The sequence below is a fragment of the Nilaparvata lugens genome, chromosome 13, assembly GCF_014356525.2.
Source record: "Nilaparvata lugens isolate BPH chromosome 13, ASM1435652v1, whole genome shotgun sequence".
Classification (NCBI taxonomy): Eukaryota; Metazoa; Arthropoda; class Insecta; order Hemiptera; family Delphacidae; genus Nilaparvata; species Nilaparvata lugens.
Window position 1 is genome coordinate 26,706,113 of NC_052516.1, and position 72,089 is coordinate 26,778,201.

The 72,089-nt window shown below is 34.7% G+C and overlaps 1 protein-coding gene across 2 annotated transcripts; it reads left to right on the forward strand.

Annotated features, from left to right (window-relative positions):
- The first annotated feature begins 1,235 nt into the window (after window positions 1-1,235).
- Window positions 1,236-14,549, forward strand: LOC111050342. 2 transcript variants are annotated; one of them, XM_039440191.1, is made up of 10 exons: window positions 1,236-1,342; window positions 2,826-3,029; window positions 4,568-4,721; window positions 5,969-6,179; window positions 7,546-7,597; window positions 8,171-8,290; window positions 11,093-11,270; window positions 12,058-12,238; window positions 13,530-13,650; window positions 14,330-14,549. In XM_039440191.1, the coding sequence occupies exons 1-10, from the start codon at window positions 1,293-1,295 to the stop codon at window positions 14,337-14,339; spliced, it is 1,281 nt and encodes a 426-aa protein (XP_039296125.1). In that variant the 5' UTR covers window positions 1,236-1,292; the 3' UTR covers window positions 14,340-14,549. The 2 variants fall into 2 exon arrangements, with proteins under 2 accessions (XP_039296125.1, XP_039296126.1); XM_039440192.1 differs by lacking the exon at window positions 8,171-8,290.
- Window positions 14,550-72,089: the final 57,540 nt, after the last annotated feature.

Genomic DNA, 72,089 nt, shown 5'->3' on the forward strand with positions numbered 1-72,089 from the left:
CTCCTTCTCCTTCACCTACACCATCACCTTTTCCTTCTTCTTCTCCTTCTCCCTCTCCTTCTCCTTCTCCTTCTCCTCCTCTTCCTCCTTTCCCTTCTTCTCCTTCTCCTCCTCCTTCACCTTCTCCCCCTCCTTCACCTTCTCCTTCTCCTTCTTCTCCTCCTTCTCCTCCTCCTCCACCTTCTTCTCCTTCTCCTTCTTCCCCTTCTTCTCCTTCTCTTCTCCTTCTCCTTCTTATCTTATTTGGAAAAATCAGTTGGGAGCATTCATTTCGTCTAAGAAATGATTTGACGTGTAAGGGCTACCTAAGCCTTAGAAATCGGGAGCACTTACAGTAGTAATAAGGGTGGGACCTGATGAAAGGCTATAATAACGTTTGAGGGGCTCACCCTACAAAATGCCCCAAGCTTGAATTTTGAAAACCCGGAACGCCCACCCAACACTAATTAGGGCCCATTTCTCAACTAACCAATCCCCCTGGGCCCTACCAACTCATATTTCAGACACCTCATATATATTCATTTCATATGGCCTCTTGTTTTTTCACTTATTTATGTACAGACGTATTGTTCCATATTAAATTGGTTGTTGTACATCTCAATAGATTTTTTTCTCCTTAATCCTGCCCACACGAATATTTTCCATTGACTAATAAGAAGGATGATATAATGATAAATTTATGTTGATGTAATAATTCTGATGAACTACAGTAAGTTAGAGATGGGTTCAAAATGATGCTCTTCCAAACTTCAAACAAATGAAATTCTATTTATTTATTTGCAATGCAAATGACACTAATGTAATAACATTGCTACATAAAATAATAAGGTAGTCCTTGTGCTATTTTCGTTCCACATTTATTGGTGACAAAGTCCAAGATAAGGTTACAATTTCACGTGTACAATTTTTACAAAATTTTAGGCCAAAATAGACATGTAAACTAGAAATTATGAATTTAGATGGCTTGAATCAATAAATTGATTAGGGATATTTCACTCAATTACCACATGTAACGAATAATATTGAGTTATTTAAGAAAATTTGGAACCATTGAAGAAACACAATCTTGTAAATACTCTATTCAGAAATAATAGCATTAGAGCACTAAACAAGCAATATATCTGTGTTTGATAATCATCATACTGAATACGTCAATAGAAAATCATTGTTGTCATAAGCTTAGTTCCATGAACACCTTTCAGGCATTTTATTAGCTATAATTCTAGTTTGATAACGTTCATTAAAGTTTTTTTTTTTTAAGTTTGTTAAAGTTTGTTCCCTACTGTGGAAAGATGGGTCTAAACATTATGCTGATAGTCTTCGCTTTTTATGAGAACTATATGTGAGTATTCAAACATAACTTTGTTTTCTTGCCTTGCTGATATCATATTAGTTTTAAAGAAATTATGGCTTTTCTAAGTGAAGAATGCTTACAGTTTCTTGATCGGTAGGTTTTTAGTTTTTTATATCACACTGAAAATGAAAATTGAATGAATTTGATACGACTAGATGGAAGCCAGTATAATATGAAATTTGATTTTAACTGACACTGTGCAAACAGCACTAAATTTAAATAGCATTAAAAAGGAATCACTTCACTTATATGGGCTACTTTGTTCAAATTAATAAAAACAATGTGAAAACTTGTAGTACCCTTTATTGAAAACTTTGAAATATTTTAACGACTATTTTCAACCAATGTACCTAGAATACATTGGTACCCATTTTACTAAAATTGGTACCTCTACTCTAGGTACCTTGGTTTCGACCATCATTTGGAAAATGACCTATGGTCGGAACTAGTCGTTATAGTATTTTAAAATTTTTCATAAAGGAAACTACAAGTTTTTATATTGCTTTTATTAATCTTGGAAAATCATTTTGAAAATGACCTGAGTTATGGTCGAAACTAGTCGTTAAAAGAATTTAAAGTTTTTAATAACGGGTACTACAAATTTTTATTATTACTTTCCTTGTCCTATTACCATAGGTAAGGAAAGTATTGCTTTCCGAAAAAAATTAAGGTACCCCAATTTCTAAATTTCTATACGTTTCAAGGTCCCCTGAGTCCAAAAAACTAGTTCTTGGGTATTGGTCTGTATGTATGTGTGTGTGTGTGTGTGTGTGTATATATATGAGTGTATGTGCGTCTGTGTACACGATATCTCATCTCCCAATTAACGGAATGACTTGAAATTTGGAACTTAAGGTCCTTCCACTATAAGGATCCGACACGAACAATTTCGATCAAATACAATTCAAGATGGCGGCTAAAATGGCGAAAATGTTGTCAAAAACAGGGTTTTTCGTGATTTTCTCGGAAACGGCTCCAACGATTTTGATCAAATTCATACCTAAAATAGTCATCGATAAGCTCTATCAACTGCCACAAGTCTCATATCTGTAAAAATTTCAGGAGCTCTGCCCCATCAATGCAGATAGATTCCCAATTATCAGGCTTCAGATACAATTGAAACAAAGAAAATCGAGTGGAGTAGATTAAGCATGAAAATCTCTACAATTAATGTTCAGTAACATTTTCACCTAAAATTGAAAATAAGCTTTAAATTTGAGAAAATGTGATTATTCAATTGCAAATTATTGTTGATTCTATTAAATCATTCACTATGAATAGATAGCAGACCTCATGTGTGTCTCCAGCGTTATTGCCCTGTCACCAGCTGGCTCAAATATTTGAATAGTAGACTTGAGATGCGCGGGAACACTAGCGTCAGTGATCAATTTTCATAACGGCAAGGAAAGTTGTGTGAGTGCGCCACATCAGATTTTTCGGAAAACAATTTCAATTTTTGTATTTTTCACAGGATACAGTGCAGAGCTTGCAGTGTATTGCCTGGTGGAATTCCACCCTGTTTCCCAGATACAAAACTATCAGAAAAATACAAAGAGATAACCTACGAATTACCTGACGATAAGGAATTCACATACGATCTTGTATCTACCAATGGGTTGGTGAGGCTCGGCAAGCCGTGGGAGGTGAATACTGGTAATAGTTCTGACACTGTCACGTGAGTTTCAAATTAATTTTATGATAATTTGACATTTTGGAAATTACTAAAAATTCAATTGATTGAAATCCTTTCTAAGTCCTGCTTTACAAAATTGAGCTAAATTAGAACAAAAGAGAAACCTTTTTGAGATTAACAAGGCTTTATCAAACATTAAGGCTGTGCAAGGGCTAAAAATAGACTTTCTACTGGTGATATTTTTCAAAAATTTTCGATTTGTATACTATCAAGCTATGAAAACGGGAAAGTTTTCTAGGGAAAACATTTTTTTGCGATCTTTACTTTTTGAGATATGAGCGCCTTAAGTTTAAAGTTTAAACTTTTGGGACAGAAAATTCCAAGTTCGGTAAGAGATAAATCCATGAGATTTAGAGGATAGACTCTATATGGTATTGTTGATCTAGTAAAACAAAACGTTCCTGAAAATATCAATTTTTAAGAAAGTTATTCAATAACTCTCAATATAATAGACGTTATTTTTGGTCATTTTTAGTAAATTGAATAACTTTCTTAAAAATTGATATTTTCAGAATTTTTTTGTTTTATTAGATCAACAATGACATGAAGAATCTGTCCTCTAAATCTTATGGATTTATCTCTTACCGAATTTGAAATGTTCTGTCTCAATAATTTAAACTTTAGGCGCTCATATCTCAAAAAGTAATTATCGGAAAAAAATGTTTTCCTGGGAAAACTTTTTCATTTTTATAGCTTGATAAAATCAAAAAACTTTGAAAAATGTCACCAGTAGAAAGTTTATTTTTAGCCTTTGCACATCCTTAATGACACAGTAAATAGAACTTGCTCTGCTGTTCACATTTCACAATTTTTAAATTGTGTAAATTTCTGTCTGCTGGGCAGAAAAATTGCGGTGTTTCTATGTGAAAGCTTCAGCTCAATAATTATGAGATTTCATTGGGCTTATTTTAGTTCCGCATATTACTGCAAGAATCTGCTAAACGTCGATCGTCTTATATGATTCTAGTAGGCTAGCAGATAACCCGTGCTCTACAAGGGTCTAATTATACACTTGACAAACTGAAAACTTGTCCTACTGAAATCTTGAAATATTCAAAAAAGGTCTATAACCATCCTCGGTATATTATGAATATATATATGCAAAATTTCAAGTTAATCAGTCCAGTAGTTCAGACATGAACTAAAATTCCTATCCCGAACGTGTGTATAATCTGATTCTTTCCTCTGTTATACAGAGTGATTATAAAAGGACTTTACTTCTTTGCACATAAATATTTATTGAAATCACTTACATAATTGAGAAAGGAGTCATTCTGTTACAAAACACTCCAAGTTAAAGGTGTTGGTGTTATTTTGATTCGATGTGACAGCCGTTGGTAATACATCTCACCGATAAATCGATTACTTGTCACACTCGTACCAGCATATCAGGCGTAACTTGTGCAACCACAGCGATCCAAATGTAAACCGATTTCGGAGGTCATTACGATTTATTGTATTATAGAAGAATTTTGATTTATCTCAGTATTTTTATCAATATTAATTCATGTTTCTTAAAGATGTGAACGTGATACCTCAGATGGATCGTATTTGGAAGAATTCCAGACCAAACTGAAATGGCATGGTATTTATGATGATGATTACAAAGAAGTGGATGTCAACTACTATTTTGTGATAACCAAGAGAAAAGTGTGGAATTGCAGTGGCGAAGAGGTGAGAGAATCGGTGCGATGTGATAGGAAATATCATAGAATATTCTAATGATAACTATTGGAAAACCCTTAAGGTTTCTTTATCTTTCAAGTTGTGCTAATATTTTACAGCTGGCTATAAGTCAGTTTATGAATTTCGGGGATGAGATATTTTGATTTTCCACAGACGCACTCGCTCACTCACGTTTTTACTATCCACAGACGACGAAAGTCTCAGCTGTTTTTCCAAGGATGAATTATCCTTTTAATGTACTTTAGCGAGTTTTCCCAGGGATGAGACCTGGTGCAATCGAGTTTTTATATCATAAACCTACTAACTTATGCTACAAATCTCGTGAAAATCGTTGGAGCCGTTTGACATAAATAACCAGATATGAATGGATATAAATAACCAAATATAAAAATATAAACAGATATACAGAAATTGCTCGCTCAATATAATAGGATATAGTCTGAATAGAATAAGTTTGAATTTCCATGTGATCGAATTTCAGCGTTGTCTGATTTATGAGACTGTGTCATGACTCCTATGCAAACCAATGTGATTGACAATGTGATAACACTGATGAGGTTAGTTAGCCAATGCGACGTTGTCACATTGAATACTTCCAGGAACATGTGCTTGCATGATAAAGTCGCAATAAAATACAATCCGGTAACGCCAGATTTTTATGAATTATTGTGTTTTATGTATCATTGAGAAAAAAGAAAATAAATAAACGCCAATATTTGGTAGACTGATATAGTTAGTTTATTAAGAACCGTATACAGATACGTAGATACTTCGTTCAAACGGAGAAATTCCAGCTGTTCGTTTAAACCCCGTATGAAACACATTATGATAAATGCATCCACATCCACAAGTAAACGTGATTTAGCGTTGAACTTAATGTTAGCATATGACCCTAAGTAAATTGGAGAAAAGAGCTCTGGCTGCTATTTAAAAACCAGTGACAATAATCAATGAGAACCAAAGATTACTTTACCCTTTTTTAGTCTCAGTTCTGGTTACACGGTGATTAATCCCACGAAAACCAATCAGAGAAGCTCTCTTAACAGAAAGGCCTTCTTTGATCGGTTCTCATAAAATCTATCACGGTTAGAATTTAACCGGATTTTTTACAACAAGGTCTCTGTCTGAACTTATTTTGTGAACTTATCAAAGTATCTTTTTTCAAGTCTGAGTCTGTACCTTAACTTATTTTGTTCAGAATAAATATCGATTAATATGAATGTTTTTCATGACAGAGCACACAGACGCCGTCTCTCCATTTCCTGAGGATTGTAACGGAGTTAGTGGCAACTGCAAGCCTGAAGAAGCTCTCTTTCCGAGATGGTATTCAAGTCACTTTTGTTCCTCATCAAAAAATGCCCAAACAAGAACCGGAAGGACAATTTATTCCAATAGTCAGAGAAGTGAAATACCTGCATCCACAAGACTACAAAGTACTCAAATATGGTGAGTTGATCTTCGAGACCTTTTTTGACTGAATGATAGTTATTTACAAAATAAAAATCCTATGTATTAAGTTCCAATATAAACAACTTATTACAAGAAATTATGTTTGTGAAATACACTTTGAATGGAAATAAATTTGATTTTAATACAAACTACAAGAACAAAAATCATGTTTTTGTACTCAGGGGACCTTGAAACGTATAAAAAACTTCAAATTAGGGTAGGCTACCTTAATTTTTTTGGAAAGCTATACTTTCCTCACCTAAGGTAATAGGGCAAGGAAAGTGAAAATAAGAGCATTCTCATGAACACAGTAAGCCAAATAACTTTTTAGAAAATGGTCTGCATTGGCGCAAATGCCTGGGCACAAACCAGAGTTGCATACTCAGATGTTTACAGAGAGGAAGGAGACACTAATTTTGATGCATTCAAAAGCTTCTTGACTATTGAAATTCATTGATTATCATCCATCAACAGAATTTTTTCATTTGTACTGCTATTAGAAAATGTATTTCTTATTTTTAGAACTCGTGACTGGAGCACAAGCCTTTTTTTTCCAGTCACGCCAAACACTATTGTATTATAATGATTATTTTGTTGATACTCTAGTTTTATACTGTGACCAATTCATATATATAATTGGATTTACATGTTTTGTATATGGTAACTTGTCGAGCAGCCTATTCAAGGTTTACTTATTAATTCAAAAAAAGTTTTTTCTCCCTCAGGAAAATTCTTCAAACTTTCCCTCAGGGAGAAAAACAGTACTTTTCACTCTGGATATACAAATAACTAATTCCTAATCTATTTTATTCTACATCACAAGAGAAATCACAACATATTGAGGCTTACAGCTTTCTGCCAAAACAAGCCTTATTGAATATAGATTGTTGATCATACAGAACTAAGTTAACGAAATAAGTATTCGATTACTGAGTATGATGCCCGCATAAGCCATAGATTTATGCATAAGTGATAAGAGTGAGAGATTTGTTCCGGGGGAGGAACAGTTTTGGGCTGTGCCTGTTGTTCCTGCCCCAAATTATTTTACATAATAATTAAGTATCATTGAATCAATGGAAATAAAAAGATTTGGAAAGCGGTTGTCTCCTATTCTTGTATCATATCGGTCAGATAAGTTCAGAGGTATGCAATCAAATGCAAAGTCATTAAACTATAATTGTGAACACGTACTTGAACTTCATTTATATGGATAACTGGATTATTTCTTTATGCTTTTTGAATTTCCATATTGCTGTTTTTAAATAACGAAACGTGAATACATTATTCACGGAAGACAGGGTTTGAATTATAATGATATAATTAACAAACTCATCTACCTTTTCCTGTCATTTGTATTGTACAGAGGGATACCTAAAGCTGAATCAGCCTAAGAAAGAAGATGAAGAAAAATGCAGGTAAGAATATGACTATCAAAATGATGATGGCTATTATAATGTGGAATACATCTAATAATTATTTTTGATTTCAAACTCGCCTATAAGGGCTTTTGAACTTTCATTTGAACTGTTGGTTCAAACTCCACAATATGTTTAGAAGTAGAAGGTTTACCATACGTTCTACATTAAAGGATTTATCTATAAAGAAAAGAATTGGCTTATACACGTACGGGAAAGGAAATTCAAGAATGACGCATCATCACGTCTGAACTACTGGACTGATTAACTTGAAATTTTCCATATAGATATTCACTTAACCAACCGAGGATGGTTATGGGCCTATTTTAAGTCTACAAGATTTCAATAAGTCAAGATTCCAGTAGGTCAAGTTTTTAATTAGACACTTGCGGAGCACGGGTTACCTGCTAGTATAGGATAAAAAGTATACATAATTCTACAGATATTACTAACTATTATGCTCCTCTAACTTTTGAGTTTCAAAAATTTCTCAGTTATGTTCCTAGTTCAGTGCATTCCAACCCATCAACATAATTAATAACCCTTATTTGTATGTTACTTTGCCACACACAGCATTTTCAAAGAAATTAACAAAGAGAACGATGCAGTATTCAGAGAAATAAAATTGTCATCTGATGCCTATTTAGAGTTGATTGACAGAGCGCTGCCTACAAATTCAGATGAGTTAGCAACGTGAGTTAGATTTTTGTTTAAAATCTTCAATCAATTTTTTTTTTAAATGAATTGAATTGAAATCGGATCTAAATTAGAATCAATCGAACTGAATTGAACTGAATATTCTCTCAAGATACAAAACAATACATTTAATTTCAATTTAAACTTCCTTTGTGAGGAACATGAATTCGAGAAACTAGAAATATCTTACACAGTCAATTCATCACATCTCCATGAACCATTCACCACCATCTTTTTACACTTCCACTCTCCATCATTGACTAATTTCAAATTCAAAAATTTAAATTCAAATTCAAATTTTATTTATTCAAACACAATATTTACAATCAGAATCTGATATATTTTACTATACATTATTATACTTTATACTTTATTGGACTATACTTTATTATACATTATACCCTGTACAGAATTACTTCTTACTTGGGATGGACATGCGCAGCAGAGAAATCACACAACAGAAGGGATACAGAGGCGCGATGTTGCCGTTTTGAAGCTGCCAGCGATCTCCAACTTCTAGTGACTGTTCATGTGCTCATGCTACACATGCGAAGTTTCCTGTCTGAAAGCGGTCAGACGACTGACAAATTGGCAACTGTGCTCGACTTATTACTCTATTAATCACTGTAATTGGCTGATCTCCCTCCATTTCTCTGCGCAGCATATTCCTCCAAGTCTGGAGTAAATTTGTACGGACTATATTTGTTTTCATTTTTCATCACAAGTTCAGTACACAAGTCCACTTGTTTTCAGACATCTCTATGTCATTGAAAAATTGTTGCACTTTTTTCACTCTATGTCATTGTAAGCCAAAAAAAGCCACCTCTTAAAAGTGTTCCTCAAGGTCATCCACAGGAGAATATATAGTGTGTGTGAGAGCCAAATATCCCCAACTCAATTTGGCTTTATGAAGGCGGTCAGCACTAGAGAGGCACTATTTGCAGTGCAAGTCTTATTTCAGAGATGCCGCGACATGAATTATTGTGATGTATACGCATGCCTGATGACTATCAAAAGGCATTTGACCGAGTAAAACATGAAATGATGGTCAAAATACTGAATGAAGCAGGTATCGATGACAAAGATCTGAGAATAATCGGGAACCTCTATTGGGACCAGGTCGCTAACCTCGGAGTGGAAGGAGAACACACGGATTACATAAAAATAAGGCGAGGTGTCCGACAGGGTTGCATACTCTCACCTCTTATTTTCAACCTCTACTCGGAGCACATCTTCGGTGATGCCCTGGATGGCATGGACAAGGGAATTCTGCTAAATGGATGTAGACTGAATAACATCAGGTATGCTGATGATACCATTGTTTTTGCTGACAATCTTGAAGACTTGCAAGCCCTGGTGGACAAAATTACCCATCATAGCAGTCAATATGGGCTTGAAGTCAATGTAAATAAGACCAAACTTATGATAATCAGCGAACAAAATATCACAGGAAGCCAACTATTCATAAACCAAGCCGCTATTGAGAGAGTTGATCACTACAATTATCTAGGAACCATTATTGATGAGGACTGGAGCAATGCACATGAAATAAAAGCACGCATAGGAAAGGCAAGATCTACCTTCAATTGCATGAGTGCCTTCTTCAAAAGTCACAACATTACCCTTGACACTAAATTGAGACTCCTGCGATGCTGTCTTCTCCGTTCTCCTTTATGGTGCCGAATCCTGGACGCTTAATGAAACCACAACCAAAAAGATCAACGCTTTCGAGATGTGGCTATACAGGAGAATGATGAAAATCCCTTGGACTGCCAGGGTGACAAATTTAGAAGTTTTGAGGATGGTGAAAAAGGACCTGGAACTGATGAACATAATCAAGGCACGTAAGTTGGAATACCTGGGTCATATCATGAGAAACGAGGAGAGATACAGTTTGCTGCAGACAATTATGCAGGGGAAGATCTTTGGTCGAAGAGGACCAGGAAGACGCAGGGTATCGTGGCTTAAAAACCTCAGGACCTGGTCCAACAAAACATCTACACAACTGTTCCGGATTGCTGCAAACAAAGCACGGATCGCTATGATGATCGCCAACATTCGTAACGGATTGGCACCCTAAGAAGAGAAGAAGATGTCGTTGTAGAGTATTATTATAATATTACTATTAGACATAAATTCAAATCAAATTCTATTTTCTATCAATTTTGCTTTGATTAATTAATAAATTTATAACTTTCTGATAGTGCTCAATGATGATGATGATGATGATGATGATAATGATAATAATTGATTACAAATCATTCATTTTCATCCTCCCCATCAGCCTAAAACCTTGTGCGAATCAAGGTGGCAGCAGATACGACGATTTCAAGAATCGCTAAAAAAATTATGCCCCACTTGGAAACTCTCCAACTCCCGTCGCCGACAGTATGCGATTCGCAATAGAGTGCAGTAGGGTTTGGGCATCAACTCTATGAGAAAATTATCGACTGATCGCTGCATCATACAGTGATCAAATCTGAAACTTCCAGACAATATTGTTCCAAAATCTGATATCATTTGTTCAATAATAAGTACTCAAATTCAAAAGTGAATGAATGGAACTCAACCAACTTTTTGGACCAGTGTATGTTTCGAAATTCGGGGGAGGAAAAGTTTGGGGCTGTGCCTGATAGTGCTCTCCAATCATTTTAATGAATTGTGTTTCACGGAATTTCTGAATTGTTTTCAAAATTCATTTTTTCGAATTGGGTTTTCATCATTGAATGAATGAACAATTTTTCAGACAGAATCTATTTTACTTGCTGTTGACATTGAAAAAATAATTTTATTTTTAAGTTGCAAGTTGAATGCAAACGACCCAAACCTATATTCAGCGGCTTATCTAACTCCGTGGCTGGTGAAAAATGATGTAAAAGCTTCCCCAACGGAGCCGGTGGATGAATTGAATGAGATACGTTGCCGAAATAACTTCATCATTACAAAACATGAGCTGTGGAATTGCGAAACGAGAGGAGTGAGTAATAATATTAACATAGTTTCGTGAAGAACTAATTTCCTTAAATGAAAAAAAAACTGAATCAAACAATAATGTGGATATTTGACACAATATTGAATGGAAAGTAGATTTATTGGGAGTAAACTAACCGTACATTACATAAGTACTAGTTAATATTCACTTTTTCTATTCAATTTTCCCCCCTTTAAGAAGTCTTTGAAACCAAACAAAAATCGAATGTGTGATGGATGAGTGGCCTATCCTTCAAGGGGCGTTTCAAGCCATTCGAAAGTGATTTTTCTGATATAATGAAATAGTATAATTGATTTTTTAATTTTTTTTAACGAGTTAACGCTCACGATGTGTTCGGAACTACCAGGAAGTTATTTTTCAGATCACTGTTGGGGCGAGGCCACACGAGAGTCATCAAGACAGGAAGCTCTCTAATTACCTTATTGGATTAGCGTCCAGCAATCAGCTGATAATCAGCCAATCGGAGAGCTTCCTGCTCTGCCGACTCGTCTGAAAAACACCTCATGTGGCTTGGCCCTTAGCTAACCTCGAACAGACACCTCACCAACGGGAGAACCGATATCATGGTATCAGGTATTACAATATCACGGTTCTTCCGTTGGTACGTGACCCGATATTATAAGGAGTTTATATCAATCTGTAGGATAAGACGATTATCCTTGTCACTTGCCAGGAAATATATTCTCCTAGATTACCAATGTTTTTCATTGTTTTTCCACATTTTTCGATTTTATCTTCTCACTAATAATATATTTTTCATTCTTGTTTATAGAGCAAGAAGAAACTCGTAAGATCGATTCTGGAGTACATAGGTAGAGAACCTGTCAAGACTCTCCGGTACACCAATCACCTCAATTTATGGACATTTGTTTTGAATTTGGAGAAACAATTACAAAGTATAGCTGTAAGAGATGTGTCCTACTTTAATGAGAAGCTTGAGCGAGTATCCTACTGTAAGTTATTATGTAATATTAGGAAAAATAAAGCATTTATTCATATCATTATTTAACATGTAGATAGCATTTTAGCTGTAATGTTTCTATATAAAACGGTTTAGTTCGAACCAAGTAAATTCTTGATGACGGATATGAAAACTTACTCAATTTAGACTACACTACGCTTGAACAATCAAGATCCAGATTCAGATTCCTTTATTCAGATTCATTTGTTTGTTAAAACAAAATTGCTAAAGTGCTAGCGTTAAAAACAATCACCAGTAACAGTAGAATGATGAATCATGATGGTAAATCAGATTAACCTAAAGAGTCTGCAATAATGTTTAGCGAAGAAATATGATGAAATATGCGAAAGTTGAGATATTACTGTAATGTTTTCATATGAAACGGTGAAGTTTGGACCTTTGGATGTTCACTCTCAGAAAGGGTATCGATGATTTGAATTCAAATTCGAATTAGTTAATTCTTGAAATATGACATATTTACAAAATATAACAGTGTTATGGATTACATGTATATTCTCCCTACATGGATGATTTGTCCGTGTGCAGGGAGGAGTCGCAAATTTTCACACAGAAAGCAAACACTAGCAATAATGGAAGAAACCACAAACTATGAATGATAATGATATTAAGAAGAATAATAGCAAAGTTTACTATATTGATAAATATTGAAACTGAAGATAGAAAATAATTATTTGTTGAGGATACCCTCCTTTTCAGCACTTGGCCGTGAAAAGATTGGAGTTGGATTAGAGTTCTTTATTCATGTATGTTACTATATCTACTGGCTTATACACTAGTCTAATATCCATTGAATCACAGAGTATTGATATTTATTTAACGTATTCTACAAAGTATGGAAAATTACTCAATGATAATATACATCAAATTATCATATATGAGAACCAAATCTAATTATTTCTCCAGAGGTTTCTATCGGCTGCGTTTTAAAGCATAGTGTTCATATATTTTCTATTTATTTATCTTCATTTGTGCAAACTTGTATCATTGGAATCATTGGAAGATGAACTAGGGTAACCTTGGACAGAGATAAAATGTAAGAGATAATTATAATATAATGCTTTGGGCTATTTCTCTTGAGCTATTCCTTACCCAAATTTCGATAGACATCTGATATAACATAAATAAATAAACATGGATTTCACATTCACGGAATCCATTTTCCTCCTCAATTCAAATTATCATATTATATGAGAACCAAATCTAATTATTTCTCCAGAGGTTTGTATCGGCTGCGTTTTAAAGCATAGTGTTAATATTTCCAGATGGTCAAATCCAAGAGGATAAGGCTAAGTATAAGGATGTTAAGGATAAAGGTCCGCTATCGAAGATGTTACCGTCATCCAGTAAGGAGAAAAGCAACAAGCTGCCCCAGAGAAGCATTGTGTACGTATTGTAGCTTTTTTTGAGTTTCATAACTTTTCAGATACCGTAATAATGAGAATGATCGGAAAATTTCGAAATTTAGTACAACTCTGCTACGACATAATGTTGAAAGTTCTTCAAATTAAGCCAACGATGCCCCCGGAGTCGGCGGTTTTCTAGCGTTTTCTCAGCTTTCTAGAAATAAAAATTTTTTACTCTTTCTGCTCCCACTGTCTCTCAAATTGATTCTCCTGTGGTTGTTTTTCACACACTTAATCTGCCTATCACATGAGAAACCATAGTTGGCAAGGAATTTTCCACTGCTTTCTATTTCCAGCACAATATACCATTATACAATTCATCAATGGTTATCTATTGTGTTCTTTAATTCTGCTTTCTATGTGTTTTGTATGTTGGGAATAGATTGACTAATGATCAAAATAAAATGAAACGCGCATAATCAGCGTTTTCTTAGCTTAACTATAGACATAAAATTTTGTACACTTTCCACTGAGGTCAAGGAATGTTGCGTTGAAATGCCTTGAAAAACGCTTATAATAATGCCTAAATCAGTGGTTTTCTGCGTTTCCCAATCTTATAATAATTATTCAACACACCACAGACAAGTCATATTTTTTATATAATTATGTAATAATAAACTATTGTGTTTTGTTCATACTTATTTTTTGCTTTTCCACAGAAATATCTAATCTGGAACCATTAAACTTGGCATTGGAGTAAATTAACTTTGGAATACTCTAATACGGTGTTCTAGATTATAATCACTCACTTATCAAGACATTGTTATTTGTATATTGTAAAATTACTCATATTCATTCGAAAAATATTTTAATTCATTATGATGTAGCAAGTGAAACTGTTACCCAATTATGTAATGAATAAATGGTTCAGATAATCTAGTCAGAAGACGTTATTGATCCCCTTCTTCCAAGAAATCCCATTTTTTTTTTAAAGTTCTTTGTAATAGTACATGTTGAATTCAAAAATTCATTTGGAAGATTGTGATGGAAACATCTGGCATTATAGACTCTATTGACAATGTTTGTATTATGTACATTATAATGGACTGTGAATGTCTACATTCTCTCCACTACTCAGGCCAGAAAGTTGATTATAACACTCAAGAGATTATAGATGGACCTCAATGATGAAGAATGAAGATGACTGGAAATCAAATCAAGGATAAGAGTGGAGAGAAGAACGTTTGACGAGTAAGTCAGAAGGAGAAGAAAAAGAAGAAGAAGATGATGATGAAGAAGAAGAAGAAGAAGATGGAGAAGATGAAGAAGAAGAAGAAAAAGAGGAGGAGAGAATTATTATTATTATTTGTCTGATTCGCTTCATGGAACCATATTGGTCCAGTTCAGTTTGTAATGCTAGTCAGTGAACGAAGAGAGAATCATAACCGTTTCGACTTGAAATCATTTACAGAATCTTCAGCGGTAGAGCGTTCAAAATAATGTTCTCGCTTATTGTTGGCGTTTGGCCATGCTTGGCAGGTGGGCCACAGCCCACAAAAATGTCGCTTTTACATTTCTCACGAGTCAACCGGTTTCCCATGAGTCAATTGATGCTTTCCAGTCTCATTTCCCAAACTAGAAATTGCTAGTTTTATTTTAACTTCTCGTCAGATTGAAGCCACGAACAGTAAAATAGTTTACTTGAAAGACAAAGGCTCTACGACACTAGCGCCACTCAAACTGCTTGAGACTGAGTCTTTCGGTGATGTAGCATGATGTCTTTTCAAATGATAACGCTAAGATTAGGTTATTCCAGTTTCTCCTAAACTTACTCCAGTAAGGCCAGTTACTATCACGTCGAATTTTGCACGTACGATTTTTTGCCGTTCATATAGATTCTACCAGATTGAATCAAAGACCTTAAAGATGCATAGACTCACATGCAGCGCTAGTGTCGTACTTGGAATTGAAATCCGCCATTGAGGGGGCAACCCATAAGATTATTACATACCAATGCCACCAATGCCTTTGTGATCTATAGTATTACAAATATATAATATATAATATCTCGTGCTGAAATACCCCAATGGCGGCCTTCAATTTCAAGTATTCAAGTAAATTTCAAGTAAAGCATAGGCATTGTGGGTCTACATTTCTTTAAGGTCTTTGGATTGAATGGAACTTGGGAAACAAATGATGTGTTCATAAGTTTGCCAAGTTATGTTTAATCGAATAGGATTTATAAGGACAGCAAAAAATCGTACAAGACTAGACTGAGAGAAGCCAGTTACACTCACATCGATTTTTGATCATACGATTTTTCGCTATCCTTATACTAATTGGATCAGACATAACTTGGCAAACACTGATGTGTCTATCTGCACACATCATTCGTTTACCAAACTCCGTTTAATATTTAGGGCCGGTATCCGAGCTCGGGATTTAGCTAAGTTCTAGACTTTAAATAGCTGGAGTCAGAAAATTGGCTTTCCAAAACGAGTCGTAGTCGTAGTCATAGTCAATGTCACGTTTAAATTAAATTTCAGAAAACTAGAAAATTGAACACAAAATTAAATAAAGAGAAAATAGTGTAAAGTCTCAGATTGATTTGTTTGATTTATTCATGAATGTTTCATTTCGTCAAGGAAAAACGTTTCCAATAATTATAGAAATAAGAAAACAAAGATTTATTTTGCTGCAACTATTCACTGCGACTACGTCCCGTTTTGGAAAGCCAATTTTCTTACTCCAGCTGTTTAAAGTCTAGAACTTAGCCAAATCCCGAGCTCCGAAACCGGCCCTATGTTTCTGTAGATAAATAAATTCTAGAATATTGAACGGTACTTAGCAATGAATGATTGGTGAAAGAGTCAACAGGCTGAGCCCAACACTGTCGCTTTCAATTTTTTTATATAAATAGTCCCAAAATATAAATTATGTTTCATGATAATTATACAATATCATAAACTTAAGAATCACAAGGATCTTAATAAAAATAAGCTGATAATCCAAGAGAATCCTGAACCACAGTGGTAACAGAGGATCCAAGTGCGGTCCAGACAGAATATTAAATAACGCATGATATTTCTACCTGCTTATCAAAAGAGGATCTGTTTCCTACAGCCATAAAGAAACAATCGTTTTTCTATAAAGAGTTGTATATGCTATAGCGCTCTTGTGAATGTTATTGCAGGCTATATGATAGGACTACCCGTCTACCATCTATTATCCTGTCCTGGAGAATCCTAGATCAGCTTTTCAATAAATTATACCTTTGAGTTGAATGAGCATTTCTGGAACACAGATGTTATGGGCGGGTGCGGGCTCCGTAGGATCATTTTCATCACTTCTTTACCTCTATCATCAGTTGATTATAGTTATTAGATATATTAGAGGATTGTGGTTTAGATGTATTAGCAGGCTTATATCAGCTTCTGAGTGGATTTTGGTTGTGGAGGGTGAGTGAAATGGTTGAAGGACAGTAAAATGGTGATAAAAATAAGCTTATATGGCACCGAGCAAGTCTAGAGCTAGAAGAAAATGGGCGTATTATGTCCAAATATCGGGGCACAGAGCTTCGCTCGTTATTTATTTATTGATAAACAGAACACAATTCTTTAAAATAATTGGGGAAGGATTTTCATATTATAAACCTACTATGTTTCAAATTTCGTGAAAATCGTTTTAGCCATTTTCGAGATCTGTTTGACATCAATAACCATATGTATAAATACAGAAATTGCTCGCTTAATTGACCGAGCGAAGTGAGGTCTAAGATTCAAGTCGACGGTTTGGCATTTCTCTTAATGTTTAAATGTTTATATGTTTATATGTTGCGCATTCACCGCGAAACGCGGTAATAGATTCTCATGAAATTTGACAGGCATGTTCCTTTTTTAATTGCGCGTCGACGTATATACAAAGTTTTTTTGGAAATTTTGCATTTCAAGGATAATATAAAAGGAAAAAGGAGCCTCCTTCATACGCCAATATTAGAGCTAAAATCAGACTATAGAATTATTCATCATAAATCAGCTGACAAGTGATTACACAGATGTGTGGAGAAGCCAGTCTATTGCTGTATCTCCATAAGGTATAAAGTTTCAATTAGGTACTTGTGGATGAGTATACTGCGTGAGGTCTACTGTTCACAGAACTACTAGTATAATAGGAGGTCGTACCACATATTAGGATGGTACCTAGGTACCTAGGCCCGGTTGCACAAAAGTCTGTTGAATTTCAATCATGATTAAATTCCATAAGATTCATTAAGAGAAGTATTTTCTGAGGAGAAAGCTTCTCTGATTGGTTCTCGTGACATTTGATCAGGGTTAGAAGTTAACAGGCTTTTATGCAACGGGGGTAATTTCAAGTGAACTCTAGTTTTATGAATTCGAGTGGACGAGTTCTGACTACCAAAAACTAGATAATTATAAATATAAATGCATCATTTCTTCACTGATATAATTCGGACGATTATTTGCTAAATCAAAATACTGTAGTTATTTTGATTTCCAAAGGTGTGTAATATCTCGTAGTTCGATGCTGTGCAACGACAACTAATGCAATATTATCATATAATTTGTCAAGTTTTGAAAACTTTTCGGTTTGAAAAGCTACAATGATTTTTAAATATCTGAGAATAATGAGCAACTAGCTGAAAGTATAGTGTTTCTTTTATATGAATAATTCTATTTATCATCTATGAATTTGGTCAAATATTAGGCCAACTATTCATCCGTTTCATATCAAACATTCATTTGATCATCAACATTTCATATTTGTTTGCTTTTTAAATATGAATTGTGTTTAAAAATGAGTTTTCTTAATTTTAAACTTTATAAAATAAAAACTCAGGAAGTGAGAGTGCAAATTTTTAGTAAGAGAACATAGAGAACCCAATATATAACCTATAAACTTGAGTGTTGATGAGAAATGACATTATTTATTTATTTATACGTGGATACAATAACAAATCATATTGAGTAATACGGCGAGGCAGAACATCGAATAGGATCTCTTTGCCAATAAAAGCCATATGAATAAATAATTCTATTTTCTAAGGAGTACGACGGTAAACGAAGCAAGGTTCAAATAGTTGGTCAAATTTCTAAAAATTGAAAACAATAAACATGGGGTAGGGATTGGAATTTTGATATTTTATCCTCCTAACTAGTCCAGTTAATATTACATCAATAAGCCTGTATCAGCTATAATATATAGAAGTCATTGACAAGATAGAGGATCAGCAACGTTTCTCTTCTATCTTTCTCCACTGCCATTATAACGAGGACATCACTATAGTTATTCAATTTCACTAACAACAATATAAATAAATATAATGTTTATGGACATAGGACCTAGTAGTTCACTCCCGGTTTGACCTTCGAGTCATTACAGACACTCGCGAAATTTGATCTGTGATTGACTTCAAACAAAATGACTAAAAATTCTCTGTAATCTTTAAAATTGATCAAACCAACTATATTCATTTGATTTTCGAAGGTGCACGAAGCAATGTTTAAATAATTACTGAAATCTCTCAGAAAGATAAATAAGCTGTACGTAAAGTTCTCAGCTTTATTGCACAAATCTATTGCTCTATTGTAATGAATCTACATTCATTCGATTTTTGAAAGGTGTGAAATAGTTGGTCCATGCTCTGCAACGACAAAAAAGACAAATTTTCACATCTCGCCAGACAGATGGTGGAGCAGAGGCAATTCCAACTGGAAACCCTGACAGTTACCTATTATAAAGAAGCATTCATTGTCCCCCGCTGTTTCCCTTTATTCATCACCAATATTCTCATTTATGTTTTGTCCACCACTTCTGCTAGATGTTATTTTCTTTCATCCCATCTCTGTCTCTCTCTCTATCCTCTTCTTCTTTCATTTCATTCCAATCTCATTTCCTTGTCAACTCACTTCCTCTTTCTGATACTCTGACTCAGTTATTCTTATTTCTCATTTACAGTGTATTTTCTCATTACACCGTCTCTCTTGTTCATTTTTTCTCAGTTTTTGTTATTTCTCATTTACAGTGTATTTTCTTATTACACTGTTCATCATTTTCTACTTCACTTCCTCCCTCTTCTAATATTCATTTCTCCTTATCACACTGTCTCTCTTGTTTATGATTTTTGTTCTCTACTTCCCCTTTCTTCTACTATCGATTTCTTTTTTGTTCTCATTAATCTGTCCTTCTCTGTTATTTTTCTTCCACATTTTACTTTGTTCTTGGTTTCCTTGTAATTTTTCTCTACTTCATTCACATTTTTCTATCTTTGCTCTTCCTGATTTATATTTATATTTATATTAGAGCTAAAATCAGACTATAGAATTATTCATCATAAATCAGCTGACAAGTGATTACACAGATGTGTGGAGAAGCCAGTCTATTGCTGTATCTCCATAAGGTATAAAGTTTCAATTAGGTACTTGTGGATGAGTATACTGCGTGAGGTCTACTGTTCACAGAACTACTAGTATAATAGGAGGTCGTACCACATATTAGGATGGTACCTAGGTACCTAGGCCCGGTTGCACAAAAGTCTGTTGAATTTCAATCATGATTAAATTCCATAAGATTCATTAAGAGAAGTATTTTCTGAGGAGAAAGCTTCTCTGATTGGTTCTCGTGACATTTGATCAGGGTTAGAAGTTAACAGGCTTTTATGCAACGGGGGTAATTTCAAGTGAACTCTAGTTTTATGAATTCGAGTGGACGAGTTCTGACTACCAAAACTAGATAATTATAAATATAAATGCATCATTTCTTCACTGATATAATTCGGACGATTATTTGCTAAATCAAAATACTGTAGTTATTTTGATTTCCAAAGGTGTGTAATATCTCGTAGTTCGATGCTGTGCAACGACAACTAATGCAATATTATCATATAATTTGTCAAGTTTTGAAAACTTTTCGGTTTGAAAAGCTACAATGATTTTTAAATATCTGAGAATAATGAGCAACTAGCTGAAAGTATAGTGTTTCTTTTATATGAATAATTCTATTTATCATCTATGAATTTGGTCAAATATTAGGCCAACTATTCATCCGTTTCATATCAAACATTCATTTGATCATCAACATTTCATATTTGTTTGCTTTTTAAATATGAATTGTGTTTAAAAATGAGTTTTCTTAATTTTAAACTTTATAAAATAAAAACTCAGGAAGTGAGAGTGCAAATTTTTAGTAAGAGAACATAGAGAACCCAATATATAACCTATAAACTTGAGTGTTGATGAGAAATGACATTATTTATTTATTTATACGTGGATACAATAACAAATCATATTGAGTAATACGGCGAGGCAGAACATCGAATAGGATCTCTTTGCCAATAAAAGCCATATGAATAAATAATTCTATTTTCTAAGGAGTACGACGGTAAACGAAGCAAGGTTCAAATAGTTGGTCAAATTTCTAAAATTGAAAACAATAAACATGGGGTAGGGATTGGAATTTTGATATTTTATCCTCCTAACTAGTCCAGTTAATATTACATCAATAAGCCTGTATCAGCTATAATATATAGAAGTCATTGACAAGATAGAGGATCAGCAACGTTTCTCTTCTATCTTTCTCCACTGCCATTATAACGAGGACATCACTATAGTTATTCAATTTCACTAACAACAATATAAATAAATATAATGTTTATGGACATAGGACCTAGTAGTTCACTCCCGGTTTGACCTTCGAGTCATTACAGACACTCGCGAAATTTGATCTGTGATTGACTTCAAACAAAATGACTAAAAATTCTCTGTAATCTTTAAAATTGATCAAACCAACTATATTCATTTGATTTTCGAAGGTGCACGAAGCAATGTTTAAATAATTACTGAAATCTCTCAGAAAGATAAATAAGCTGTACGTAAAGTTCTCAGCTTTATTGCACAAATCTATTGCTCTATTGTAATGAATCTACATTCATTCGATTTTTGAAAGGTGTGAAATAGTTGGTCCATGCTCTGCAACGACAAAAAAGACAAATTTTCACATCTCGCCAGACAGATGGTGGAGCAGAGGCAATTCCAACTGGAAACCCTGACAGTTACCTATTATAAAGAAGCATTCATTGTCCCCCGCTGTTTCCCTTTATTCATCACCAATATTCTCATTTATGTTTTGTCCACCACTTCTGCTAGATGTTATTTTCTTTCATCCCATCTCTGTCTCTCTCTCTATCCTCTTCTTCTTTCATTTCATTCCAATCTCATTTCCTTGTCAACTCACTTCCTCTTTCTGATACTCTGACTCAGTTATTCTTATTTCTCATTTACAGTGTATTTTCTCATTACACCGTCTCTCTTGTTCATTTTTTCTCAGTTTTTGTTATTTCTCATTTACAGTGTATTTTCTTATTACACTGTTCATCATTTTCTACTTCACTTCCTCCCTCTTCTAATATTCATTTCTCCTTATCACACTGTCTCTCTTGTTTATGATTTTTGTTCTCTACTTCCCCTTTCTTCTACTATCGATTTCTTTTTTGTTCTCATTAATCTGTCCTTCTCTGTTATTTTTCTTCCACATTTTACTTTGTTCTTGGTTTCCTTGTAATTTTTCTCTACTTCATTCACATTTTTCTATCTTTTCTTCACTGATATAATTCGGACGATTATTTGCTAAATCAAAATACTGTAGTTATTTTGATTTCCAAAGGTGTGTAATATCTCGTAGTTCGATGCTGTGCAACGACAACTAATGCAATATTATCATATAATTTGTCAAGTTTTGAAAACTTTTCGGTTTGAAAAGCTACAATGATTTTTAAATATCTGAGAATAATGAGCAACTAGCTGAAAGTATAGTGTTTCTTTTATATGAATAATTCTATTTATCATCTATGAATTTGGTCAAATATTAGGCCAACTATTCATCCGTTTCATATCAAACATTCATTTGATCATCAACATTTCATATTTGTTTGCTTTTTAAATATGAATTGTGTTTAAAAATGAGTTTTCTTAATTTTAAACTTTATAAAATAAAAACTCAGGAAGTGAGAGTGCAAATTTTTAGTAAGAGAACATAGAGAACCCAATATATAACCTATAAACTTGAGTGTTGATGAGAAATGACATTATTTATTTATTTATACGTGGATACAATAACAAATCATATTGAGTAATACGGCGAGGCAGAACATCGAATAGGATCTCTTTGCCAATAAAAGCCATATGAATAAATAATTCTATTTTCTAAGGAGTACGACGGTAAACGAAGCAAGGTTCAAATAGTTGGTCAAATTTCTAAAAATTGAAAACAATAAACATGGGGTAGGGATTGGAATTTTGATATTTTATCCTCCTAACTAGTCCAGTTAATATTACATCAATAAGCCTGTATCAGCTATAATATATAGAAGTCATTGACAAGATAGAGGATCAGCAACGTTTCTCTTCTATCTTTCTCCACTGCCATTATAACGAGGACATCACTATAGTTATTCAATTTCACTAACAACAATATAAATAAATATAATGTTTATGGACATAGGACCTAGTAGTTCACTCCCGGTTTGACCTTCGAGTCATTACAGACACTCGCGAAATTTGATCTGTGATTGACTTCAAACAAAATGACTAAAAATTCTCTGTAATCTTTAAAATTGATCAAACCAACTATATTCATTTGATTTTCGAAGGTGCACGAAGCAATGTTTAAATAATTACTGAAATCTCTCAGAAAGATAAATAAGCTGTACGTAAAGTTCTCAGCTTTATTGCACAAATCTATTGCTCTATTGTAATGAATCTACATTCATTCGATTTTTGAAAGGTGTGAAATAGTTGGTCCATGCTCTGCAACGACAAAAAAGACAAATTTTCACATCTCGCCAGACAGATGGTGGAGCAGAGGCAATTCCAACTGGAAACCCTGACAGTTACCTATTATAAAGAAGCATTCATTGTCCCCCGCTGTTTCCCTTTATTCATCACCAATATTCTCATTTATGTTTTGTCCACCACTTCTGCTAGATGTTATTTTCTTTCATCCCATCTCTGTCTCTCTCTCTATCCTCTTCTTCTTTCATTTCATTCCAATCTCATTTCCTTGTCAACTCACTTCCTCTTTCTGATACTCTGACTCAGTTATTCTTATTTCTCATTTACAGTGTATTTTCTCATTACACCGTCTCTCTTGTTCATTTTTTCTCAGTTTTTGTTATTTCTCATTTACAGTGTATTTTCTTATTACACTGTTCATCATTTTCTACTTCACTTCCTCCCTCTTCTAATATTCATTTCTCCTTATCACACTGTCTCTCTTGTTTATGATTTTTGTTCTCTACTTCCCCTTTCTTCTACTATCGATTTCTTTTTTGTTCTCATTAATCTGTCCTTCTCTGTTATTTTTCTTCCACATTTTACTTTGTTCTTGGTTTCCTTGTAATTTTTCTCTACTTCATTCACATTTTTCTATCTTTGCTCTTCCTGATTTATATTTATATTTATATTACTCAATCACATGTTCAAATTTATACTTAGAATTACTTTATAATTCCTCAATTCTCCTCCTGGTCCAATTTCTTCTTTTACTTTTCTCTGTTTTATCTATTCTTATCGACATTTTTCTATTCTTCTTCCAAACAAGCTTTTCCAACCATTCTCCTATTTCAAAATGTTCTTCATATTCCTATATTTCTTCTCCTCTCCAATGTCTTCTTTCACTCAACTTCATTATGCATTTCTTACTCACCATTTTTTTCATGAATTTATTATCCGTTACTAACCTTCTTTACTTTCCCTTTTTATTCTCTGTGTTTCTCTTCCTCCCTCCCCTTGTTCTTTTTCTTTCTCTTGTTCTTTTTCTTCTACATTTTTTTGTTTCTTCCTCTTGTTCTTCCTTTTATTGTTCTTCTTAATCTTCTCTTATCCTTATTCTTCTTCTCCCCCGGCATATTCTTCTTCTCCATCATCATATTCTTCTTCTCCATCATCATCTTCTTCCTCTTCTTCTTCCAATTCTTCTTCTTTTTCTTCTTCTTGTTCTTCTTCAACTTTCTTCTCTCTCTTTTTCTCTTATGTCTCTTCTCTTACTCTTCGTCATCGTCTTCTTCTCCCTCTTTCTCTGCCTTATCTCTTCCTCCATCCATCTTTCACACGCTTACATCCTCCTCTTTCTCCTCTCATCATCACACCTTCCCCCATCGTCAATATCCATCCTTCCCCTCCTCCACCTCTTTCGCCTCCTCACACCTTGCGCCGAAAGAGAGAGAGAGAGAATTAGAGAAAGAGATGGTATGGTAAAAGAGATTGAGAGAGAGAGAGAGAGAGAGAGAGACATAGTCATCATTCGAGGAAAAGCAATTATTCATTCTCCACAACATCTTCCACTTCCATAGTCACAGTGATACGAAACCGATCAGCTGTAATTTCATTATAAATGCACCTGGATCCTCATTTTTTTCTCATTCTCTCTATCCTCCGCTTGCGTGTGTATAATCCATCAACATGGGTTTTGTGGTTAGACTTCTGGTGTCTTCTACATATTATAATATTCAACTTATTCTATTTGTAACTCAACATGAATATGTTTTATCAGTCAAATTTTATAAACCAAAACGTACTATGAGAGATACAATGTAGGCCTTTTGAGAGCTATCAAGAAGTTCTCAAATAATTTCAGGAAAATAAATTTCTATAGTAGGGTCTACGTTATGATGGCAGTGGATGAAGGTGAGAGAACAGTTTTCAGGTTATCCTGTTGATTTTCTCTGAGATGACTAAAGCCATATTATCCCATCTTTCCGATCTAGCAGCTTTCCGATCCCACTCCGATCCGATCATGGATGACAAAAGCTTGGAATGGTGTGAAATTTCCATACGTAATAATTGCAAGTTTGACGTTTAGTAAGATCGGATTCCGCAAAATTGAATTTGATATTCGAATCTATAGATATTCGAGAATTTAACAATCTATCATTGATTCGTCAAGCTCAAACCTTTCGAAAAAATTTTCAGCCTGTTTCTGACATTGGTCATATTGTTCCATCAATTTTTACGAATTCCACTTCAATTCAATCTCTTTTTTCCATCTCAGATTTTTTTTATCGTGGAACGATTTTATGTGGTTCCACAGTAAATTTCCACTGATTCTCCTTCGCCTGTTTCTGCAGTTTGATTGGTTGCTATCTTCCTGATATCAATTCAATCAATTTTGTCATCTAGTGTTTTTTTGCTCGGTAATTTCCTCTTTCTGCAGTGTGATTGGCTGCTGTCAACGGTCACCGTTACTGACAGAGTTCACTGACAACGTCGCTTAACAATGGATGGTGTGGCTGATTTTTCAACCAGGAAAAATTGTACAAAAGTAGCTAACTGTGCTTCTGCACCACCATTGTGTGATGCATTCTACTTTTGATATTTTCCAGTGTGAAAGAGAGATGGCAGTGCAGTAAAGAATACGAGAGGATGAGGATGTAATGGTGAATGGAGGAGGAAAGTAGAGAGGAATAGCAAGTAGTTTTATATGCAAAAATCAATCAAAAACAAAGTAATGGATAAAATAATGTATAAAACTAATAATAATGAATAAAAATAAATGAAGCTATGTGCAACCAATATCCCTATTCATATGAGATCAAAATTAACAATGTTTATCAATTTCTGAATCGTTCTATGCATTATGAAGAGATCCCGGGATGTTCTCAGTTCACCCACTACCTATTTTCATCATTTTTTGAGAAACTGGAGAAATTGGAAAGTTCGACTGTTCAGTTCGTCAAATTTCATAGCATCATGATAACAGTGATGAATATACAGTCGAACCTCTCTATAACGAACCTTCAATTAACGAAATCCTCTACACAACGAATTTTTACCTCGTCCCATGACATTTTAAAGTTTTGGCTGCTTATTTACCTCTACTTAACGAATTTCGGACCTCTAACAACAAAGTTTTCTCTTGACTTCAACATACAAAATGTAGTGTTTATAGGAAGCAGAGAGCCATTTTCAAATAAAAAGTTTAGTTTCAGAAGAAAGGTCAATAATAATGGACTAAAGGACTAAAAATAAATGGCAATTCAAGTACGAAGAAGATAGGGTGTTAGACAGTCAATAGAGGTTGAAATACGTTTCGGAGATTGAATGCAAGTTACTGAAAATAGACTTCCAAGAACTTGTCATTCATAGACCAGGCAGGTAAACGACTGGACTTTCTTATCCTTGCTTTTGTTACACATTTCAATTTTGCTGGTTAAGTTACTGTACTCAGTTTCATTCAGTTTCTGAAAAATCTTGATCAGATTCTAAAACTAAGTGTTGATAATGATTTGCAACATTGTAAATTTGAACATTTGATGATACTGATAACCGGTGATAAAATGGGTGACTGTAATGCACGAGAAGAATCTTCCATTGTCAGGGAATTTAATCGATGAAAAGGCTTTAGAATTTACAGTATCATCGGAATACAGTAGCTTCAAGGCAAGTAAAGGCTGGTTAGAAAAATTCAAAAAACGGCATGACATCGTCCAAAAAGTGATATCGGGTGAAAGTGCTAGTGTTGAGTATGTACCCTCTTGTGAATTCTGGAAAGAAAATGTTCTTAGAAAAGTTCAGAGAATATTATGAAACGAAAGACGATTTCAATGTTGATGAGAATGGTATATTCTTTAGATTGTTGCCCAATAAGACACTAACTACCGCCCAAATCATTTAATTACCCTTGATATATTATAAGATCCATAAGATTGTGCAGTTTTCCTGACAGAGCAACCTCTCAATAACGAATACCTCTCTGCAGCGAATTTTTTCTCGGGATAATCAACTTCGTTATACAGAGTTTCAACTGTTTATTAGTTCTGATATGAATCAATTGCCAATTAAAACTTAGCCTAAAAGTTTATGTTCTTCAATGTTTCAAAGATAAAAGGAATAGCTTAGAGGGTTAGATTTTCGCTTTTAAATGGCAATAGGCCTATGCTGGTATTATTCGTGATGTTTCATTCAAATGATATGATACTGTATCAACTGGACTTTCTGAAAGCAACGGGGACTTGAGGAACAGAGATCTCGACAAGCTGAGACTCTTCCACCCGGCTGATTCCTGATCAACTGAGAACTTGATGGAGTGAATGTCACACGAATAACATAAACAACACGACAAATGAATTATTTTTGTAGTAAATTTTTGTTCTGGTTGATGAGTTCTATAATAATTATTTTGTTCTAATTATATCAATATGTACTAGCAGGTAGCCCGTGCTCCTCAAGGGTTTAATTAAATATTTGACAAACTAAAATCTTGAAGAATTTAAAATAGACCCATAACCATCCTTGGTAAATTGAGAGTCAATATGCGAAATTTCAAGTTAATCAGTCCTGTAGTTCAGACGTGATGATGCGTAATTCGTGAATTTCCTATCCCGTACGTGTATAAGCCAATTATTTCCTTTATTATTATAGATTACGTATGAGAATGAATAATAATCTGATACTGGTGTAACGAAATTGATAACAGGCCACATCAAAACTCTTTTACCTGAAATATTGAGATTATTGAAAGTGATATGAGAGAAATATTTTAAGTAATACTTCTTGTAAAATATTGTTTTTTTTCCAATAATGAACTTTTATTTGCTTTGAATATCCATCTCCCCATCTATAGGAGAGCAAAAATTATTGAAAATATGTTTGATTGGAAGAGGAGACTTTGAAGTAGACATGACAGAAACTCTAGAACTGCTTCTGTGTTTTCTCACATCATCTGCTTCCAGTCTCTTCCAAAAAAAAGATAGATAGAGAGAGAGAGACAAACCACTTGGATGAAGAAAGAGAAAACAACGACAGAGAGAGCAAGTTGAAGTAGAAGGCGAGAGGTGAGTGAGAAAGAAATGAAGAAGGAGAAGTGGATAAAAAAGGAGTATGTTGGCAGAAGCAGCAAGCCCTGTTTCGAGGAATGTACAAATTAAGAAAATTGGGTGGAGTCACACCAGCTTCCTCCACTAATATTTTCAAGCTTGGGATCCTCCTCCAAACCACCGGTAGTTGTTTTAATTCTCAAGGAGCTGTTGAGAGATGTTTTCGAGGTGTTGCTTGTCAAGAGAAAGGGGAAAAAGGCAGGGAGAAAATGAAAGAAGAAGAAGAAGGAGAAGATGAAGATGATGAAGAAGAAGAAGAAGAAAAAGAATAGAACGAACAGTGACATGATGAAGGAGGAAGAAACAAAGTGTAGACTGTGAAGTGGGAGCAAGCAAGTTTCCTTGAACTTTAGTCAAGTTACTTGAGTCAAGTTTACTCAGGCAAGTAAACTTGAATGACCTTTCTTTGTGGTCCTCTCATTACTTCAAGTATTACATGTTTTTCACTTGAACTGAGTTAATTCCTAGTCAAGAAATTACTTGTTTCAAGTAGACAGGATTTTTCAAGTGAAACTTGCTCGCATGAACACCCTCTTCACTTGTATTTACTAGACGATGTTAAACATTTGTAAATTCTTATTTCTAGCCTTGATGAATCCTTGAACAAACCGTTTTTCAAATTTTGAAAAGAGAGTCAAGATACTTTAGCCGAGATAACGCAAATAGATGTACCAATATGAAGGCCCTAAAACAACTAGCTTTACTACTTGTATCCGCTAGGCAATGTAAAACCTCAGTAAATCTATATTCTGAGCCTTGGTGAATCCTTGAACAAACTATTATCAAATTCTGGAAAGAGATTTAAGATACTTTATTTGAGCTAACTCAAATAGCTCTACCAATATTTAGACCTTAAAACAGCTCTCTCTACTTGTATTTATTAGGCTATGTGAAACATCAGAAAATCATTATTCTCAGACTTCTCCAAACAGTTTGAGAGGGAGTCACTCTATTCAATCGAACTCGATTGAGATCGAGTTCTCAAATGAGGATTTACTCTTCTCCTGGAGAGGGAGTCAAGTCACTCTATTCAATAGAACTCGACTGAACAAATATGAAGGCCCTTATCCCACTCTCTCACTACTATTTTTTAGAAAAAAATGCAAAACATCAGTAAATTATCATTCTCAGCCTCATTGAAGTCTTTTTCAAACCGTTTTCAAACCCCTGGAGAGAGAGTCAAGATACATTTTTCGAATTAACTCCGCTCAAATAACTTTACCATTGTGAAGGCCCTTCAACCACACTATTTATTTGTATTTATTGTAGTGTAAAATGTATCAGTAAATCCTTCTTCAAAGACTAGGGGATCCTTCTTCAAACCATCTTCCAAAGCCTGAAAAGAGAGTCAAGTCATTTTGCTCGAGTAAACTCGATTCAAATAGCTTTACCAATGTGAAGACCCCTTACAAGACTCCCAATGTTTGAAATGGGTGATTTGTCTAGAAACGAGAATCCAGATATGAGAGGAAGTGTAAACTGAAAGAAAACTAGGGGAAATGTTTGAAGAGTGGGTGGGAGGTCCTCTATCAGTCACGCCTTATTACCAAGGATGTTCTAACACCTAGAAATCGAAAAAATAACACCAGCAGAAATAAATCTAAGGGGGTGTCACCCCGGGTCGGACAACAGCTCATCAGTTGGAGGGGTAGTTTATTAGGGGCTGTTTTGTTTTGAAGGGAAGTGTGAGATTTTCGAGAACGGTAGGGTGGTCAACCGGAAGCTTCATGAAAGTGTCCAGTGGTTCAGAGTCTAGGGCCCTCAGAATAAACAATCAAGTTTATAAGTATAGAAAAGTATAATAAAACTATCTAAAATATATAAGTTTTTTCTGCTAGAGCCCCTCTAACATTTAAGTACATCATGTACTACTCTTTTACGTTGTTTGAATAAGAATTGGAACCGTTTTGTGCTTTAGCCTATAAGGTACTTTTCTAGAAGTTGTGCGATTCTGTGTGATTGAATAAATAGTTGAATAAATGAATTTATTTGCCTTTCTCGAGTATTCTCAGGAATGATTAAATTCATCATGAGGAGGTAATCTTCAATTAGTACTTCCAATATGCATCATCTCTTCTCGAATAAATGAGAACTAAAATCATATGTAATTGAGAATAATTATTGGTTTTATTATGTTCATATTGTAGATATGATGATATTGTAGATATCATGGATAGCAATATACGTATATCCTCAGAATATAGCCCATGAATAGTTCTCAAAACAAGTCTTCACATTCTTTCAAATAAATGAGTAAACATGATAAAGAGGAGAGGAAAAGGATTGGAAAAAATTAAAAGACAACAGTTATTTTCAACAGAGAAATGATGAGAGAATGAGAGTCCTCATCTGCATCCTCTCTACATCAATTTCTTCATGTCTCATCATTGATTGATGACAATCAAAATAACATTTAAGTTAGAAGAAGATTAGGGGGTGATAAAAATGATAACAGTTGAAGAAGATTATGGATGTTTGTGAAAAAGGAGAAAGCATTTCACATAAAAAATGTAGGAAAAATTATTGAAAATTAGAATTCAAGGGAGTAGGAGAGTGTAGGGAATTCTCTATGAATTATTTCCTTGTCTCATCTGAATTTTCCAATTATTAAAATCTCCTTGCATGTAAAGTAGTTATATGCGAAAGAGAGTAACGACCAAAAAGTAATGAAGAGCTAATATGGAAAAATTGATATGAGGAAGAGGGAATAAAAAAGATGTAATCTGTTATTGGGAAATGGTAGGTCGATCACAAAAACAGTAGTAAGAAAGAATAGAATAGTTCAAAAAAAACAAACTTGATGAGAATAGAAGACTGGAAGAAGAGAAATTAATGAAAAGTATGTAGAAGAAGGATGATAAGGAATTGAGTAAAAAGAAGGAGAGAGGAATAACATGGAAAAGTAAAGGAGACAAAGATAGTTACAAGAGAACATACTATAGCTACAATAATTGATGATAAAAATGTAACACGGCTAGCCAACTACCAAAATATTACTACATTTCTTAAAGTCTAACGGTCTCTACCAATAGTAAACCACCTCACATCCGATGCTGTCACGCTATTGGCTGGGAAATTGTTGACAGGAACCGGAAGTACAGCTCAGTTATTGCGCCAGACCGGAACTTGGTCGCGCGGTTCGCGGTTGATTTGAATTTAGATTTCCAACAATGGACGACATGCACCGAAGTTTTCGGTTCTTGTAATAAAGTATCAATCACGAATCAACATCGGGAGTATCAATAAAAATGATGTATTGTTGGAAATCAATTGGAATAAAATAATATAAAAATTTTTCACCCGAATTATTCCAAAATATTGTAATGTGATTATTGAAACAGTCATGCTCTATGGGATTACGTTGACTTGTTATGTATATTTCTGTATTCCAAGATTAAATTACAAAATAGTAAAATTGAGGCATGAGCACAAATATTTGGCGAAATATTATGGGAATTGCATACATAAAATAATACGTGATTGTACAGTGAATGACAAGTAGAATAAAGTAGCATTTCAAATTACATTCCCTACATTCATATTCATGACAAGTGATAAGAAAATTGATGTTATCAGGAAAATTCAATTTCTTCTGAACTGTTAGCAGTTAAAACCTTTTGAATGAATAAAAATTGTGCGGTAATCGGTTCATTCTTGATTCTTGATCTAGATTCTTGATTATTGATACTTGATACTTGATACTTGATTCTTAATTATTGATTCTTGATTCTTGATTCTTGATTCTTGATTTTTGATTCTTGAATCTTGATTCTTGATTATTGATTCTTGATTCTTGATTATCGATTATTGATTCTTGATTCTCCATCCTTCTTTCTTCATTCTTCATTCTTCATTCTTCATTCTTCATTCTTCATTCTACATTCTTCATTCTTCATTCATCATTCTTCATTCTTCATTCTTCATTCTTCATTCTTCATTCTTCATTCTTCATTCTTCATTCTTCATTTTTCATTCTTCATTCTTCATTCTTCATTCTTCATTCTTCATTCTTCATTCTTCATTCTTCATTCTTCATTCTTCATTCTTCATTATTCATTCTTCATTCTTCATTCTTCATTCTTCATTCTTCATTCTTCATTCTTCATTCTTCATTCTTCATTCTTCATTCTTCATTCTTCATTCTTCATTCTTCATTCTTCATTCCTCATTCTTCATTCTTCATTCTTGAAAACGAATTTATGTACTATAGCAGAGAAAATGGTGGCATCTTGGAAGATGGTAAGAGAGAGGAAGGAAGTAGAAACATGGATAAAAAGAGAATAGATAAAAAGAGAGAAATCAAGAAAGAGCCTTGCTAGAAGGGTCGAACAGGAAGGAGAGATCCAAAAACAAATCACACATCACATCAATTGAAAAGAGAAGACGCAACAGATGAAAGAATTGAACATGAGAGAAGGAGCTAAACAAAATAATTGTTTAAACACTAGTACCATAGAGTGGAGATATTAAAATTATTTGTCTCCTAATCTGTATTACAGTATTTGTATATAACCTAGTCCTGGACTAAGTTAGAAAAACGCTCTAGAGAAGTACTAGAGAGGAACTGTGCTAGTAACTTGGTGGAATACTATACAAAAAATCGTGGAACAAATAGAGAGAAAAAAGGAAGTACATTGTTCATTCAACCTTAGCACCTTGTGAGGAGTGAGAGAGGGAACCAAAGACAAGGATAACAATAAGAAAACAAAATAACGGAGTAGATAAAGGGGAAGAAAGATAGTAAGTGCATTGTCCAGCACTAAATTCTAATCGTGTTAGAAAAGAGAAGAAAGTAATTATTATCATGGGTGAGGGCGCAGAGACGTTACTTACGCCGCCTAATTACCTGGCTGCCCGTCAAGATGGCGCCACTAACACGCAACCCACATTACCCACAAGGCTGTGGGCTCTTCATTACCCATCAGCCCCACCCACTCTTTCCCGCCATTTCTCTTTTCTAATCTTCCCCGAGCGCGCGCTATTAAAAACAAAACCTCAAATAAAACACATTCACTCACGCTTACACACTATCTCTCTCTGACTCCCACTCAATCATTCTCACTATCTTTCACTCTCTCTCGCTCTTTCACACACAATCTCACTCACTCACTCTTTTTCCTCGCTCTCCCTGCCTTCCACTCTCTCTTCCAAACATCCTCACATGTTATTACTCTCACTCTTTCTCTTCCTTTTTCTCTCTCCCTCACATGGACACCTCCTTACATATTCACCCTCACTCATTCTATTCCTTTTTCTCTCTTCCACACTCATTCTATTCCTTTTTCTCTCTTCCACACATGGACACCTCCTTACATGTTATGATTCTCACTATTTATCTTCCTTCTTCTCTCTTCCACACATGAACACCTCCTTGCATGTATTCACTCCTACTCTTTCTCTTTCTTTTTCTCTCTCCCTCACATGGACACCTTCTTACATGTTTAATTACACTCCATACGCGTCATGTATCGTGCTTAATGAATGCGCCCGGTAAATAATAACTATAATAATCATGTGTAACTTACATTAACTACCGTCGTCGTGGGGGCTAATAAGTTGATGCGAGACTGGTGCGATTATTCACAACTCTACGGGATGCTTGACGGTATTGGCCAACTTTTCATACGTTATTAACTGTAAATCACCTGGCTTCTCGTTAATTCAGAATGTATGCTCGTGCAATACGTATAGTTTATTATTTACAACCGTGCAAGACGTTTTTGGACTAATGTGATTGTTATCAGAGGCTGTTGTTTCCGTGTCTGTTGTTTCGTTTATGTGATTAGGATTCTAGCTTGGTTCTATTCCTGTGATAGATTGAACAAACTCCATTATGATTCAACAATTTTTTGATGCAAAACTCATAATGGAGGAATTAAAAATGTCAAGTTTTGAGGAATGTGTTGAGAGACAGATGTAGTAAAGGGATGTATTGCCAACTATTGACTATTGCAATCGTTATAATATAATAAGGGCGGATTTAATCTATACTATGATAAAAGAAAGAACTGGCTTAAACATGTGCAAAATAGGAAGATCTTGTTTGACGCATCCTCACGTCTGAACTACTGGACTGATTAACTTGAAATTTCGCACTCAGATTCGCAATTAACCGAGGTTGGTTATAGGCCTATTTTCAATTCTACAAGATTTTATTACGTCAAGTTTCAAAATGAACCCTTGCGGGCGGAGCACGGGTTGCCTGCTTGTATGAATTTTTGAATTATATATTTATCTATTCTACAGTTTATAGTCTCAAGAGTCTCCATTGTTACCAGAAGTATGTGTAATTTTCCACAGCAATGAGTGGAAGAATAGCAGCGAATTGTTAAGGTATTAGATACTTATAGAATCTTTCCATATTCAGATCCTCAGATAATAATCCCCCCAGATAATAAAAATGGCCAATAATGGGTGATGTGATAATATATTGTAGAAGAAAATGCACAGTAAATATACAGCACAAGTGGGGTAAAACTTTATCTTATCGTTGTTTTGAATAAAACCTCCAATATTTTTTTACAATTGCGATAGAAGTTGTTTAGAGTTATTTGGAAAATAACTGATTGATCTGATAATTCAAAATTTTGGTACATTTAATGTGAACATTATGCGAATGAAGAGAGATGTAGAACAGTTATGAAGAATCAAATATGAAACATGAAAGTTGAAGAAGAATGAAAAATGTATAACAATGATAATATCATTATTATATTATAATTATTATAATATTATATTATTATATATTTATAATATTATATAATATATATTATATTATAATATCATTATAACAATGATATTATCATGCTGAAGAAGAGTGGGAAGTAGCAGAAGAATGAAAAAATTCGGAAGAAAATTTAGAACAAGAAAAAAAAGAAGAAGAAGATGATGATGAAAAGTAGAAAATATATGGTTATGTATGTTTGACAGATGTTTCTATGATTGACTACCCTTTCCGGCTTTGCTATTCATCTCTTGATTAGTTATTTTCCTCTCTGGTCGATTATCTTCCTTTTTCTTTGATCATATCTTCACGTAATCGAATTTGTTGAAATTAATGGATCGAATGAAAGGATGAATGATAGTAATTGATTAATGAAGTAAGGGTGGGTGGTTGAAATACTAAGAGTGAAATTGATGAAAGAATGAATGACAAGGAATAGGGATCAGAAAAGAAAGAGAAAATAGAGAAGGAAGAAGAGTGAGTTTCAGTGAATAGATCAATAGATGATCGAGCTTAATGATATCAACTGCATCATTTCTATTGTTGATCATTTCTATAGATGATTTCTTAAAATATTACCTGTCTTTGATGAAGAGATATTATTTATTCTTGTTTAAAAATAATATATGTTATAGTACATCTCTTTGTTTTAACAGAACAAGATTTCTATACTCTGAATACTCCCTCAATTGTATCCGAGAAATCAATAATCGAAGTAAAAAATAGTCATTCGTATTTTAAGAGCATGGTGGAAACAATCCTCAGAAGTTGATTTGGTATTAAGTTGAAATAAGAGCAAATAATGATACATGATACATGGAATTTGTTAAAAACAATAAGGGCTGGTTTCCGAGCTCGGGATTTGGTTAAGTCCTAGACTTTAAACAGCTGGAGTCAGAAAATTGGCTTTCCGAAATGGGGCGTAGTCGCAGTCATTGTCATAGTCACGTTTGAATTGAATTTCATAAAACTAGAAAATTAAACACAAAATAAATAAAAAAATAGTGTAAAGTTTCATCTATTTTGAATTATTTAGAAATGTTTAATTTCGTCAAGGAAAAACGTTTCCAATTATGAAATGAGAAAATAAAAGCTGCGACTACTGTTATAAAAACTGTGACTACGCCCCGTTTTGGAAAGCTAATTCTCTGACTCCAGCTGTTTAAAGTCTAGGACTTGGCTAAATCCCTAGCTCGGAAACCGGCCCTTAGTGCCGGTTGCACAACAGCCGGTTAATTTTTAACCGTGATTAATTTCACGAGAACCAATCAGAGAAGGCCTTCTTGATGAGACGGCTTCTCTGATTGGTTCTCGTGGAACTAATCACGGTTAAAATTTAACCGGCTGTTGTACAACCGGCACTTAGAGTTTCCTCGTTCCTCGCACAGAGGCTTTTCCCAGGTGAGGAACCTTCTTCAAGTATTGTATATTTTTTTACAAAAGAAGAATAAATATAATTTCAATTTCAATAATCTAGGAAGAAATTACTTTTATTATTCGAAGTTTTCCATGTTTGTTTGCACCTGATAATAAAATTATTGAGACTGACAAATTAAATTCAAGCCTCATATTGAGCAGCTTAATAGCAGCTGATTCAACCTTAGCACCTTGTGAGGAGTGAGAGAGGGAACCAAAGACAAGGATAACAATAAGAAAACAAAATAACGGAGTAGATAAAGGGGAAGAAAGATAGTAAGTGCATTGTCCAGCACTAAATTCTAATCGTGTTAGAAAAGAGAAGAAAGTAATTATTATCATGGTGAGGGCGCAGAGACGTTACTTACGCCGCCTAATTACCTGGCTGCCCGTCAAGATGGCGCCACTAACACGCAACCCACATTACCCACAAGGCTGTGGGCTCTTCATTACCCATCAGCCCCACCCACTCTTTCCCGCCATTTCTCTTTTCTAATCTTCCCCGAGCGCGCGCTATTAAAAACAAAACCTCAAATAAAACACATTCACTCACGCTTACACACTATCTCTCTCTGACTCCCACTCAATCATTCTCACTATCTTTCACTCTTTCACACACAATCACACTCTCTCACTCTTTTTCCTCGCTCTCCCCACCTCCCACTCTCCAAACATGGACACCTCCTTACATGTTATTGCTCTCACTCTTTCTCTTCCTTTTTCTCTCTCCCTAACATGGACACCTCCTTACATGTTTAATTACACTCCATACGCGTCATGTATCGTGCTTAATGAATGCGCCCGGTAAATAATAACTATAATAATCATGTGTAACTTACATTAACTACCGTCGTCGTGGGGGCTAATAAGTTGATGCGAGACTGGTGCGATTATTCACAACTCTACGGGATGCTTGACGGTATTGGCCAACTTTTCATACGTTATTAACTGTAAATCACCTGGCTTCTCGTTAATTCAGAATGTATGCTCGTGCAATACGTATAGTTTATTATTTACAACCGTGCAAGACGTTTTTGGACTAATGTGATTGTTATCAGAGGCTGTTGTTTCCGTGTCTGTTGTTTCGTTTATGTGATTAGGATTCTAGCTTGGTTCTATTCCTGTGATAGATTGAACAAACTCCATTATGATTCAACAATTTTTGATGCAAAACTCATAATGGAGGAATTAAAAATGTCAAGTTTTGAGGAATGTGTTGAGAGACAGATGTAGTAAAGGGATGTATTGCCAACTATTGACTATTGCAATCGTTATAATATAATAAGGGCGGATTTAATCTATACTATGATAAAAGAAAGAACTGGCTTAAACATGTGCAAAATAGGAAGATCTTGTTTGACGCATCCTCACGTCTGAACTACTGGACTGATTAACTTGAAATTTCGCACTCAGATTCGCAATTAACCGAGGTTGGTTATAGGCCTATTTTCAATTCTACAAGATTTTATTACGTCAAGTTTCAAAATGAACCCTTGCGGGCGGAGCACGGGTTGCCTGCTTGTATGAATTTTTGAATTATATATTTATCTATTCTACAGTTTATAGTCTCAAGAGTCTCCATTGTTACCAGAAGTATGTGTAATTTTCCACAGCAATGAGTGGAAGAATAGCAGCGAATTGTTAAGGTATTAGATACTTATAGAATCTTTCCATATTCAGATCCTCAGATAATAATCCCCCCAGATAATAAAAATGGCCAATAATGGGTGATGTGATAATATATTGTAGAAGAAAATGCACAGTAAATATACAGCACAAGTGGGGTAAAACTTTATCTTATCGTTGTTTTGAATAAAACCTCCAATATTTTTTTACAATTGCGATAGAAGTTGTTTAGAGTTATTTGGAAAATAACTGATTGATCTGATAAATTCAAAATTTTGGTACATTTAATGTGAACATTATGCGAATGAAGAGAGATGTAGAACAGTTATGAAGAATCAAATATGAAACATGAAAGTTGAAGAAGAATGAAAAATGTATAACAATGATAATATCATTATTATATTATAATTATTATAATATTATATTATTATATATTTATAATATTTATAATATTATATAATATATATTATTATATTATAATATCATTATAACAATGATATTATCATGCTGAAGAAGAGTGGGAAGTAGCAGAAGAATGAAAAAATTCGGAAGAAAATTTAGAACAAGAAAAAAAGAAGAAGAAGATGATGATGAAAAGTAGAAAATATATGGTTATGTATGTTTGACAGATGTTTCTATGATTGACTACCCTTTCCGGCTTTGCTATTCATCTCTTGATTAGTTATTTTTCTCTCTGGTCGATCATCTTCCTTTTTCTTTGATCACATCTTCACGTAATCGAATTTGTTGAAATTAATGGATCAAATGAAAGGATGAATGATAGTAATTGATTAATGAAGTAAGGGTGGGTGGTTGAAATACTAAGAGTGAAATTGATGAAAGAATGAATGACAAGGAATAGGGATCAGAAAAGAAAGAGAAAATAGAGAAGGAAGAAGAGTGAGTTTCAGTGAATAGATCAATAGATGATCGAGCTTAATGATATCAACTGCATCATTTCTATTGTTGATCATTTCTATAGATGATTTCTTAAAATATTACCTGTCTTTGATGAAGAGATATTATTTATTCTTGTTTAAAAATAATATATGTTATAGTACATCTCTTTGTTTTAACAGAACAAGATTTTCTATACTCTGAATACTCCCTCAATTGTATCCGAGAAATCAATAATCGAAGTAAAAAATAGTCATTCGTATTTTAAGAGCATGGTGGAAACAATCCTCAGAAGTTGATTTGGTATTAAGTTGAAATAAGAGCAAATAATGATACATGATACATGGAATTTGTTAAAAACAATAAGGGCTGGTTTCCGAGCTCGGGATTTGGTTAAGTCCTAGACTTTAAACAGCTGGAGTCAGAAAATTGGCTTTCCGAAATGGGGCGTAGTCGCAGTCATTGTCATAGTCACGTTTGAATTGAATTTCATAAAACTAGAAAATTAAACACAAAATAAATAAAAAATAGTGTAAAGTTTCATCTATTTTGAATTATTTAGAAATGTTTAATTTCGTCAAGGAAAAACGTTTCCAATTATAGAAATGAGAAAATAAAAGCTGCGACTACTGTTATAAAAACTGTGACTACGCCCCGTTTTGGAAAGCTAATTCTCTGACTCCAGCTGTTTAAAGTCTAGGACTTGGCTAAATCCCTAGCTCGGAACCGGCCCTTAGTGCCGGTTGCACAACAGCCGGTTAATTTTTAACCGTGATTAATTTCACGAGAACCAATCAGAGAAGGCCTTCTTGATGAGACGGCTTCTCTGATTGGTTCTCGTGGAACTAATCACGGTTAAAATTTAACCGGCTGTTGTACAACCGGCACTTAGAGTTTCCTCGTTCCTCGCACAGAGGCTTTTCCCAGGTGAGGAACCTTCTTCAAGTATTGTATATTTTTTTACAAAAGAAGAATAAATATAATTTCAATTTCAATAATCTAGGAAGAAATTACTTTTATTATTCGAAGTTTTCCATGTTTGTTTGCACCTGATAATAAAATTATTGAGACTGACAAATTAAATTCAAGCCTCATATTGAGCAGCTTAATAGCAGCTGATTCAAGCTTACTTAATGAATAATGAATTCATTGTCAAATACGAGAAATATTTTTACAAACAAAATAATCATTAAATTACAATAGTTTCTGGAAAAAGAAGCCTTGAGCTCCACGAGTTCTAAAAATAAGAAATAAATTTTTTAATCTAATAACAGCACTACAATTGATACAATTCTGTTGATGGATGATAATCTATGGATGTTGATTTTTATCAATAGTCAAGTACCTGATGAACAAAATATAGATACACATAAAAATAATATAAAAATTGTCAAGTTTTTATAATTTTGACACAATTAATATTGCCAAAAATTATTGATTTAGCAAACTCAATTCTCAATTTTAAAATAATAGATCTGTTTCACCCACAATCTTATTAATCTCAATTTGGTTTTTGTTATTTTATCCTTAGTCTTCCGGAATTTTATTTATTAATTTATTACTCTGATATTCAAATTGGTGTTTACTAGATGTGAATGAAGTAAAATTAATATTGAAAGCATTTTAGTACAGTTGGCCGTATATTATAAGGGATTGTGCGACGGGTAAATTGATGTGTATTTTTATTAATAAAAATAAATAAATTTGTCACATAAGTTTCACGTAACGTACTTTCTTCAGCTTTATTTAATTCAACCTTGATATTTGATAATAAATATTGAACAGTCTCCTAGACGAATTTCACGATTCCATAAATGAATTCACGTGAATTTTTTTACCACTTACAATTTTCAAAGAATTTCATCAAGTTGAATATCGTTGACAAATAACAAAGAAAACAAAATACGAATGGGAATAAAAAATACAATAAAATGAAGCAACAAATAAAAATAAAAGTTTGGTGATTCGGCGCGTCAGATTTTTTGAATTATGCTCCTAGCAAGCGGATGAATTATTTATTGTTGTGTTATAAAATAAATCCCGGACTATATTCGAGGAGAGAATAGTCATCAGCAGAAGTGATACGAATGGAAGAAGACGTGGAAGAGTGGGAGAAAGAGAGAAGAAGGAGAGTGAGAAAGAGACAGGAATAAAATGAGTGTCTAAAACAGAGAGAATGGAGAATCAGCCTGAACAAACAAACCATTGACCACTAAATATGTCTGAATATGTGAAAAACATATATATGCATCTGAATCAAAAATACATACATATTTACTATAAGAACACACCTACATATTCATAGGTACTATTTGTTGCCCCAGCAGGGGACATATACACACACATGAAAAACAAAAAACATATCCACTTGTATAAAAAAGAAACATATTCACATGTAGAAGCAGTCTTCACATATTTCTAATGCATAACTATACCTATGAAGCATATATTATATATTTATTACTTTTGGACTAACTATTCCAATCCGGTCCACTGTATTATAATAGTCGGCTACACTTTATTACTTTTGCCTATGATATATTACGAGATGATGGACGGTTAACGAAACATACTGAAGATTTATCAAAAAATAATCTTCTCTATCTGTTCTATCTTCTTCTCCTACTTCTCCTCCTTCTCTTCATTTACCCTATCCTTCTTCTCCTCCTTCTCTTCATTTACCCTATCCTTCTTCTCCTCCTTCTTCTTCTTCTGCTTGTCCGTCTCTGGTATGTAACTCATTCAGTAAATAACTTTGAATTTCTCAGTGATGTTATCTGATAGAAGAGGGAGGTCGTCATAACAAAGTTTATAGGGTGGTAGCACTGATTCCATTCATACAAGTTCCTCATTCAGACTTTCCATAATATTTTATTTTATTTTCTAGTCCTGAAATTATGCTTCACAAATATTTCATATTCATCGTCAGATTTCCAGATGAACTGATAAGCAGGATCATTCATGGTTTTGGATGTCTTCTATTCAGAAGAGACTGAATTTTTTATGTCCACAATAAAATATATATTGTATACCTATATTCCATCTATATATATGAAAGCGAAATGGCACTCACTCGCTGACTGACTGACTAACTCACTCGCAAAACTAAAAATTTACCGGACCAAAAACGTTTAATTTGGTAGATATGTTCAGTTGGCCCTTTAGAGGCGCACTAAGGAATCTTTTGGCGATATTTTAACTCTAAGGGTGGTTTTTAAGGGTTTAAAGTTCTTTTAGCATTCATATTCTTCTACTCCCAATCTCTTAATTATAATTGAAATGCCCATACCATATGTTAATATAGAACTATAATCTAGAGAGAGTACCTCTTCGAAACAGTTGTTCTGGTAACACTAGATTAAAATTTTGCCAGGTTGCCATTAAGTTGAGTTGACTTTGTTAGGTTGGCAGCAAGTTGAAGATTGAAATGCATTTATCCAGGACCTCCTAAATACCAATTATCCAATTAGCCAAAATGAGCGTTTTCTCAGCTTTTCTGCGTTTCCTCACCTTTTTCAATAATTGATGGAAATATATTAAACAAAATTCAGTACAGGTTTAGTTGAGGTGGAGAGGTTTTGTTCGCCAAAGATACACCGATATAGTAACAGGTCTTTTTCGAGATCAAATTGACATAATACGTTCAAATTCGGTAAAGAGGTTCCGCTGAGGTCTACATGCAGGCGAGCGAAGCGAGCCCGCTGATCTCATTTTGGACAGTCTTCACATATTTCTAATGCATAACTATACCTATGAAGCATATATTATATATTTATTACTTTTGGACTAACTATTCCAATCCGGTCCACTGTATAATAGTCGGCTACACTTTATTACTTTTGCCTATGATATATTACGAGATGATGGACGGTTAACGAAACATACTGTAGATTTATCAAAAAATAATCTTCTCTATCTGTTCTATCTTCTTCTCCCACTTCTTCTCCTCCTCCTACTTCTCCTCCTTCTTCTTCTCCTCCTTCTTCTACTTCTTCTCCTACTTATCCTCCTCCACCTTCTTCTCCTCCTTCTTCTCCTCCTTCTCCTTCTGCTTCTTCGTCTACTCCTTCTTCTCCTTCTCCTTCTTGTCCTTCTTCTTCTCCTTCTTCTTCTTCTTCCTCTTCTTCTTCTTCTTCTTTTTCTACTTATTCATCTCCTCCTCCTCCTCCTCATCTTTCTCTTTCTCCTCCTTCTTCTTCTTTTCCTCATCCTCCATCTCCTACTACTCCTCCTCCTCCTTCTCCTGCTCTTCCTCATCCTCCTTCTTCTTCCTCTCCTTCTCCTTCTTCTTCATCCCCTCCTTTTTCTTCTTCTTCTTCTTCTTCTTCTTCTTCTTCTTCTTCTTCTTCTTCCACTTCTTCTTTGTCTCTCTCTTCTTCTTCCACTTCTTCTTCTTCTTCTCCTTCTTCTTCTTCTCCTCCTTCTCCCCCTACCTCTTCTCCTTCTTCTGTTTCTGCTTGTCCGTTTCTGGTGTGTAACTCATTCAGTAAATAACTTTGAATTTCTCAGTGATGTTATCTGATAGAAGAGGGAGGTCGTCATAACAAAGTTTATAGGGTGGTAGCACTGATTCCATTCATACAAGTTCCTCATTCAGACTTTCCATAATATTTTATTTTATTTTCTAGTCCTGAAATTATGCTTCACAAATATTTCATATTCATCGTCAGATTTCCAGATGAACTGATAAGCAGGATCATTCATGGTTTTGGATGTCTTCTATTCAGAAGAGACTGAATTTTTTATGTCTACAATAAAATATATATTGTATACCTATATTCCATCTATATATATGAAAGCGAAATGGCACTCACTCGCTGACTGACTGACTAACTCACTCGCAAAACTAAAAATCTACCGGACCAAAAACGTTTAAATTTGGTAGATATGTTCAGTTGGCCCTTTAGAGGCGCACTAAGGAATCTTTTGGCGATATTTTAACTCTAAGGGTGGTTTTTAAGGGTTTAAAGTTCTTTTAGCATTCATATTCTTCTACTCCCAATCTCTTAATTATAATTGAAATGCCCATACCATATGTTAATATAGAACTATAATCTAGAGAGAGTACCTCTTCGAAACAGTTGTTCTGGTAACACTAGATTAAAAATTTTGCCAGGTTGCCATTAAGTTGAGTTGACTTTGTTAGGTTGGCAGCAAGTTGAAGATTGAAATGCATTTATCCAGGACCTCCTGAATACCAATTTATCCAATTAGCCAAAATGAGCGTTTTCTCAGCTTTTCTGCGTTTCCTCACCTTTTTCAATAATTGATGGAAATATATTAAAAAAAATTCAGTACACAGGTTTAGCTGAGGTGGAAGAGTTTTGTTCGCCAAAGATACACCGATATAGTAACAGGTCTTTTTCGAGATCAAATTGACATAATACGTTCAAATTCGGTAAAGAGGTTCCGCTGAGGTCTACATGCAGGCGAGCGAAGCGAGCCCGCTGATCTCATTTTTGGACAATCCAGTCGGGAGTCCAGGGGGCGGAGCCCCCTTGCTAGACGGACATGGAGAGCGAAGCGAGTCTGACGGCTAGCTCATAATAATTATAAATTCATGTGGTATGATGTGATATTGTACTATGATTATGGATTAAATCATAATGATTATCATTAAATCATTTGTATTACTCTTCCAAAATCATAAATCTGATAACAAAAATCGGAGGAAGATTACAATTTTATTATAGCAATAAATTTGAATAAATTAATAGTAGGTAATCCGTGCTCCACCAATCAAAAACATGACAAACTGAAAACTTGACTATTTAAATCTTGAGTTCATAATAGGCCTATAACTATTCTCGATGAATTGAGAATCCATATTCAATATTTGAAGTTAATCTGTCCAGTCGTTCAGACGTGATGATGAGTCAAATCAAATCAAATTTATTCTCTTCAACACTTTACAAATTTGATGTATATTGCACAGCATAACAGTCAATACAGCAGTACTACAGTATAACATAAAATTCATAAGCATACCATAATAAAGACTATAGTAACAATTTGTTGTTTTGTACAATATACAGAATATGATAGTAATGAGAAATACCCTTACATAGGCTATTGCCTGTGAGTAAGGGTAAATCTGGATGAAAATGATTCAGATGAAACTTTTATGAGAAAGTAACAGGTGAGGATAATAAAGAAATAAAGAGATTCAAAATTTAGTATATCTTGCTGAACAATAGAATTTACCGGAGCTTGAGAACGTCCACTAGTTAGTAGCCTACTTGCTGAATCTAGAATAAGTTGGGTATAAAACTCTATAATCTATAAACTGAGCTAATAATATTTTCCGTTCCATCTTTACCATTTCGTTTAGCCAAAGATTGACAATTTTACCATTTTTTACAAGACTCATTTGTGTATTTCCTATCTTGTACGTTTATAAGCCAGCTCTTTCCTTTATTATATTTCAGATTATACAAAATTCAAATTAAATACTGTCAACCACCTTGAAGACTTCTACTATTACAAATATTGACAGTATTTGTCATAAATATTATATTCTTTTGCTACTCTGTTCTTTAGCTAAAATGCAATTTATCATTTACGCCCATCTATAACGAACTTGTAACTATACTGAGTTCATGAATGGTATCAGGGTTTTATTCTATTTTTTAGTTTTCACATTGAGCTTTATTTCGGCTCTCACATTATGCATTAAGCTAAGGCATATTTCTATTATTTGAATGGATTTCATCCATTACATCCTGGTTTTCATCATATCTGGATAAATTCCCTAATTTGGATAGAATAGCATCTTATTACTTGTCACTCAGTGTTTTATACCAGTGTTTCAGACATTTCCACGGTCAACATGATAATATTCACAAACTTGAAAGACCATTTTCAGCAACACCAGTTTGAAAAATGAAGAGCTGGTGTAGCAGTCGCAAATTAGCAGACCATCAGAGTTTTCTTGCTTATAAAACTATTTTTGTTTCGTTCTTCAAAATATTTTCTCAGTTTTTTCTTTTCCTCCTCCATCTGCCCCGCTACTTTTTCTGGTCTTTTTATTATTTTGCATTCTCGTTTTACTTGGCCAAATACCCTTCTTCATAAATTCTTCCACCTCAATTTCTTCTTTTAACTCTTTTTCTCATTTTTCTCCAGAACAAGGAGAACAGTGGTTACAATCACAAATTAGCAAACCATCTACATTTTTCTGCATGAAAAATAACTTTTGTTCTCTTATTTTTATTCTTTTTTTTACTCCACAATAATTTTTCTTTTTTTTTCTGTCTAATACAACTGTCATTTGAAACATCTTTCTTCTCCGTATTCTCCTTTTATTCCCGTTTTTCCTCCTTCTCCTCCTTAACATCCTCATCCTCCTCCTCCTCCTCCCACCTCCTCCTCCTCCTCCTCCTCAACCTCGCCATCTTCCTCGTCCGCTTCAACCTCCTCCTTTTCCTCTCCTTCTTCCTCTTCCTCACCTTCCTCCTTCACCTCCTCTTCCATCTCTTTTGGTAGAGAGTTAGTGGGGAGGATATTTTTAATATTCTTTCCGAAGAATGGACATTGATATGTCCAAAGCTCCGCCAATTTATGTAGATGCATAACAATATAATTATCCATAGTTATTATACAAGGTGCGGCAGAAAGGATGAACGGTTTTCAAAAAAGTAATATGTCGTTACCTATGCATAAAAAAACATTATTTACAGAACAATTTTCACATTATTTTACAATTTTAGAAAATTAATGTTTGAAAACAATATCTGACAGGTGACGGCCGTTTTCAGCAATGCTCTTTACAAGCCGCTCTCGGAAGTTGGATTGTACTCTTTCTAACATTGCCCTGCCAATTTGTTCGACTTCCTCACGAATTGCTCCCTTTAGTTCTTGAAGTGTACGTGGTTTATGCTGGTAAACACGTGACTTCAGGAAACCTCACAAGAAGTAGTCGCATATGGACAGGTCTGGAGAACGAGGAGGCCAATCAATGTCACCAAACCGAGAAATGATGCGACCACGAAAAACAGCCCGAATTGCTACCATTGAATTTCTTGCTGTGTGAGCTGTCGCCCCGTCCTGCTGAAACCATACTTGCCGGATAGGAATACGTTTCCTTCTTAATTCAGGAAGGAAGAATTCAGTGAACATCTGTCTATAACGTTCTGAAGTTACAGTTACAGTGGTCCCGTTGTCGTCTTCAAAAAAGTATGGACCAATAACAAATATACTGCTCACAGCACACCAAACTGTCACCTTGGGACTGTGTAATGGTCTCTCATGCATTAATTTTGGATTTTCATCTGACCAATAACGATAGTTCTGCTGATTAACGGTACCATTCAAATGAAAATGTGCTTCATCTGTCGTAAACAAAATGATGTTTTCATTTTGGTCAAATATGGCCTCCATTTCTCGAGCAAAATTCAGCCGCTTTACATAATCGCAGGATTCAATTGTTGAACCATGGCCATTTTGTAGGGATGAAATCCTACATCTTTATGTAAAATACGCCTTACTGACCGATCACTGATGTTCAGTTCAGAAGAATGTCTCCTAGTAGATCGATTAGGACTACGGAGTATGGCTTGCCGAACTCTTTCCACATTTTGTGGAGTGCGTACAGTGCGATGAGCCCCTGGTGGTCGTTTATTCATTACTGTTCCTACTGAACGAAATGATTTTACCCAACGTAAAATGGTGTTACGAGTGGCTACATTTTCATTTCTCGCAAGATTGAAATGACGACGAAACTCGCGCTGAACTGTAATGATACTCTCATTATTACGCACAAAACTGTCGTAAGTAAACACACGATGTTGCACATTCCACGAATCCATGATGCCGATTAAACAATGACTAGAAAAAATGGTATGATCTACCGAACACATGTTCACTTCAGCTGGCCCAATCCGACTACCCAAATCAGAATACTATCTGTTCTAAAAACATCCACCCTTCCTGCCGCACCCAGTATTACAAATTGCTTTTTCATATCATATACTTTCAATAATTATTTTCTTAGTCTATATTATGTAAATTCATCTATAATTTTGCTGTATTGTAAGCTATTGTATATAAGTGTATAAGCCAGTATATATTGTAATCTACATAAATAAAGTACTCAATCAATCAATCAATCAATCGCCTTCTACTTCCCCTCACCATCCTCCTCCTCTTCCTATTCATCCTCAATCTCTTCTGCCTCCTAATCCTCCTCCACCCCTCCACCTACTCCTCCTCCTCTTCCTCCTCCTCCTCCTGATCCTCCTCCTCCTCCTCCCCCTCAACCCCCTTCACTTCCTCCCCAACCTCTTCATCCTCCTCGTTCTCTTCCACCTTCTCCTCTTCCTCTCCTTTCTCCTCTTCCTCTCCTTCCTCCTCTTCCTCTCCTTCCTTCTCTACCTCCTCTTCCATCGCCTTTCACTTCTCCTCACCATCCTCCTCCTCTTCCTATTCATCCTCAATCTCTTCTGCCTCCTAATCTTCCTACTCCTCCTCCTCTTCCTCCTCCTCCTCCTCCTACTGTTTCTCCCACTTTTCCCCCTAATTCACATTCTCTATCACTTCCTCCCTCTGCTCCTCCTCCTTCTCCTCCTCCTCGTCAACCTCCCCCTCCTCTTCCTTCTTCTTCTTTCTCTTTTTCTTTTTTTCCTCCTCCTAATCCTACTCCTCCTCCCCCTCCACCACCTCCTCATCCTCCTCCACCACCTCCTCCTCCTTATTCTCATTCTCCTCTTCTTCCTCTTCCTCCTCCTTTTCATCCTGATCCACGTCTTTCTCCCTCTTCTCCTCCCTCTTCTTCTCCCAATCCACATTCTCTACCACTTCCTCAACCTACTCCTTCTCCTTCTTCTCTACTCCTCCTGATCATCCTGATCCTCCTCCTCCTCCCCTCTTTTTCACCCAATCCACATTCTATGTCACTTCATCGACCTACTCCTCCTCCCTTTTCCCTTCTCCTCATCCTCGTTTCCACCATACGCTGCGCTAAATATTTCTGAACATCTTCTATGTAAATTATTCCTAAAGAGTGGCTATGGAAAATACCAAGGTCTCACAGTCAGCTTCAGTGAGTGTGGGAATTCCAGAAAGCTAAAATTTGCAATTTAAAATTTTTGTGGTCGATTTTATTCTTTTTTTCCAAGCTGTGACCTATGTATGATGATTAAGAGTGTAGAATAATCTCGACTCATAATTCATGAATGTCTTACGGCATAAATCAGTCTCACACTTACTGCTCACCTTATAAAGCAAGTGAAAATGTTTCTTTCCCAAGATTCTTTCATCAATTCGATGATAAAATGTTACAAATTATATGTTTGTAATCGAGTTGGTGAAATATCAGTGAATGACATAACGGATAGTCTTCAAAGGAATCATTCCTCAAAGACTGAATTGAATTTTATAACTCGGAAAAGTAAAACAAAATCACATAATCAATTCCTAAAGTCATAACTAGTCTTGCATTTACCATATAACAAGTGGAAATATTTCTTTCGCGAGATTAGTTCAATGATAGAACGTTACAAATTATCTATGTATATGAAAGCGAAATGGCACTCACTCGCTGACTGACTGACTGACTCACTCACTCGCAGAACTAAAAATCTACCGGACCAAAAACGTTAAAATTTGGTAGGTATGTTCAGTTGGCCCTTTAGAGGCGCACTAACAACGGATTTGGAAAAATTTCCAAAGAGACGCCGAAAATCTGCATTCTTCCAGCGTTTATTAGCGCTTTCTCAGCTTTATCGAGAACAAATGAACAGAAATTGTTCAAATTTAGTATAGAAGCTAAGCTAGGGTGTAATAATGTTGTGTTAGAAGGAATTTGCAATAACGTTAAAGATACGCACAAGCTAGGGTGTAATAATATTGTGTAAGAAGGAATTTGCAATAACCTCAAAGATACGCCCAAAATTAGCGTTTTTTTGTTTTTTCTCAGTTCTTTCATCAAGTAATAGACAGAAAATTTCCAAATTTTAGACAGAGGTTTAGGTAGTGTCTAAAAATGTTGTGATGAGGTGACTTCAATATTTCATCGAAGATACGCCAAAAATCAGCGTTTTTCTCAGCTTTTCTGCGTTTTCTTAGTATTTTGACTTTCTGATGGAATGAAGCATGCTCAAATGAAAAATGCAGGCGAGCGAAGCGAGTCCGCTTATCTCATTTCTGGACGATTCAGTCGGGGGTCCAGGGGGCGGGGCCCCCTGGCCAGACGGATACGGCGAGCGAAGCGATTCTGACGGCTAGTATCTTATGAAGATGATGAAATATCAGTGAATGACATAACGGTCTTATAACGGATAACCCTTGTAGAATATAATTTCTCAAAGACTTTTTTGAATTTTATAATTCGGAAAAGTGAAATAATCTCACAATTAACACAACAGACTGAATATCATCACAATAAACATTAACACATCACTGTGGTGATATTCACGTTATGAAGTCAGTGGGAATCATAGAAGCTCATTGTTGTCACTTTTCCGTTTTTACTGCCTTCTATAGTAGATAGCTGTGTTTCAAGTCATCCCAGTATATCCTGTAGCGAGTAATATCTGTTTATAATTATGTTTGTATGTCACCGGATCTCGAAAACGGCTCTAACGAGTCTCACGAAATTTAGAGCAAAGTAGGTTTATGATACGAGGGTGAATCTCATATTTATCATTTTTTGAGATAGTCTCCTTGAAATGTTATGCAAGTGTTCGACCGTTTTAGAAGAGCATGGATACCATGATTGAAGAATTCTTTTGGATGTGCCTGTAGTCACTCGTGCACCGCGGTTTTCACTTCTTCATCACTTTGGAAATGCTTGCTATCCATTGCATATCTAAGATTTCCGAACACATGGAAGTCACTAGGGGCGAGGTCTGGAGAATAGGTGGGTAAAAGAGGCATTCAAATTTGATATTCTGGATAGTTTGAACCGAGAGACGGGCTGTATGTTCCTCTTTCGTTATAAAATTTCTATGCTATTGTACTTCAGAGCAAAGCTCGGTTACCCGATATTCTGATATTATAGTATTGCAATTGTTGATTCTTCTTGATAATGGTAAATTCTATCTCGAATATATTGAGACAGTTACTCAACAATTAGATTCCTAAACCTGCTAGTTCCTTATCGTCACTTGAAAAGGTACTCCGATGTAGCAAAGAAATAATCCCTTTACCCTAACCTACACCTTACAACACACTTGAACTTGGAATCTATCATCAAGTAGGCCTTCAATAATAGCCTCAAGAGTTCCCCATCTCGCACATAGTAATTCACAACTAATTGCGCCCGGAAGTAAGACCAGAGTAACACACTGGGGTGTCCTACAGAACGGAACTCAATTCTTCCTCTTTCTCTATTCCATTCTGTCTTTCTCTCTCCCATTCTCTCTTCCTGCTCCTCCCATTTGCCCCCTTTCCTATGTCCTTTGTTATTCCTTTCTTGAGACTCCGTGGGGAGGTGTACTGGCTGAACAAAGTCAAATACCGCTTACATGAAAAAAATGCAAACTACGAATAAGGTGTATAAGTAGAATAATGGAAGGTGTGTAATGATTGGGTCACTGAAGTCAAAAGAATAACTTGTCATCGAGTGTTGGGGAATTTGATTGAAGCTTGAAAAGACGCCAAGTGAAAAGAACAAACTTATGTGAAAGCAGCTCGCGAACAATAGATGCACGTGTTATACGTGAGGGTTGGGGTATGTAGAGCTATTATCATTTATGGGAAACTTTTAAGGGCACTTCATTGTTTCAAAAGTTGGTTGGGGGTAAATCTTGCGACATTCCAGACTCCCGCAGGTTGTGAGCGCGTTTTGACTTTGAAATTGCTTTTGAAAGCGTTGAAGTCTTGCTGAGCAGAGTTTGTTGAATGGAGTACAATGACTATATCCGTTGAGATGTGATTTGTGATTTGTCGACCGTTAAAATCAAGGTTTGAAAATTATTAGATGGAAAATATTTTCAGCTAATAATCTGTGAACTGAATCAATTCTCAAGGAACCGTTCTTAAATTATGTTCTACATCGGGATGATTCTACTGACCTCCATGATGTGCAGTTTGTACAGTTCAAATTGGAACCAAATTCGGAATATTTTGACATTTATCAACAATTATTCAGGACAAGCAGGTAGCCCGTGCTCCGCAAGGGTCTAATTAGGAACTTGACAAACTGAGAACTTGACCTACTAGAATCTTAGAGAATTTATAATAGGCATATAACTACCCTCGATTGATAATAATCAATATGCGAAATTTCAAGTTAATCAGTTCCTTCTTTCGTCTCCATCCCACTTGAACTGTTGATATTAATAACTTATAATATTTTAATTAATTACTCACAAGATATTTTTTTATAATCAGTTCAGAGGTTCATTCGTGATGTTGCGGTCATTCGTGAATTTCCTATCCCGTACATGTATAAGCCGATTCCTGTATTATCATATTATAGACAAGTACAATACTAAGAATATGTGATTAGTTAACGTAAGGTCATTTATGCAGATTGGTACAAATCTGTATTTATTTATCCATTTATTTATTTATTTAATCATTAAGAATTACACAACTTACAGAAAGGTACCACAGGCTCATAAGCCCAAAACGGTTCCAATTATTCTAACTTATACAACAGTCCAAATGTAGCTAGGTTATGTGTCACTTAACATTCATCGATTACACACTCAATTTGCAATTCAAAACACACAAAAAGAATTTCTAAATAAAAAGAAAATATTTCTAAATTAAATTAAATCAATCACAATTGATTAGAAAATTCCAAACTTTGAGAAAAATATAAAATTTTGAGACCAAAAAGACAAACACACTATTAGTGAACTATTGACCTATCAGTTCATTATAGATAATAAGGTTCTCCTTACTCATAAATTCAAACAAGGAATTATATCATACATTACAGGAATAAGTGCAAATGATCAATCCAATTGATATGAATGATATCTCCAAAGAACATAATTACTATATCAGGAAATACAAGAGAGTAATATTTGAAGTACTCTAAAAACTGACTTTAGAAAAACACACACATCGATTTTTGGATTCTGCTTTTTCAGCCTTATGGATGTTCCTTTTTTAGCCGTCCTTCTTAATCTACCAGATTGAACGGAGCTTGACAAACATCAGCTGTTTTATCTAATTAAATAGAACTTATAAGGACGGCAAAATATCGTAGGCCTACGTCCAAATCGATGTGTGTGTAGTCTACCTAGCTTAACAAGAATATACATTTGTGTATAGAGGAGAGGAATATTATACAATTATTTGTTAATAATGAAACCCTATTACTCGTATGGTATTTTTTAAATATGTCTGACATTGGCAGAAGAAAATTGAATGTAATTGTATTTCAAGTTGAAACAACTATAAAAACCCATAACAACTTATATACTATAAACTGTATCAATCCACTTCATCAGTGGATGAGTACCCTACTTTATGTATTCTGAAGGGCACCTTCATTCTTTTTTCTCAGGAATATTAGGGTACCAGCTATTTCAATCCAAAACTGCTATCATACAAAATTAAAATATAGTTTCGTAATAAACAATTTTTGGCAATATTATTTGTGTCAAAATTATTAAAACTTGACAATTTCTATATTATTTTTCTGTGTATCTATATTTTCTTTATCAAGTACTTGACTATTGATGAAATTCAACATCCATAGATTATCATCCATCAACAGAATATTGTATCATTTGTACTGCTGTTATTAGATTAAAAAAAAATGTATTTCTTATTTTTAGATCTCGTGGCTGGAGCTCAAGGCTTCTTTTTCCAGTCACGCCAAAAATTATTGTAATTTAATGATTATTTTGTTTTAAAAATATTTCTTGTATTAATTATTCATTATTCATATGCTCTCTCTTTGTCATTTATGTGGACCCTTCCATAATTGGATATTAATATTTCATGATATTGTAGTTCTTTTAGAATAGTATCATTTCAATAAATTATTGAATTGTATGTATGACATTTGTTGTATATTGTAACGAAGGTAATGCTTCTGAACACCTCAGAAGCGGTTACAATAAGACTCATTCCATTTTATTCTTTTCGATTCTCATTGATATAGCAACATTGAATCGAATATTATAGATTATTGAACTTCAAATTATTCCCTAGAGATCAACCTTGCTGAATGCTGAAATGAAGTTTCTGTAGTACAGTAGTTCAAAGTGTACATACATTTTCTGTAGCGCTCATTATATTTTACAAACCTGCAGCCAAAAGCTCCTGACTTGAATATTTATCACGAACTGCTACTCAAAAGTTTCACGCAAATGTTCTTCATCTCCTTCTAAATATTCCTGCTTCCATCCTTCAAAGCTTTATCATGACCATTACTTCTCTGTGCTCTTCCCAAGCCCCTCACAACAAATCCATACTATATTAGTATTTTGTACCACATTATATACATTTCATGGCAGTGACATATAGTTATAATTCTGTATTAGTAAACCGCATCAGTTATACATTCCGTGGTAGTAAAACATAGATATAATAAAGACCATACTGTGATGTGGTGTGCCTCTTGTTGGAGAGGAAACAAGTGAAAATGACTGGTGAAAGAAAATAGAAGACACTACATTAAAAAAGAGAGAGACAAGACTAATGGATGTTATCGGTTGCTGACAGAGGAGAAGGAGGTGGAGGAGGAGGATGAGGAGAAGGAGGTGGAGGATGAGGAGGAGGTAGAGGAGTGAGTCGAGGGGGCATATTTTGGGACGCCAGAATCGCAGCAGGGTGCCTTGGGGCAATATTTTTCATTATTAAACGCAATAAATTGCCAAATGGTAACTGGCTGTACTTACATACACTCGCACTCATTCTTCACTCTAGCACGCACAATTTCTTGCACGCTATCATCTTCTCTTCGTCCTATTCTTCTTATCTTCAGTTGCCTTCCCACCAATTTTTCTTCCTCGCTTCTTTCCACTTTCGTTTAATCGTTATTCCATTTTCCTTCTATTCTACAATTCTCATTTCTCGTAATAATCATAATTATTTGTCACTTTCCTTTAATAGTTTTTCATTTGTCTTCTATTCTCCAATTTTCATTTCTCGTAATAATATACTTCATCTTTCAGTATTCCTTTTTTTCTATCTTCCTGTTTTAATCCGGCTTTTTTCCTCTGTTAGTTCAGTCTTCTACAGTATACTTCTTGTAATTATCAATTCTCTCAAATCTACGTTATAGATTTCTTTTGTATATTCCTGATATTTCTCTAGTAGGGCCATCATATACATCATCAACGTTTAACGCTATCTACAGTTTCATGAAAATATCGTTATGATGTGTTTTATTATGGGTTTGAACTAACATCCTACCATACTTAGTTTAAACCGAGTTGGTTCATATCATGGGCCTTACTATTATTTCCCTACAGGGTACGTTAGAATGCATATTGGCACAGATATAAGCCGAGCAAGGTGAGCCCATTTTGTGTGAATTAAACCTCTGTATTCTATAAAGTCTGTATTCTATCACTGTCTCCCTTCAAGTATCATACATTTTCTAAAGCATAATCATCCTTCGAATATGTTCAATTTATATTTTATTTCTAAACCATCTGATAATCATGCTTGAAATATGTTTAATATATGTTCCATTCATGAGAAAGAATAGGAAAAGAAGAATAAGGGGAAGAGGAAGATGGAAGATATTGAGAGAGATAATCAACTATTGAAACAGTTTATAGACGGGATAAGATAGAGAGAAGAGAGAAAGAAAGAAGACTGATAAAGAAGAATAGGAAGTTTTTTCGAATGTGGGATGAAAAATTAAGTTATAAAATATTTTACTGTGTAACTTTTAATATTTTGCAGTCTGACAAATAATAGAAAATATAGCAAGTGATGGATGGTTTCAGTCTATGGCTAATAGTTCACACTATTGTTTCAGTCGATGCACTCTAATAGCCCTGCTAATGGCAGGATATCTAACTAATCAATAAGATTGGTAAGGAGCGATTAGTAATACCTTTGGAAAGATGAACATTCGAGACCAAAGCAGGTGAGGAAAAACAAGAGAAAAGAAAAACATCAGTCAGACTTTTTGTAGTTAGATGTTGGAATGATATTCAGCGCTTTATTGGATCCAGCTCAAGTGACCCGTTCAAGTACAGTACATTACATTTCCATGAATGATGAAATATATATGGACTATTATGACTATGTAACTCTTGAAAGTATTTAACAATGATTTTCTAGAATACTGCTAGCCTATTGTCGTTGAATTAATCATGATTAGAATTTAACAGGCTTTGGTGCAACCGGGCCATGGAATAACATCAGTCTATGCTATTATGTAATAACATACATCACCTATATAGAACATTGTCTACAGCCTATATCGTAATATGTAATTACACGACTAATATTACAAGATGTCATCACAGGTAATGTGATCCCTTGAACGGGAGCCCTTCTGCACTTGACAGGGCATAAGGAGCCCTTCATGATGTAAAGGACACATCACAGTGCGGTGAAGGGAGCCTTGAAGGACAGGTCTTGTCTTGAAGGTCTATCAGGTCTGGAGCCCTATTAAGCGTGACGTCACAGTATAATAGGCAACCCTGTGGGTTTGTGGTTTTTGGATTGATATCATATATGTCCTCGAAACCCACAGGATTGGCTTGATGATTGGGTGAGTTCTCGAGATTGATTAGATAGGTGAATTGATTTCGTGCGTTCTGGGGATTAATTGGGTGCGTTCTGGGAATTAATTTGTCGATAGATTGTAAGGGGTAATTTAGATATATAATATGAGGCAATTGGGTTTAATGAGGTTTATAATAGCTCAGAAATTTTCAATTTATTATTATTATTATTATTATCAAAAACACACAAAACAAGACAAAACAAAATTACAAAGAATTACGAAACAAATAAAACACAATAAAATGTTACAAATATAAAAAACCTGGATAAATAATAAATAATACTGGATATTACAATCTTATTAATGGGCCAGGGACTTGAAACAAGAATAGAGATAGATGAATTCAATAGATTGATTTAAATTATGTGGCACTACACATAGAAACCTCAGAAATAAAACAAGACAAGAAACGAGAATAAAGTTCTATAATACTATTGCAGTTCCGATTTTCCTATATGGAAGTGAGAATTGGATTCACACACGGAGAATGGACAGTCAAATTCAAGCTGCAGAAATGAGGTTTCTAAGGAGTGTATTTGGCTGCACTAGAGTTGATAGAATCAGAAATACTTATTTAAAGGAGCGTACAGATTTATGCACCGCGAACATAAGCAATTCACTTTTAATCAGCTGATGCCAAGCTTTTCATTTATCTATATTGTGCCATGCTATGAATTTAGAAAGTTAATTTTGAATTTTGAATTTAGAAGCACACACAATATAACTTAATAAAAGGGATGCTTCATAAACATACCTAGTGCTAGAGAACGGGAAACCAGAAATGACAAGAGAGACAACGAAATAGAGAGAAGGTATCAATTATATTATCACCTCTTACAGTTAAATTCAACAATTAATAAAACAAAAGGAAGTTACATTATGAAAATCGAAAACAAAATTACTAAAGTTAGGTTATCTCTGAAATAGGTAATACGGTAATAACCTACTCCGTATGCTCTACATTTGAAAACGTTTTAGATTGAATCATAAAAGCTTAAAGGACTCTAATTTCAAAAGAGCAATTATAGAAAATTATCATAGATATGTCTCAGAGGTTAATCATAAATAACAATAAATATTTTAAGAAAAGATCCACATAAAATTCATAAAATTCTTAGAACATTAAATTTAGAACACACTTGGAAACTTTAAAACACTATCAAAACATTATCAAATATTAATGATCCCCCCAATAATAACTATTCTGTATCTTTATATCATGAAAGCTGCAAGGACAAACATTCCTCAAGTATCACATCATGGTATACTACCTTAAAAAAAACTATTCAAAAATATATGTCATCAAAACAAATTTAGGAAAGGTTAGGGTCCTTGAAACTTCATTTGATCCTTTACAACTTTAAGATGAGAATTATTTTAAAACATTGATTTAATCAATAAGGGACCTTTAAAAACTCATGTACTCATTCAACTTTTAGTAGTTTAGAAGATTAAAATTATTTATAAATTAAAAAAAAACTGAAATTCCCAGCTGGATCCTTACAGAGAAAATATGGCCTCACTTTTCAATGTAAAGATACAACCGAAAATCTATTACTCAAACCAAATTAATAAAATTAATAATCTATCTATCCCCAATAATATCTCAACATTATGATTTAACAAAAGTCTAATTCCGCAAGTTTTAATTGATTGAAAGTCTGTCGTCACTAAAACCCATTTTGTCACATCCGGAGTTCCTGGGACGTTCGTTTAATTTGGAAAAAGTTGTTACCTACTAGCTGTTTCTTCAACTTGAATCTAGGCTCGGTGATCGAGCTCTACACGTCCAGATGGACAGGAGACGGCATACCCCAAGCTTCTAGGACGGCCATCGATTCAGAGGCGTCTCAGCGGCTTAAAGACACACGTTCATGAACCCATGAAATGATAGATTCGTACGTTGATCCCATACTTGATGTTCCCGTACTTACACCGCTGTTAGAATAAAAAAAAACTAGGATAATACCAATTAACTTAACTTCAGTTATATAATAAAATCAACCTACTTTAGGTTATATAACTCACATCAATTACTTTAAAACCTAAATAGGCATTACCTACTTCAATCTCTTGATTTAAAAGAAGAGAACTTATTTGTAATAAGGGTTACGCCCTATACATAAAGTGATGAGTACATAGTATTCCATAATAGGCCTACATAATTCACAAGTTGATTGAATTACTTCATAATAAGGTATTTCGAGTATTGTTGTTAGTTTAGTCCGTTCTCTTACATAAATCACATTTATGGTGTAATTTAAAAGAATAAATTACATGATAGGTGTTTCCTGAATAATCATGAAAGCTTTTTGTTAGAATAAAAGACAAATAAAATCTATAACCAGAAAATACTGATAGAGCTCATAATAATATACTGTAAACATCAGTCAACACAGTCTGTGTACATCTGTGTAAACAACAGTAATTGAAATTTAGGTTAATAGCTTCCTCTTCAAAAAAAGCTTAAATCAAACAAATATCTTAATTCCGACTAATAGGTATTCTAAATTTCTACCAAAACATATATCGTTAATTTTCTTCCAACATTTATCAGTTTGAATTACCATTACCATCTTCCATTCAAATCAAAAGGACTATTCTCAATTTTTACACTTTAATTACGGTACATTACAATAAATACTTTGATGGAAGCTTTCATAGAAGATAATTTCCTTAATTATATTATAAATCTATGACGTACCTTTAGTAGCGGTTATAGGAGAAAAATCTCCATTGTGAGGTGACAATTTGATACTCTCTCTCTCTCTTCTTAATTAAAGCAACTACTGAGGCAAAGAAAACTAAAAATGCTGCTGGAACAAAAGGTTCCAGAGTCAAACACTAAAAAGCCTAAAGCTGGCATGGAAGCCATGGTTAACACCAAGTTCCGATCAGACTACATTATTTAGTACTGCTTATGTCGGAGGACAGACGCTGAGTGAAGCCACTTCGCTTTTCTCGTCTTGAGGTGGACAGCTGTGTGATCGTCCATACTAGATAGACCTAAGCAACGTTAACTGTGATTGGGAGTTACAATTTTCTAGAAAAATTTCCACCAATAGAAAGGAACGTTACAACTACAATTCAAGATACATTCTCCCACCAAGTGACAGCTATTTTTCCTTGACGACTACAAATTCCTTGCCTTATAAGGTTGTGAACCAGACTTATATTCTAGGAAAATCGTTGATCTTCCCACAACTTCTACACACACACCTATAGAGTCGACACTACACAACGCAAAAAGCAAGGCTCATGAACTAAGCTGTTGCTCCAGGAAAATTGATGTTATTCTTAGGATAGCTTCTACGCACACACTTACAGAGTCAACACAACACAACACAGAAAAGCAGAACAGCAAAATCCATTTTTATAACAGGCTAACTTCTCAGGCTAATTTGCATAATTCTCATCACTCATAATTGTAACAATATTTATTGTTACAATATCTATCTCTTACCGTTTCTGTAAAAATACAGATATAGTCAGCTGATTAAAAGTGAATTGCTCATGTTTGCGGTGCGTATATCTGTACGCACCTTTAGACAGGTTTCATCGGTTGCTCCTCTGCATGAAAGAATTATACAAAATAGACGCAACTGGTGCAGTCATTTGAATAGAATGCCACCTGGAAGAATACCCCTTGAAGTCCGAAACTATAGACATACTGGAAAAAGAGATGTAGAGAGGTCAAGGAAGAGATGGGTACCGGAACAGGTTAATTAATAAACCTAATACCTGAAGTGAAGATGATGATGAATTTAATAGATTTGATTAACATAGTCTGATTATTTTGTTGATATGACATGATAATCCTCCTAAACTGAGTATATCATAATTTTCAAAATTGATCATTATTTGACAATTTCAAGTGATTAGTGAGTGTTATTTTGTTATTCAATTTGGTTGTAAATAATCTAAATTAGAACTTTTTTGTTTTCAAATGTTTGAACAGAAAATTGAACCTGAACTGTATGGAACATAACCTACTTTCTGGACTATTTATAGTGTATAAATAAAAATTCGGGAAAGAAACAGTTTTGGGCTGTGCCTGTTAGTACTTCCCCAATCATCTTAAAGGATTGTGTTCGGTTTATCAAAAGTCAATAAATAAATAACGAGCGAAGCTTGGTGCCTCGATATTAAGTCTATTACTAAGGATCCTTTGAATTAGTATTCCAATACTTTTTCATTCTTCTTTTTGTACTTTTGAATACTTCCTTCCTAATTCTCTTCTTTTCCTCAAATTTTCCCCTGATTTGCCATGTTTCAATGTTCACTTCTTCTATAGTGAGGTCCACGTTATAATGGTAGTGGATAAAGATAGGAGAACAACGTTGCCGATTCTCTGTCTTGTCATTACTTCTTTGGCGGGTAACTGATACTGGTTTATTGGTGTAATATTAACTATTCATTCTCGTTCAAATTTCCAATTATATTTATCAAGAAAGAAATAATATTATTCAATAATTTCATAATGAATTCTCATAATCAAGATTTAATATTTTGTTAATAATTATAATTTATATATTTTGTTAATATATCATACATTGTTAAAAAACGATCTGGCAACAGAGCAAAGCGAGAAAGAGATATCGCTAGCCGCTTTGTCGACAAGGATAGCAATACAATTGCTAATCAAACACTGCCATTAGGCTATAACGTGGACCTCACTATAGTATCCACTTCCACTTCATAAACTTGTCATTTACTTGTTTCAATTTATTCCTCAATCGTCATATTTATCGTTTGTCAAAATACATCAAACAATCCCTAGACGGAATTAATCCATGGTGTGAATTCCAAAAAAGGAAAAAGATCATTGTTGTATATTTTCAATCAATGAAGGCGATGTTTTATTATTTTATTTACAGAATATTGTATTCCTGTGTTGACACAGTGTGTACTTACTTATTTGTGTACTGAATTATCTCATTGTAATCTGGCACGAATGTTACATTTAAAAATATTCTCAGGAGAATGGGTAAGAAACTGCAACTCATTGGTGAAATTAAGGAGTGCAAATTGAGGGACCTGGATCATATAATGAGAGGACACAAGTATGGAATATTGCACCTCATTATGCAAGGCAAAATAACAGGTAGGAGGTCAGTGGGGCGAAGAAGGATATCTTGGTTGCGCAATTTAAGGGATTGGTTCAAGTGCATCTCAAATGAACTTTTCAAGTCGACTGTAAGCAGGGTGAAAACTGCCATCATGATAGCCAACCTCCGCCATGGAGACGCACATGAATAAGAAGAAGATCTGGCCCGGATCCGATGGAATTGTAATGCATTAAAGTAATAGTTCTTACTCTTATCAAACTGAATAATTGAGTTTAACGTTCGTTTTCAGAAATTTTTGTTTATGTGAAGTGATACTAGGTTTTTCTGTAATTCATTCTAGTTTGTAGTCATAAGGAGTTTGATTATCCGGCATGATAATGAAACCTATTGAAGATTTAGAGCACAAGATTCTTAGCCAAACGTTTTCACAACATGTTCATTAACTTGTCACTCTGAATTCTCCGTTATTCTATCGTTCGTTTATCTGTAGAAATTTGTCCGTTTCATCGGTCGACTCTAAGAAATTTGTGAAGTCATTGTACCATAACAATTGAGAACAGAAAACAAAACGAAATGTGTCGTTAGAAACCTTTTAGTGCATTTCTATGCAGAGTCGAACAACAATATTCACCTGACAACAATAATGAACAACAACAATGCCAACAACAATGGTTCACCTAGAAAGTCACCAGCTAGCAGAGAAGTTCCCACGGATTTCACTTGTCATGTTCTGGGGGTGAACTTTGCTTTGATTTGAAGGCTGGGGTCGCTGTGACCCCAGTATTAAAGGCGATCTGAATCTAGATGGCAGTGTACTTATTAGTATGGATCTAACGGAAGTGGGAGTTAACCACTGCCTACCGAATCCCTTTCACACTTGCATCGCCCTTCATCTTCACTGTAACCCTAATATCATTAACTATGTTTTGCTTGTAATTTCTTTGTTTTTCGTCTTCTTCTTCCTTCTCTTTTTCTCTCCTTCTTTCTTCTTCTTCTTCTTCTTCTTCTTCTTCTTCTTCTCTTCCATTCTATTCTTCTAATGATAAATTAATATATTTCCATGATTGAGATTGAGTATTTCGACAACTGATTACATTTATACATTGTCGAAAACCGATCTAGAACCAGTTCAGTGGTAGAAAAGGATAGCATTGTCTGCTTTGTAGAATGCACACAAACAAACAAGAGTATAGTGAGGTCCACGTTATAATGGCAGTGGATAAAGATAGAAGAATAGCGATGCCGAACAAACAAGAGTATAGTGAGGTCCACGTTATAATGGCAGTGGATAAAGATAGAAGAATAGCGATGCCGATTCTCTGCATCAATTAATTATATTTCTACACTGTCAAAAACATAATTGGCATCGTTGTGGACCTAGTAAAGGATAGTACCACCGGCTTTGTCGAATGATAGACAAGGAAAGCAAAACCAAAGTTGATCAAATACCGTCATTATAACGTGGACCTCACTATAGCAATACTATTTCTAATCGAATACTGCCATTATAGCGTGGACCTCACTATAGTATATTCTGTGCTGAAAAAGTGTTTCATCCTTTGATGTGGAAGAGAGAGAAGGGAGGATAATGCAAGTTTTGTTGTTGAACATTTTCTCATAAATAAAATTTGTAGATATTGTGTATGTATCCTATCCATAATCAAGATGAACTACAGTACGTATAAATCTCAATAATATTGTGGGTAATTGGCTATTTGAACAATCTTTCCCGTTCCTTTTTAAATAAGTTGTAATAAACAAGTTATTTTATTTGAAAAGTGATCTGAAGGGTGGTTGTCATATTGAAATATAGAAGATGATTTTACCATAGAGAAACATTAGCGTAAGTAGATATCCCATGGTATAGGGAATTTATGTCCCAACTTTTACTGTTATCTCAAGCCGATTACTGTCGATTATTGTAAATTTTTACTGTTTTGGTGGGGTGAGAGTGTATGAACGGCACAATTTGAGAGACTACCAGCGTCACACAGCTGCATGGGAGAGAACTAAGTAAACTATCGGCTTGAGATAACAGTAAAAGTTGCGACATAAACGCCCTATACCATGGGATATCTACTTACACTATCGTTTATCCATGATTTTACACTCTAGATAGATCATTTGGTTCTTTCTCTTGCTTCTTCTCCTGATTTTACACTCTCTTCTACACATTTCCACTCTTTCTTCTACTGATTTTCCTTCTGATTTCCACTTCTCCTTCTCATCGCTCTCCTTCCATCTCCTAATCCTCCTGCTCCTGTTCCTCCTCCTCTTCCCCCTCTTCCTCACCCTCATTTCCTACTCCTTCTCCCCACCTCCACTTCCTCTTCCTCTTCATCCTTCTTCCCTCATCCATTTCTTCCTTCTCATTCTACTTCTCCTGCTCCTCCATCTTTCCCATCACCAACACCTATTCCCCCTCTTCCTTCTCATGTTCCTTCTTCTCCCCCTCCACCACCAACATTCTCGCATGCAGTAGCAGAAAATTGTGTGAAAACAACATCTCAAGAAAATTATCGCCATCATCATTACAATGATTGTGTTTTGCAAGGAGGCAGGCGGAGGAGATTATTATCGTTTATTACACGAGTACAAGAGATTGCCATCAGAGAGCGCTAGTGCGGCGCTAGTTTCAATTTTCTAGGTCGTGGCCACCCGTAGCGAGCCGAGAAAAACCGTTTCCCGGCATTTTCCTCGACAACTTCTCATTTTTCCTCCTGCTCATACTGCATCACCTCTTCTCTGTCTACATTTTCTTCGTTCCCGATATTTCCCAACTCCACTTCCATAATCTTTTTTTTTCTTAATCTTGTTCTCTCTTCTTTTGCTTCATCTTATTCTTTTTCATCTTTTTATTTTTTGTATTCTTCTTCTTTTCTCATCCTTCTCCTCCTTTACTTATTATTTTCCTTCTCCATTTCTTCTTCTTATTCTTCTTCTTCTTCTTCTTCTTCTTCTTCTTCTTCTTCTTCTTCTTCTTCTTCTCCACCTCCATCTTTTTCTCTTTTCCTTCTTCTTTTCTCTTCTTCTTATTTCTCTCTCTTTTTCACTTCTCTTCGTTTTGTGTCTCTTAGTCTATTTCTCTCCACTGTCTACTCTACTGGCGGGTAGTTAGAAGGAGAAGGAAGAGAAAGGAAGAGAACATCATATCCAGTAATTTACCCTTATTTTCCAATCATCGTGATCTGAGAATAACTTGAGAAGAAAAAGAGGGAAGAGTGGAAAGGAAAAAGAGAAAAGTAGAAAGAAAAGTGTATCACATCTCCAAGTGTATCATTTAACCTCATTCTCCAGTCAACATTATCTAGAGATAATTCTTGGAAGTCTATCTTCTCTTGATGACAGAAATGGAAGAAAATTGGAATCAATATCTTATTGAATAAGATTGGATGTACAAAATCACATTATATTCTGTAAAATTGCATGTAATTCTAGACTCATTTTCCTCTACTTTCTATCAGTCTATTGATATTTCTAATTCACTTACATGCTGCAAGTTTATTTTTGTCATAGTCATTTAATCTCAGCTGTTTTCCATGCATGAAATCTATCCGTTAAACAGCTGTTTGCAGAACAGATAAACATATGATTCTCATTACAGCATACTCTAATGTATGTAATGAAACCATACTCTAACTGTAATGAAACCATATGCTTTCTTTACAGTCGAGTATGTTTCCTAGTTCCGAAATAAAAACAGCAAAACTGCTTCAAAAAACCACCTTCAGCCCTCCAGGTGGGATATTTGTCAACTTCCGCTGAATTCCTGATTCGTAATTTGTAAACTATAGTGAGATCCACGTTATAGGAGAATAGCGATGCCGATTCCCTGCATTAATTAATTATATTTCTACACTGTCAAAAACATAATTGGCATCGTTGTGGACCTAGAAAAGGATAGTACCACCAGCTTTGTCGAATAATAGACAATGATAGCAAAGTTGATCAAATACTGTCATTATAACGTGGACCTCACTATAGTTTATGTTTATAGAATGCACGTAGTAACTTCAGCACAAGTAGGTAATGTTTCATATTTCACAATTATTCTTCTTCAGATTATTATTACAAAAAATGTGGTGTGGTACACTCACACAACTTTCCTTGCTCATTGAACTGTAAGCCTCATTCTTAGACAATAATAATTTAGGGGAATAACATAAGGACGATTGGCGGCAACATATTTGAAACTACGATCAGACTACTGTATATGTGTATATTTAATTGTTTTCAGAGTACTTTTTCCTTTGTGTAAATTGTGAAATTCGATAATTTCTTGAAAGTCGTCAAAACTCTTTTACAGATGAAGTATCACGACTATGTGTTCTTTTTATAAACTACTCTACCTACCTACTACCTCATGCACGAGAAGGAGGTTACAAAGACCATTTCTCAAGGATGGGGTGGACCCCATTAGTTTCCCAGGAAAAAGACTCATGCTAGTTGATAGAGCTGATAAATAAGTATAGAGGGTATGAATTTGGAATAAATCGGTCAAGTCAATTTTGAGAAAATCGTGAAAAACATGATTTTTTAGTAACTATCCGCCATTTTTCTCAAGAATATTACGGAGCTCCTGCAATTTTCCCAGAAATGAGACTCATGTCAGTTGATAAGGCTTATAAATAGCTATCCATGGTATAAATTTGAAGAAAATCGTTAGAGCTGTTTTTGAGAAAATCGTGAAAAACACGGTTTTTTAGTAATTATCCACCATTTTTTCCGGCATCTTGAATTTAATTTTATTGAATTTCTTATTGTCGGGTCTTCATGGTATAAGGACCTCAAGTTTGAAATTTCAAGTCAATCGGTTAATTAGAAAATAATGGAGTTATCGTGTTCACAGACATACACACATACACACACAGACCAACACCCAAAAATCATGTTTTTGGACTCAGGGGACCTTGAAACGCATAGAAAACCAGAAATTTGGGTACCTTAATTTTTTTTGGAAAGCAATACTTTCCTTACCTATGGTAGTAGGGAAAGGAAAGTAAAAATAGTGTACTATACTTGGACGTGAATATCTTTTGTAGTGCTCAGATGAAATTCTAGTCTCGGCTAACACCTCGACTAGAAACTCAATTCTCGACTGCAAAAGGCCCCTTCCCATCTTTGTGACGTAAGATACTATTACAGTTCACGTTTTGGCCAGCAAAATGGTCTCTAATTCACGTTAAGAAAGGATAACTATTTCATGTTTTAGTTTGTGAAAAATAACGGTATAAAGGCTAATGTTCTCAATCTGTTACATCTCAGAATAATTGAACAAAAGTAACACTCAGTTTTTCATGAACATAAAAATTTATAGAAACATAAAGAATAACTCCTACCGCATCATCATCCTCACAGACTTTGTTTTCTTCACTAAATTATCGACTATTTGATACGTTGATCAACCAATCACCAATTTGTATAAATAACGTATCTACTATATATATATTATGGTAATTTTTTTCTTGATTTTTATAGCACCTAGTTAAAGACTAATAAGCTATTCTATTTTGACATAAATTGATAAGAATATTGTTTGTGAAGGTAGAACCCATTGGTTAAGCCTTCTATATTGGTCAAGGATTAAATAAAAATTATTTTTAGCATAAAAGGATACAGTATTCTGCCTTTGCACTTCCAATTGAACACTTTAGCACTAAACTAATTCGTGTGGCTTTCTGCGTTGCAGTCTTCTTACTCCATGCACGTTGAGCAGCTGGATTGCTTCCACGTTCACATGTTGATGAAGTCTTTTCTCATGTTTTTGTGCAAATCTTTGGATTTCACTGATGACTGTCGCCACTCCCAGGTCGCGGTGGAGATCAGAGTTCCTGATATACCAAGGAGCGTCTACACAACTTCTGAGTACTTTGTTCTGGAAGCGCTGGATGATGTCGATATTGGATGGTCGGGTGCAGCCCCAGAGTTGAATTCCGTAGGTCCACACCGGCTTGAGAATCTGCTTGTAGAGAAGCAATTTGTTATAATTTGACAACTTTGATGTCCTCCCAAGTAGCCAGTACATTTCTATTATTATGGTAATATCTATTTGTTTGTCGTTCCTGGAAAATACTATTGGAGCTTTCTTAAAGTTCCTCTCATTCAAGACGTCATTGATATTTAGATGATAAACTGCAATTATTGTCCAAGTATCATTGAATATTAATTGAATAATGAAAAGAAAACTACGGAAAATTAAAATTAATCAGTTAATTTTTCTCCCAGCTGAACGCAGAATTGTAACTTGGTCGTTAGAGAGACGAATCGCTCAGAGTGCGAGGATGTGAATAGGAGACCAATGTAAATAATAATAATAATGATGGCGTTAATGATAATTATGAGTTAGTTGGCCTGGGAAAAAGAAAAACTATACTGATATTGTGGTACTGGCAATATCAGTGTAGTTTTATTTTCAAATAACAATAATCTTTGTACACTATTATGACAAGAACAATGAATATCGAATGGTTGATACAGTTTGAGGGTAAATCCATTGATAATAGCCAAGTAACAAGTTGTAGTGTGATTTGAACAACATTGTTACACAAGTACAATGGAGTTACAGGCTTTGTTACTCCCACTAAGAAGATGTTTTGTTTCTATTTTCCGTCTCTGATTTACTGTAGTACTGCTTTGTACCATCAGCTCTTCTTTGAAACGTTGAGTTGTTCAATTCTTTTTCTCTTACACCCTTGGTTGGCAGGCGAATAGGAGAGCGAGGTAGGTGCCTAGGTCGAACTAAAGGAATCGAGAAGGAGAGATGAAAAAAGAAAAGGAAGGTGACAATAACAAGGAAAAGAAGAAGGAGGAAAAAGAGGGGAAAAAGAGCAGAATTGGGTATAGAGAATAGGAGAAGAAGTAGAAGAAAGAAGTGGAAGTAGAAGAAAAATAGAAACTATACTACAAGGAGAAGAGAAAGAAGAGGGAGAAGAATAAACAGAAGAATAGGAAGAAGAAGAGGAAGGAGAGGAAGAGGAGAGGGAGAAGAGGAATGTGAAGAATGAGGAGGAGGAGAAGGAGGAGGAGGAGTAGAAGAAGAAAGAAGAAGAAGAAGATGAAAATGATGATGAAGAAGAAGAAGAGGAAAAAGAAGAGGTAGAAGAAGTAGAGGAAGAGAAAGAAGATGAAAGAGGAGACCAAGGAGGAAGAGGAAGGGTTGAATGATGAGGAGAAGAAGAAGGAGGAGAAAAAGAGTAAGGAGAGGAAAAGGAGGGGTAGAATGGGGAGAAGAAGAAGAAGAAAAAGAAAAAGAAGAAAGAGAAGAAAAAGAAGAAGGAGAAGAAAATAAGAAAACTAAATGTGGTGGCGTTAAGATTTGAAGATAGTGGAAGTGGTTTGAGATGCAAATTACGTCTTTGGACACGCCTTCTCTGGTTCTAGAAGAGTAGAAGAGAAGAGAAAAAGAGTGAGAGATAGAAAGTGAGTGAATGAGAGAAGACAAGAAAAATAAAAGTAATACTGGACAGTATTCCCATTACTGGTTGTGAATGCCTTCCACTGTATAGAGAAAAGAATAAAACAGAGAAGAACTTCAAGTAGTGAGCAAGGAATTGTTGTTCAATAGTTATAGTAGCAATCATGTATTTGAGTTATGCATGGGCTATTCCATTTTAGTATGGCTACATTTGATGGAACTGTAGGGCAGTTATTATAAGCAATTCTCAAGTAGGGTTAAACCAGAGACAAATGATTATACTACAAGACTGTATCTTTAAACGGTATCTTCTCTCTATGGTAAAACTTAGTTGGTGCAAATGGCCTGAGTCGAACACATCTCAGTTTTCCCTGAGAATCATCCATGAATAAAACCCCAGCTAAATGCAAATACATATGACCTCCACTGATACTGCATAGAAATAGTACGAAAACGTTTTTTTCAAATTCTATTTTATTTCCACAAAGTACAAATATTTCAACTATACATCAGAATGCAATGAATTTCGATCAATTCAAATGAACAATATTCCTTACTAAAAAAATAATAAATTCAACAATAATAATTTCAATACCTCTCTTCAATTCCTAACTAGTGAAAATTATAATGTACAATCAAACTGAATGAATTGAGGATTATTTTATCATTACATTATTCAAAATGATTGTGGTTCAAATCAAGTTATTTTATGAGAATCTTTCATAGATACATTTTTATTACTTACCTGTTCATACTTGTTTAATAAGTCACTAAAATTATGCTACTTTTCACTTACTCAATTCTAATGGATTAACTGACCAAGCGTAGTGCTTCTCATTCATTCTGTGCGTAAAGCATGAGAGGTTACATAAAACATGTAACTGCGCGAGGTCTACTGTTCACAGAACTACTATAGTATGTGCAAACCTTGGTTTGCAGCATCGCTCTTATGTTGTACAGCCAGAGACAAACAGCTGACGCTTATCATTTCTCTATGGTACAGCGCTGGCAGATTTTACAGAATCCAGAGTCTCTGAAATAATTGTGTGAGGAAAAAAGCGAGAAAGAGAGGTGGGTCTTCCTGGTAGAATCAACATGAAAACAGCAAATGTGTTAGGAGTACACTTAAGTATGTTTGTATATCATTGGTTATAAGCCCCGAGCAAACGGTTTGCTGCAAGATTTGCACGGTTTGTATACGAGTATAGATAGACTATATTGGAAACTTGCAGTTTTGGTCTTCTTCTTCTTCTTCTTCTTCTTTCAAGGATTAGGCGTACACACCTGTTCCGGTTTCAAAGGATATAACTATTTACTCTAACATCTTTTCAGAGGTCTGCCAATATCCCTTCTACCGTAGGGTCTATATTTCATGACAGCCTTTGGTATCCTAGTATCTGGCATTCGTTCCACATGGTTTTTCCAGTTCAATCTGTTCATTTCAAGTTGTGCAGCTAATGATGATATTCCCAACTCATTTCTAATGTCATCATTGCGGAATCTGTCTAACTTTGTACAACCTTTCACACTTCGAAGAAGACGCATCTCTGCAGCTTGAACTCTGCTTAATGTTTTCTTCTTGCTAACCCAAGTTTCTGCTCCATACAATAATGTTGGTATCGCCATCACTTTATAAAATTTTAATTGTGTCCCCTTCCTTGTTCTGTTTTTCAACCGGCGTTTTATTGTACCACATATATGTAGAAATCTATTCAGTTTCAGATCCACATCATTATCAAATCCATATGTGATCTCAACACCCAGGTACTTGAAATAGGACACTTGTTCGAGTAAAGCGTCATCCAGCATTATTTTGGTCCTGACAGGTGATTTGCCGCAGAATGCCATTGTTTTGGTTTTGCTTTTTGAGATAAACAAATTATACTTCTTTGTAATGTTATTCAGAACATATATTGCCTTCTGCAAGTTGTCTTCAGAGTTCTGTAAAATAGCAAGGTCATCTGCGAACATTAAAATCATTAAATATCTTGTCAGATCCAATTGTATCCCAGGAGGAGTTTCATTCATCCAGCATCGTATAACGTCGTCAAGGTAGATATTAAATAAAGATGGGGATAAGCTACAACCTTGCCTTACACCTTGGTTTGTCACGATTTCTTCGGTGAGGTGGGATCCTGTGTAAATAGTAATTTTGGTTCCTTGATATAAGCTTTTTATCGCGTCAATCAAATGCTTGGGATATCCTCTTCTTGTCATAATGCACCAAAGTGTAGGTCTATCTAAACGGTCAAAAGCCTTTTCAAAATCAACGAATGCCATGTGGGTCTCAATATTAAATTCTCTATTTTTCTCAATAATCTGCTTCAAACTGAACACCTGATCAATGCAAGAGTGACCTTTCCGGAAACCTGACTGTTCCTCCAACAAAATGGTATTTGAGATTGGTTGAAGTCTACCATTAACTATTTTGCTGTAAATTTTGTAAGCCGCTTGTAGCAAGCTGATTCCTCTATAGTTAGATACATTATTTCTCTCTCCTTTTTTGAATATTGATACGATTTTTGTAATTTTCCATTCTTCCGGAATTTTACAGCTCTTCCAACACATGTTTATAAAGTGCAGAAACCTAAATCTGAAAAATAAACCTCCGTATTTAATTAGTTCTAAGTTTATACCATCTATACCAGTCGACTTTCTATTTTTTGTATTTTTTTAAAGCAGCTTCTAGTTCTGTCAACTCTATCATATCCACTGTGGGCTCCCCAATTCTTTCTATCTCGGTCTCTTGAGCTGTTGGATTGTACCAGAGATTTCTATAGTGTTTAATCCACT

Bases quoted from the DNA above. Each gene is read 5' to 3' on its own strand.
- LOC111050342 (XM_039440191.1), top strand. From the start codon at position 1,293: ATGGGTCTAAACATTATGCTGATAGTCTTCGCTTTTTATGAGAACTAT. The intron at 6,180-7,545 runs GTGAGTTGATCT...TGTATTGTACAG, and splicing joins CTACAAAGTACTCAAATATG to AGGGATACCTAAAGCTGAAT. The intron at 12,239-13,529 runs GTAAGTTATTAT...TAATATTTCCAG, and splicing joins GCTTGAGCGAGTATCCTACT to ATGGTCAAATCCAAGAGGAT.